Source organism: Mugil cephalus, chromosome 7 (genome assembly GCF_022458985.1).
Source record: "Mugil cephalus isolate CIBA_MC_2020 chromosome 7, CIBA_Mcephalus_1.1, whole genome shotgun sequence".
In the NCBI taxonomy this organism is placed as follows: domain Eukaryota; kingdom Metazoa; phylum Chordata; class Actinopteri; order Mugiliformes; family Mugilidae; genus Mugil; species Mugil cephalus.
This window is the reverse complement of record NC_061776.1, coordinates 28079042-28135270: the sequence shown is the minus strand read 5'-3', so window position 1 is coordinate 28135270 and position 56229 is coordinate 28079042. Positions and strand designations below refer to the sequence as shown.

At 40.2% G+C, this 56229-nt stretch overlaps 3 protein-coding genes across 4 annotated transcripts; 1 reads left to right on the top strand and 2 right to left on the bottom strand.

The window, feature by feature from the left end:
• Positions 1-13019: 13019 nt before the first annotated feature.
• LOC125010141 lies at positions 13020-14630 on the bottom strand. Its single transcript, XM_047588514.1, has 2 exons — positions 13469-14630; positions 13020-13129 (listed from the first exon to the last, which is right to left on the bottom strand). The coding sequence occupies exons 1-2, from the start codon at positions 14628-14630 to the stop codon at positions 13020-13022; spliced, it is 1272 nt and encodes a 423-aa protein (XP_047444470.1).
• Positions 14631-30883: 16253 nt separating this feature from the next.
• LOC125011388 (potassium voltage-gated channel subfamily B member 2-like) lies at positions 30884-52110 on the bottom strand. 2 transcript variants are annotated; one of them, XM_047590583.1, is made up of 4 exons: positions 51863-52110; positions 49486-50253; positions 35404-36537; positions 35159-35323 (listed from the first exon to the last, which is right to left on the bottom strand). In XM_047590583.1, exons 2-4 carry the CDS (start codon positions 50068-50070, stop codon positions 35303-35305), a joined length of 1740 nt encoding a protein of 579 aa, XP_047446539.1. In that variant the 5' UTR covers positions 50071-50253; positions 51863-52110; the 3' UTR covers positions 35159-35302. The 2 variants fall into 2 exon arrangements, with proteins under 2 accessions (XP_047446537.1, XP_047446539.1); XM_047590581.1 differs by having other exon boundaries at positions 30884-36537.
• Positions 52111-53995: 1885 nt separating this feature from the next.
• On the top strand, positions 53996-56025 carry LOC125011457 (piggyBac transposable element-derived protein 3-like). The gene is made up of 3 exons (XM_047590682.1): positions 53996-54125; positions 54282-55296; positions 55464-56025. Exons 1-3 carry the CDS (start codon positions 53996-53998, stop codon positions 56023-56025), a joined length of 1707 nt encoding a protein of 568 aa, XP_047446638.1.
• The last annotated feature ends 204 nt before the right edge of the window (positions 56026-56229 follow it).

The window sequence follows — 56229 nt, the reverse complement described above, 5'->3', positions numbered from 1 at the left end:
TAATAATAATAATAATAATAATAATAATAATGATTACATTTAAAGGAACAAGAATTATTTAGCCTAAAGTTGCTGTACCAAGCACAATGACTAGGCAAAGTCAGATGAAAACCGACATTTTATTTAACCTAAATTAAATTAAAACAAAAAAGATACAATATACAATACTGACATAATCATAATCACGAATACTGACACTCCAGTAGGTATTGTACTTGAGAAGAAACAAATACTGCACAAAATGATGATATGAATATGAACATTCCATGAGATGAAGGTGTAGAGGGTCCTTGGGTCTCTATGTGTGACAGAAACTCCGCAGCAGTGCGAAGATATGTTGAGGTTAAAAACTCTGTATTACACGGGACTTCTGTTAGTGCTCCTTCTTGCACTGTGGGGACAATGTTCAATGACTGAAGAAGCTAAGGTTCCAATAGTGACATGCAGGGAGTGAGAGGAGTTGTTTAGGATGTTTGTCAGAATGAAAAAGGCCCTCTATTTCAATGGGTACAATTCTAGGATCAGAATGTCGTCCATACAGTGCTTTGCAAACTTATCCTGTAGGTACTGTGACACCTTCAACTTTTTGGGGGCAACATATTTGTCTCCTAAAACGCATGAAACATCTTAAAACCCTGTTGCTTGGGTTTGGTCATCAACATCAAAGTTGTTCTCTGTCTTTACATGCATCTCTCTAGTATGTGCTATCCCTCCCTGATTGTACTTGTTTTGCTCCATGTACTGTGAATTTAAACAAATAGCAATCAAAATGTCTGCAGTGGGCTATAGCAGTGTTCTTCTTCTTCGACGGGCTTTCTTGGGTGTTTTTGTTCCAGGGTCACACACCAACGTAGTGGTTGTAGAGCATGCGCACATACATTATCCAATCCGCTACCGTATACATACCAGAGAAAATCAAATTCCAATCTGGGTGTCTCAATCGTATAATGAGAACTCCGATTTTAATCGGAGTAACGTGTTTACATGCACTTAAGTTCTCCTGTTATAGACCGCTTAAGGCAGTAATTTGTTTTTTTCATGTGCATGTAAACGCACTGATTCAATTGCTGTGGAGTTGAATGATTGGTTCATTTAGACTTTTTCTCACCTGAATCTGGTAAGTGATCATGGTAATCAATCAAACAATTGCTGACCAACATCCTTAACTCATGTGGCCTCAACACATGGGGTGGGTGCCCTACTCATTGAGCCAAACACTACCTCTTTTAGTCAGTTTCTTGGCACTTTTATAGTCAGAGACACATCCACCCATTCACTCACACAAGCACACACACATTCACACACCAGTGCCAGTTGCACTGGGAGCAACTGGGGGTTCAGTGTCTTGCTCAAGGACACTTCTTGACACACTTGGCACACTCAGGGGATCGAACCACTAACCCTTCGGTTAATGGACACCCCGCTCTACCTGGGCATACTGATGATGTGCCACACCATACTGATGTGTGTACTGTGAACTGTGTTTAGGCAGTCAATATGGGATTAGAGCCAAAAACCTACGTGCATAAAAACCATATCAGTGCATATTAAGACCACTCTGCGCTCTCACGGTCTCTCTTTACATGCACACTGTCACTGTCCGGTTGCTGTAACTTTCTGTGACTAAGTTTTGCTGACACAATGTGGGCGGGCACTGAAGAGATGGCACGGCAACGCCCCTCAATTCTGATTGGTCACTTTAAACGCCTACTGTCTCCAGGTCAGAGTCAATCCGAGGCGCAGTAGGGTGGGTCACCGTTGCGGCAGAATGGCATACTTTGAGTAAAGCCTCAGGCAGTCCATTTACTTTCCGATGTCATCCTGTGTACACTGCAAAACTGTGACCAGTGTTTACTAAAAAAAATTATGTCAACAAACATTATATAAATGAGTAGATATTGATTAACTAAAAATGGACATTGTATTGAATTATTCAGTGAAATTTAAACAAAAATATTAAGTACATGTGATTAAAAGATGACCAAGGAAATAGGTTGGATTTTACAGAAGTCCTTAGCGGCCATGAGTTCACATATTATTATTTTTTTCCATTGTCCTGTGATAAAGAGTTAATTTCTAATGTTTTCTCAAGATCTCAAGTTAATGATCTCGTTATCTCGGGAAAACAAGCTCCATTTTCTTGATTAACGTCAAGCTATGTATGCTAACCTGCAGGCTAACAAGCAACAGCTTAGGCTATAGACTGAATATGATAACGCGATGCAGCCAGGCATTGTGCACAGGTGATCATTATACTGTCTAATATCCTGTCTATTTACTGTACAGACTGTCCACCAGCAGAAATCTGATGTCGATGTAATTAATCTTTTATTCTTTTATTTCCTCTCCCTGTTCTCGTTATGTCCACAGTATACTATCTATGAAAAACGCATGGCACATCTTACCCCTATTTCATCAGCCAACCATGTCTCTTCAAATGGCCACTTGAATAATATGACAATCCAGAAATACGATAATACACTGATTATAAGTGTGCATATAAACACTAATTAACAGTATCTTTCTCAGTCTTTGTCCTCAACTGACGTAGGTCTTAACAGTTATGTGTGAAGTTGTTTATTAATTGAGGCTCCTGAAATACTGACATGAGGAGAAACACACTGAACCCACAGTGGAACTTCACAGAATACTGCAAAGTCTGCAACTGCATCCTAACACAACAAAAGAGAAAATGGACCCCTATAACCTTATTAGAAAAATGTTAATGTGAGAGGGTTTGACATTACACATTAATGCTAAATGATTCTAAACTATATCCCAGGCACGATGACAGTTGTGAAATAGAATAGTGGATATAGCAACATTTTAATATTTTTTAAGTTACCACAGAAACTTAATCGAGAAACAGACATTAATAGATGATCAAAACACCTATATGTTGTTGTCATTATCGTAGCATCTCCGCTAACGACGGTGCTAAGACATGTAACAGATTACCATTACAAGGAAAGTCGGTTTATACATTTGAAATTTTATTTCAGCATAACCATCTTTCACAACATTTAAAAACCACAACAATTTAAGGGAGGGTTCATGCTGTATTCAAACTAAGTCAAATATTATACTTGAATAATCCAGCTTGAAAAACGTTTTTTTGAAGACTTAAAATGTGTCCATGACGATCCCATCTTAGAGCTGTATATTTTCAACTGCTGTACAGTAAGGTCCTGTGACACACCATCTATCTGGACCCTGGAACATCAGAAACATAGTATAAATTAAACATTAACCTTTAGACAAGAAATGTGACGATCTATCCATAGATATACCCTTAAACATTCTTTAAGTTGTTCCTTTGTTGCAAAACAAAATCAAATATTGGACATGTCTGTCGCAACTCTAGAGCTTTAAATTTCGTCTGTAAACCTTTTGTATCAAGGTGAAGGCTTGTGCCAAATTTGAAGAAATTCATTTAGGGTATCAGATTGTGATATGATTTCCCAAAACATACCAGATGGAAGAAGGAGAGATGACCTTTCAGATGTAACCTTTTTTTCTCTTTCAACATGTGTTTTACCGTACCTCCTACTCTTTCAAGAGTTGATGTGTGGATTGCACCAGGTAAACCATCATGCACCGTAAGACAACGTCTGTGGTCATGATGATGCTGGGATTGATTGAGGTGCCTAAAATGACAAAAATAATCATTGTTCTCCAGTATCATATTTCACTATAATAAAACACATCTAGTACAGTCATTAATTTAAGATTGTGTTTAAATTAACACTAAATATCAACATTTTGCAATTTGTTATTAATGCAAATAAATGGAGTTCATACTGCAACCTAAATGCTTTCAAAAACTCTCACAATCATTTCACTGTTTTTGACTCACTTTGAGCATGTATTAAGTTTATATAACAGAATGCAGAAAGACACTGGTGTGTTAATGTGTGTGTGCTTGTGTGAGCAAATGGGTGGATGTGTCTGCGACTGTAAAAGCGATATATAAAAGCAAGTAATACTGTCAATATTACCACTGACAACGACTATTCTGCCTCTTGGTCTGTAAACCAGACTACAAGCAGAGCGGACCTCTGGTGGCAGTGTGGAGACCGGAAGCTCAGATTGAAGCCACCTGCAGGGTGGTATGGTAGCTGTGTGGTGGTGTGGTTATTTGGTTACTTCTTTTTTTTTTTTTTTTTTTTTTTTTAATGCACCTGAAAGAGTGGCTGCATGTCACCAGTAGCTCTGTGATGTAAACCGTTTTTAGGTTATTCTTAGTGTGTTATTGGTTGTTTTTGTCTGACTTGTTTTTTCTTTGCTTTGAACCAGTTTTTTGGCAGTTTTTTTCTTATTGTACTTTTTGTTTTTGGATGCCATTGGCTGTGGCGTTCCTGTGATCAGCTGCTAGCACTGTCCGTGTCCCTTGAGCTGCCTGAGTGAGGCCTGTGATTCCCGCTGAACTTCAGAAGAAGTGGGGGATGCCATGCTGGAGTTGGAGGTGGAGGAGCGGAGGAGGTGGGTCGGGTCGGTGGTATTCTGTATTCATGGGGAACGTGAGGTCTTTGGCGGTGGAAAGGATGGACTGTATGCAGTTGATGGGACCCGGAGAGTGTCATGAGAGGGGCTTTGGAGACCTGGTTTGTAGCAACCACAGTACATCTGTGCCCAGCTTCGGGACTCTATGGTTGACACGCTCCATTGGTGTTTTCATCCCTCCCTCAGCGACAAGGAAACAACAAGCGACATGATCCATGCCGCTGTTGCCATGCAACTGGGCAAATAACCACATCATCTTAAACACTGTTTTTTGCCAACTGCTTGCCAATTCTGTAAATTTTGCACTGATTGCACTGTTTATTTTCTTAGATAATTTATTTTAATATGAATTTTTTTATTTGATCTTTGTTTTTGTTTTTTTAAGAGTGTTTACCTTTATGTTCAACAAAGCCACTGTGACAAAGTTATTTCCCTCGTGGATCATTAAAGTCTGTCTAAGTCTAAATCCAAGTCTAACTCTGCAGTAGGAGATTTTAAGAATCTCTCTCAATTTGACCTTGTGCCCTTGAAAAAAATATCTGCTGTAAGGCCATAGTGGCCTTGATGCCCTGCGGTTTTGTAGTCTGTCTCTTGACTGTCAACAGGCTTTAACACCACCAGCGTCTATTGAGGTAAAAAAAAAAAAAAAAAATCTTTTGATTCTGGATTCTCATTGGGCAACTCATTAGTGGTAGATCTGATTCAAGCTTGGCATGAACCTCTCGTATGGGCTAACAGTTTGACACCAATCTATCACCAGCCAACCAGGAGATGCACTGTGAAGTTGAATTGTCACTGAAGAGAGAGGAAAAAGTTGACTGAGGTAAGACTGTGATAAACGAACGAACAAGCCTGAGTTTGTTACCGTTAAACAAACATTGCTTGTGTAGCGGGAGTGGGTGTGAGTGTGTTTGTGTATGCGTGTGTATGTGTGATGTGAGTTGCCAACAACGCCACCTGGGATTCTAACCCAGGAAATAGCCCTACAAAGGCCAACACAGGTCCGGAAATCACACAAGGGCCAGAGGTCGTGGTTTCAAATTAAATTTTATTTAACAAAATTATTAAAATAACTAAAATAAGAGTGTTGCAGGATGGAACAAGTGCACCCAGATAGGGCCAACACACTGGCAGGAGAAAACAAAAGACACCAATCAGGGCTGGGCTTACCACATTTATATTTGAGGGTCCAAGCAGTGAAGTTGCTGGAACCCCATTGTTTTTGTTAGTGTTATTATTATTATTATGCTTTCTTCTGCCATTGGAGTCTATGACAGCCCATAGAACTGTATGGTAAAAAGTTGTGAAATTTGGCACATTCATTAAGCAGATGATTAGCAGCAGATAAATTAGCAGATGATATTTACCATGGCGTCCATTCAAGTGCACACTGTGACCAACTCTCAGAGGTCCAGCTGTATGCCGCTGTTCCAGTCTTCAGTGTCTTAGGAGGTTGTGTTGACCATGCTGTCCATTCAGGTGGTAATGAAGATAATGACCCACCCTCAGAGATTTAGCTGGATGATGCTGGCTTAGTTTTCACTCCAGTCGCGGAAGTCATCAACGGTGCCCCCTCCACATCCACTCCTGTGTCAGGGGACCATGATCAACATGCTTACGCCAACTCAAATTTTGATGCAGGCTTTGAACTTCAAAGAGTAAATCTAACCAGGCAGATTCCATTCTGAATGTAACCAAACTGCACTCTTCAGTATTTTATACCTCAGGCAGAAGATCTGAAGAAATGTCTTGTGTCACAAATGAAGTCTCAAAATGCTGAGTCAAATTGCATTTTTTTCTACCAGTCAAATATCATTTAGTGTGAACGTTTCATACATAAGAAAAGAGCAATTATGTCATGTTAATTTATAGCTGTCTGCTTGTGCTTTTAAGTGTGTATTTGATGTGCCACAGCCCGTCAGACATTAATATGTCAGTGTTCAGTTGAACCAGAGGTACTCCCCCCACCGCCACCCCACCAAAGTGATGGTTTCAAAGGCATTTTCAGCCACATGGCTGACTCCTCACATAACATAACTTGAAAAATGCTGATTGACTTAAGTGCCATTAATTAAATATGTTCTTTACTTCATCTTGTGTGAATTTTCTTTTGGGTTAGGCGCCGGTTATCAATATGTATTCAGTTAATACATCACAAACTACAAAAAAGTTTTTTATTTTTTAGAAACTTCATTGCATTCAGCAGAATGTCACATTTGTGATATTTGTGTTCACTCATCATTTGCTGTCTAATGTAACTGTTCAGCATTTTTAAGTGTCTGATAATCCTGAAGATGAATTCCAGAGTGTTTGAATTTCGACATTATATGTACACTATCAAAGTTTTAGAACACCCTTTTCCAGTTATTTATTGCAATTCAAGTCATGCAAGTCCCATGAATAGCTTGAAATGGTACAAAGGTAAGTACTGAACAGCCAGAGGTTAAAATAAAGGTTTGGTTACCCAAAATAATAAAATAAAAATAATGTGCATTTCAAAATTATACAAAAAGCCTTGAAAGCTGGTGCTACTAATTCCTACAGGTGTTCCAACTTTTCTGGATTACTTACAACCCCCTCTGTCTGCATAAAAGCAATGTTGAAACACACTGTGGCACCAGACCCTCATGAGCATCAGGTGAACAGTATTGTACTGCAGAAAGTAGTAAATTGCTACAAAAATGGTGAGAAAAAGGCTATTAACAATGGAAGAGAGACAGACCATCATAACACTTAAAATGTAGGTCTTTCCTACAGGGAAATTGTAAAGAAAGTCAAGGTGTCAGTGAATACAGCTTTCTTCACCATCAAAAGGCACTCAGAAACTGGGGAAACTCTGTCAGGAAGTGATCTGGCAGACCTAAAGCCACAACTGAATCAGAGGACAAGTTTCACGAGTTGCAGCAAGAAAGCCATTGCTAAGATGTCAGAATAAGACAAAGAGGCTCTCCTGGGCCACGAAACACCGTTATTGAACTATTGAAGACTGGAAGACACAGGATGTTTGTACACTGTCGAGTAGGTGAGCAGATGGTTCCACAGTGTGTGACATCAACTCTTAAACATAGTAGAGGAAGTGTGATGGTCTGGGGCTGTTTTGCTGGATCCAGGGTCGATGACTCGTACAGAGTGAGTGGCACCCTGAACCAAAACGGCTACCACAGCATTCTGTAGCACCACGCAATACTCTCTGGTCTGCGCCTAGTTGGTCAGAGGTTCAACCTACAGCAAAATAATGACCCAAAACAGAAGTCCAAGCTATTTCAAGACTACCTCAGGAAAAAAGAAATAATGGTAAGCTTGAAAACATGGAGTGGCCAGCATAGTCTCCAGGCTTAAACCCCATCAAGCTGGTTTGTGATGAACTGGACAGAAGAGTGAAAGCCAAGCAACATACAAGTACCACATATTTATGGGAACTTCTGCAACAGACTTGGGAAGAACTTTCTCAAGAATATTAGATTTCTATTGTAGAAAGAATGCCACGAGTGTGTTCAGTCATCATATCTCCCAAAGGTGGCTACTTTGACAAGTCAAAAGTTTAGAATACATTTTGGTCTATAAATTGATTCCATTTCTTTTTCAACTCAAATTGCTTATTTGTTCTAGGCTTTCATTTCAGAGTGCAATGACACAAACTGAATAATTTTCAGTAAATAACTGGAAAAAGTGTGGTGTTTTAAACCTTCTGACCGGTAGTGTATATCCAAAAGATTTGCGCACTGTTGCTACCAGTTTGTCCCTTTATAAATCACGTAAAGTGTTGTTGTATATTGATGTGCTGAAGAAAGAAGTGATCACCGCTGACAAGTCTTATCTTGCATTTAAAAAGGTTTATTTACAAGAAAGAACAATGTCAAACTCTTGCCGAATCTGAGAGAGCCTCTGGCCAATCGTCGAATCCCCTCTGCCATTCAGCTCCCACAGTCACCTTATATAGGATGGTCATCCCCGAGAACCCCCATACACAAACAAAGCTTTATATTGTATGTCCTGGTTCGTTTCACGAACTGGCATCTGGTAAATTACCTTTTTGACCTTTAACCATTAACCTTTAACTATTAACCTTTAACCATTAACTTTTAACTTTATACATCCTTCACAACCCCCAGGCACAGGAAAGGGACAGATAAGAAGAAAAAGAAGTTAATATACTACATATTTCCCCCCTTCGAGGCTCCTAGAGTCTCGACCACCAAAAAACACATTCAAACACACATTCAAACACAAAAACATATTCATTATTATAACAGAATGATATGTCCTTCTTACAGTGCCAGTTACAGCACAACCCTTAACGATACAACAAATTCATGGAGTGTGAGAGCGAAAACCTATCAGACAGTCATCTTTCTTAAAATGTCCACCTTTCAATCTAGACAGGAAATTCTCTCACGGCCCCTCTGTCTAAGGCGACCACACAGTAGTACTCCAAGCCTACTAAAAAGAAGGATTTCTAAAATGTATAGGGAAATATCTTAAGCAGAGTATATATATATGGATACCTCAGAAAATAAATCAAAACCATATCCAACATCAGGCTGGTCGACCCATCGGACCCTCCATTGGACCTTTCCCTTCCTAGCATTACTTTCCTTAAACACCCCGAAAACAAAAAGAAAACAACTGAGGTTCCAATACATCCACTTTCTTAACAAGCACATAACTCAATTACATTTTTTACAACATTGATAAAACAAAAGTATGTTGCACTGTGATTCTTTTCCACTTTGCTCCATTCGTTTCCCACTGGCACTGCAAAGCTTCATCACAGTGTCCTAGTTCAGGGTCCTTCAGTCCCCGAACACCCAGCTTCTCACATTGATCCTCCTTCAACGTCCGTCTAGGAAGAGAGAGCACAGCAGTATCTTTGCAAACATTAAAACAAATAGACACAATATATTTAAAAACAAACATCAACACACACACATTTCTCCCTTGACCCTGTGGATGATAAACTGCCCCAAGACGCTGTTTAATACCCAGTTTCTGTAAAATCAATTTCACAGTCTTATCCACAAACTCCTTCCCGTTATCCGAAGATATTCGATCAGGAAGTCCCCACCTGCTTATGACCTCCCTGCACAGAAACTTTGCAACTGACTGAACATCCTTTCGCTTAGTTGGACAAGCTTCAGGCCATCGTGAAAATCTATCCACGACGACCAACATGTACCTCTTTTACCTGCAACCGGTTTTATCATATCGACAAAATCCACCACCAACTCACGCATTGGACCCCTTGGCGTTGGAATATGACCTGGAGGAACCATCACACCCCTCCGAACATTATTTTTCAGACAGATAGTGCACCTGCTTATAACATAATCAATTTGCTCAAGCAAATATGGTGCCCAAAATCCATACTCTTTTATAATCTTCCTCCTAACTTCCCCCCTTGCAACATGGGCTAAGCCATGTGCTTCCTGAATCATCAATCCCAACAGGTCTGGAGGTGCTACTATCAGTCCCTCATGATTTCTCCAGACCAGTAGAATCCTGTGTTGCCCCTCGATCTACCCACAACTGTTTATCCACCTCAGAGACAGCTTCCTGCATTAAGACCACATCTTTCACTGTAATCTTATCCTCCAAATCTACTTCATGTGTGACCAAGAAAACTTTACCCAACTTCTCAGCTCCTGTCACTGCTTTTGCAGCCTCATCAGCCGCTTTATTACCCTGAGTGACTCTTGACACATCCTTCTTATGTGCTGCACATTTAGCTATTGCTATTTCTTTAGGTTTCATCATAGCATGGAGAAGTTTCATTATCTGAGTGTGATGCTGTATTGGGGAACCATCTGTTTTCTTAAACCCTCGATTTTTCCATACCGATCCAAACAAATGACACACATTATGAGCATATGCAGAATCTGTATAGACCATCACACGCTTTCCTTCCGCTAAAAGACATGCTTCAGTTAACTCCACCAATTCGGCAAGCTGCGCTGATGCAGGCTGCGGTACCACTTCCGCTTTCTCAACAACAAATCCTGTTCCCTGGGCTTTTACCACCGCATAACCAGCACTCAAATTATCTCCCACACGATAACAGGACCCATCTGTCCAATACTCTACATCTGCCTCACGCAGTGGGAGAGCTTTCAAATCTGACCTTAATCTTGAGTATTTCTCTGCTTCTTGAACACAATCATGTGGTTCACCATCTTCTGGAGTTGGCAAATTCTCAGCTGGATTTATCGTAACACATCTGACTAATGTGACATCCTCCTGTTCTAAAAGCCTATTATAGTCTCTAAGTCTAGGCATGGTCAACGTATACCTGCCATAGTTCAAAAGATTTCTGAGACTATGATGAGTAAGAATTGTCACTGGATATCCCCTCGTGACCGAAGATGCTTTGTCATACATTAAATAGACTCCCACCATTGCTCTATAACACAGTGGTAGTCCAAGTTCAACATCTGAGTAAGCAGTAGAATAATATGAAATAGGTTGAGGACTGGTCCCTGTACCGGTTGGCTGACAAAGAACTGCACATGCATATTTTCCTTCAGCTGAAGTAGATACGTACAACAGAAAATTCTTAGAATAGTCTGGAAGTGCTAACGCTGGAGCTTCTTGTAACCTCTGTTTAATCGTTTCAAAGGCTAATAAACCATCCTGTGTCCAGAGAAGATTACAATGAAGTTGAGTACTCCCAGTATCTTTAATCATAGCCCTTAAAGGTCCTGTCAAACTTGCATAATCTTCAATCCATGCTGAAGAGTAACCAGTGATACCGAGGAATGTCATCATCTCCCTGACTGTTCGGGGCTTTGGAGCCTTTCGAATAGCCTCTAAATGACTGTCAGAAATACTTCTGTGGCCCTGTGATATTGTTTGACCCAAATAAACTACCTTCTCCTGACAATATTGCAACTTCTTCTGTGAGACCTTGTGACCATTTTCTGCCAAAATCTGCAACAGCTTAATTGAGTCTTCATGACATGTTTTTTTATCTGGTGAACAAATAATAATGTCATCTACATATTGAACCACTGTACTTTTTAATTTTTGATCTAGTCCTGCCAAATCATCTTTCAATACTTTATTGAAAATATGAGGACTATGTTTAAATCCCTGTGGCAACCTTTTGTACACATAAAACTGCCCCTTGTATGTGAACCCAAACAAACCCTGACTTTCTACACTCAGTGGAACACTGAAAAATGCACCGCATAAATCCAATACTGTAAAATGTGTAGCATTTGGGGGAATTTGAGCTAACAAAGTATGCGGATCTGGCACTTCTGCTGGAAAATCGGCTACTACTTCGTTCACAAATCTCAAATCATGAACCAAGCGATAGGAATCATCTGGTTTCTGTAAAGGCAACAATGGCGTATTGCTTATAGGATTTTGAGTTATCTTCAGCACATCTGCTCTCAGAAGTCCTTCAAGCTGTGGTTCAATCCCTTGAACTGCCTCTTCTTTCAGTGGATACTGATTCTTCCAAGGAGGTCTGGCTCCAGGTCTAAGCTCCACTTTCACTGGTTGAGCTGATTTAACAAGACCAATATCAGTACTGTATCGAGACCACAAACATTCAGGTACTTGCTGTAACATTTCTCTCCTCAAAACGTCTGCGTCCATTTCAACCCCACATATCGTTTCATGTGTCATTTGGACAACTTGTGGTCGCCCATGTCCTTGAGCAGATATCATAATCTTGAGAAACCGCTGATCCTCACTCTTCCAGATGGCAGAATTCCCCTCTACTGGTGCAAAAACAGCTTTTACTGCTTCCGCCATCATTTCTCCTATATCTTTCTGTTCATATTCTTCAGACACCATCAAAGTCACATGTGGTACACTCTCTTTGATTTTATATTCTTCGCTCACATATTCATTCATATCAACCATCATTGCTGCTCCTTGTGGTCCCAAAATTATACAAGACGAGGTGAGTTCAACTTCTTTTGGTTGATGACTTATCCACTCCTCACAATTTGACTGGGCAGCGTCCTTAAAATACTTGAGCGTACAATGAAGCGAATAGTCTAGAAGTTTTGCATCAGGCATATTTGCTACAATGAACTTCTCCCACAATTTAACAGGTTCCAAAAACTCTGCACTAAGATCTCCAATCCAGCATACTGAAGAGGCCTCCACATCTGTTGTCATCAATAGTTGGTAAGCAGTATCAGATGGCATCTCCACCAAACAGCCGTCGGGTGTACACTTTATAACACACTTCAATCTGCATAAAGCATCTCTTCCTAACAGTGCAATAGGTGTGTGTTCTGAAACCAATATAGGTATTGTAGTCTTTTGATTTTTATAACAGAGCTCAATTGGTTTTGTAACAGGTACCAGCTGTTTCACTCCCTCAAACCCCGACCAGACATAGGGAGGTGTATAGCATCTTCAGGCCGAATACAGGTGAAAGCCGCTCCGCTATCTACCATCACTTCTAATGGTCTATTATTTACCTTCACCATTATTGTTGGATCTTGTTCCGGCCCTGACACCACCAGCTGACACCCCCCTTTCGAATTTTCCAGGCACCCCTAAAATCCTTGCTCTGGACCCCTGTAAGGGTTCGCCGGTCCCCGGATTATCAATTGCTGACCTCTGAATCCTCCTCTTGCATTTCCCCTGAAGTTTCCTCTGAAATTTCCTCCTGGTCTATCACACTCACGAGCAAAGTGTCCAAACTGTCCACAGTTATAACACACTTCTGAGAACTGTTGGAAATTAAAGTTTCCTCTTCCTCTTCCAAAGGTTCCTCGACCTCTTCCTCTCCATATTTGCAGCTGGCCAAAAGTTGGTTGTGTGTTATAAACAACAGGGACCACTGGGGACGGTTGAGGTGATTGAAACTGAACCTGGTTTGGCTGCAATTGTGGTGGCGGCTGATTTTGTTCAGGCTGGCTCTGTAAAACTAAAGCCTGCTTCTTCTCCTTCTTCTTGTTATCCACCAATTGTATTTAATTGAGTTTCCGAAGAGTTTCTTGATCTTGTTCCTTCTGATCATACTCCTTCTTTCTATACAGGTCCACTTGATGTGCTACATGGTCTGTATATACACCCTTCGCCATATTTCCAAGACCAACCACTTCTGCCAATTTGCTCCGCACTGGTAGAGGTAGCCCCTTCTGTATCTTGACTCGCAAAATTGATTGCTCCATTTGGCTCTCCTCTGGATCGTTTCCTGTGACATTTCTCCACACTTGATAGGCTCTTGACACATAGGCTCTCGGATTTTCTTCCTGTCCCAGTGGCTCAATGAGAATGTTGTCGGGGTGTATATTTGTCGGAAATGTATCTTTCAATGCTCTCCATACTCGACCTCTATTTGCTGCAAACAGCTCTGAATCATTTACAGCAGTTTCCACATAACGGTTTAATCCAGCTCTCTGCAAAATCTCCCCCATGGCTGGAACCCCAAGTATATTAGCCAGCAATCTCTTAATGTCTCCTACTGCAGCTTGCGTCCCCACCATGATCTCTTCCAACTTTGAGATCCAAGGGTGTGCTCCATCTTGAAGAGTAGGTAACTTCTCAAGTATATCTGACATGTCAGTACTCTGCCAAGGTTTATACTCCAAGTTCTGACCTCTTATGACAACTGGACACATCTTACCAGGCTTCTTCTCTTTCCTTGAACGCAGTTCATATTCCTTGTCCTGTTTTTGGGAACCTGTTTTCCGCAACTCTTTCTTCTGAATCTGCAGTTCTTGTAATTGGTCTTCTAATGCCTTCCTTCCTTTTGGTGTAGTGCATTTGTCCAGACATCTACAGCATCGATCTATATTCTCTTCAACTTCTCTTAAAATCTGTCGTCTTTCTTCTTCTCTATAAGCAGTTTTTATCTTAGCAGACTTCAAAAGAGTAGGACTCTCACTTTCTTCATCACTATCCTCATTCTCAATCTCATTTTCACTTCCACTTTCACCTTCAACTTCACTTTCATCTCTCAGTTCCATTCTTCTTCCTGTTGTACCTCCTCTTCTTTCCGCTCTGGCCAGTAGTCGTCTGACTGCTGGATCATATCCTCCCATGGCTTCTTCTTCATCACTCTGATCCTCCACTTCTCCAAAATCCATCCTTTTAATTCTCAATCGTCCTCCGGTCTCCAAACGTGTCGTTTTCTTTTTACTTTTTGTACTTGGATACATCCTAATAGTTGTCTCTGCTTTCCCCCACTTCTATAACCTGCTCAGCCTCATTCTTAATGTGGTAATTGCCCTCTTGACTAATTACCGGAAGCTGAGGATAAACTTCCCTGAGCTCCATCTCCTTCTTATACGGCGGAGGTCCCTGTACTGGAACTACATGTGAAAAGGGTGCATCAATCTCTGCCATTAACTTCTCTGTTTTCTTCACATTCTTTTTCATTTCATCTACCGTCTTCTCTTCACAGTCTTTCTTCTTCTCCATCCATTTCTGTCCCTCCTTCTCAAACAACTGGAGAATGCCAAGCTCCGTTTGTCTCTTCTGTTTACGTCTTTCACCTTTTCTTCCTTTCTTTTCGTCTGCCTTATATGTGGTCACAAGCACCTGTATTGTTTTTATTACTTCTGGATTAAAGGTTCCTATCACTGGCCATGGTTGCTCAATTTCAGGCCAACGCTTACACCATTTCTGTGACATCTTTGCAATACCTTTAATTAAAGGGTTATTCTTCTGAACTACCTCAACAGGAGTAGTTACTTTTGAGTTATCCATTTTTGATATAATAGTAACACCCCCTTTTTATCTGTAATCAAATTCAACCTAATTAAAAATTACCTTAACTCTATTCTATTATCCTATTATTATATTTATTTTAATTGATACACTATTATTATTACTACCTATATTCCCCCTTTTTATCACAATCAACAAACAAATGAATCAATTTGCCAACTTCAGAGGATGCAAAAACAACCCTACAGATGTAAGAGCAAACAACGCCAGGTCCACACACAATATCAACCATATACAAACAACCGATCAAATTGCAAGGTACAGCTTCCCCAACTCAGCAGAAATTAAACTCTGTTTTCTGAATGGTCAGTCATTGCCAAGCCTCAAACTGCAACATACATGCTATGTGCAAACAAATGAATATACTGTAATTGTCCCAAATCTGATTACCAATCAAACAATATATGTATCATCAATATCAACCATTAACAAATGCATAGAGGTCAAAAAGCAGGTAGGTTAGAAAGAGTCTGTGGATAAAATCACACTGGCCTTATTGCTGGGTTCAGATGCGTGTGCTGTCGTCTGCAAGCCTCAGGTTTCCTGTGAGGTAGACCAGCTGTTCTCTCCTCTGCCTCCAGACACCCCCTTGTCCTTTTACTTCCTTCTTGAACTCTCACCCCATAAAAAGAGACAACAGGCAAACACTTTAACATTGTAGAAAACCACTAAGTACAATACACTCTTCAATGTGACTAACACATTCCTGCCAACACTTTCCTTTATTATTTCTTTAAATATAAAGTCCTTTTTCTGGGGCTCATATATTTTAACAGTTTCCAAAGTCCTCCAAGCAGAGGCTCATAGTATTTTAACCAAAAAAGTCCCCACAAAAGGCTCATACTATATTTATCAAACGTCCTTTACAGGCTCATATGTTTATCAAATGTCCTTAAAAAAGGCTCATAGTATTTTAGCAAGTACTGAATATGTAAGTATATTATTATTTTTATCGCCTTAATCTCCTATTTCCTAATTTTATTTGTTTTATTCAACATAAAATCTAACATATTACTTCATAAAACCGGTTGCCACACAAACAACAAGGATCCACAGACAACACATACAGAACACACAAATTTAAAGTGATCACACATTTCTCTTCCAAATAACTAAGCCTCTAACTTCTCTCTAACTTCTAACTAACTTCTTTTCTTTTAACTACTATTTTCCCTTTCTCTATTAACTATTCCTATTTTCTTCTATTTTCTTTTGTAGGCGATTCTTTCTAGCGGTCCTAGACCTGCCCTAGTAGCCTCAAGCTATGGAACCCCTTTTTCTCTATTCCCTTTTTAACTCTTATATCTTCTTTTCTTATTTTCCTCTAAATTTACCTCTTTTTTTAAACAAGAATTCAAATGTTCCTAATTCCCCTGGGCCCAGGAGTTCTCTCTCTCTCTTTTTTATCCTATTTTTACTTTAAGCCAATTCCTTTGAAGCCAATAAAGCCAATTTTCACACTGCTACCAAAGACCATGTGTCTTACTAGTTACAGCGGTAAAGGGCCCCTCCACTTAACTTTGCACGATGTGAGTTCAGCGCCTCATGCTACTAATTAGGCTTTTCTACTCTTATTTCTTCTATTCCTTTTCTATTCGCTTCTTCACTTTTTCTCTGTTTGTAGGCCTACTCTTATTTCCCTTTATTCCTTAATCCTAACTTCTCTTTTTCTTATCTTCTTATTTCCTTTAAATCTATATCGTCCTTTCCCCCCTTTTGCGTTGCCAGCAACGCAAAGAAACCTCAAATTTAGAAATTTAGAACGACGAATAACTTCTAACAGCAGCACAACAACCACCCCACAAAGAGTCTTAAACGGTGTGTCCCCACAGCAACACTGCACAGTCCCCACGAGCAAACCAGCGCACTATAATGTGAAAAACTCACCCTGTATATAAGCCGGCTGATGCGGGAGTCAGCTCCTCAGGACTGAAAGCAGATGCTGAGAGGCCACAAACACGTCCAAGTTCGTGACGCCAAAATTGTTGTATATTGATGTGCTGAAGAAAGAAGTGATCACCGCTGACAAGTCTTATCTTGCATTTAAAAAGGTTTATTTACAAGAAAGAACAATGTCAAACTCTTGCCGAATCTGAGAGAGCCTCTGGCCAATCGTCGAATCCCCTCTGCCATTCAGCTCCCACAGTCACCTTATATAGGATGGTCATCCCCGAGAACCCCCATACACAAACAAAGCTTTAGATTGTATGTCCTGGTTCGTTTCACGAACTGGCATCTGGTAAATTACCTTTTTGACCTTTAACCATTAACCTTTAACTATTAACCTTTAACCATTAACTTTTAACTTTATACATCCTTCACAACCCCCAGGCACAGGAAAGGGACAGATAAGAAGAAAAAGAAGTTAATATACTACAGTGTTGAATCAAAGTAATAATAGGGCCAAAATGTCATGACCAGACAAGGACGCAGATGCAGGAATCGACTTCTAGGAATCAGTCTTTAATAGGAAGGTTCAGGTACAAAAATTCTCAAAATAAAGATGGTTTAGAAAAACAGCCCAAAGACCTACTTCCAGAAAATCAAAACTGAAAATCGCTCCGCAACGGAAGGAAAACACAAAAGACCAAAGTCAAAAACCAAGCCAAAACTAAATGATCAAACTTAGAGAAGACAAACTCCCTTTAGAAAGTAAAAAGGGACAATCCAAATAGTGATCTTGAACAAGGCTGTCATAAAGATATGGTGAACACAACGTCAGATAAAACACTCTGGCACACAACAAGGGAGACGCAGACTATTTGAACACATGGAGGTAATGGGGGACAGGTGGACACAATCAGGAATCAGGGAAGACACTCAGACTGGTGACACATGAGGAAGGGCAAGTGACCTGAAACGAGAGGAGAGTTACTTTTCAAAATAAAACAGGAAGTGATGAGACAAAACATGGAGACAGGACAAAAAATGTTGTGCACATAATATTGTGCTTTTTTAAAAACTTTCTTGCAATTTCTGCTTTATTTATTTCAATTTTGGTATTTTACCTCCCCAAGCGTCTCAAAATTATTGAGATAAAAATAAAATAAGTCCTCTCTCTGGGTCAGTCAATTGTGTGATTAAGTCAATCGACAGAAGATCAATAAGCCACTACCTTGATAACTGAATAAGTGTTTTAGTATTTATCAAGCAAAGATGTAGAGAAAGAAAATACGCTTGTTTTAGCTTCTTGATGTGATGATTTACTGCTTTTATTTGTGGAACTAGATGATTCACTGTGTATCTTTGGTTTTGGACAAAAATAGATATGGACTGGGGAACTTTAACAGATATAGGGTTAGGGTTATATATATGTGTGTGTGTGTGTGTGTGTGTGTGTGTGTGTGTGTATTTATATATATATATATTATATATATATATATATATATATTATATATTACTATTTTCTGACCTTTGGACAAAAGGATATGGGCAGGGGCGTCTCTAGGATTTTGACACATCCAGGGCTTAGCCCAGAAGAGTTAACCAGATGCATGCACAGGGCACGCACCAAAATGTTTAGACACAGACATTCTCCACATACCCTACAGGTACCTGCTCTTCTGGACTGAATTGAATTAAGGCATTTCATTTCAGCACTCTTAACTTCCAAGACTGACGGCGAGTCGTCTTGTGGTGGATGTTGGTGAACTCTGGAATCTGCCAGAGGTAAATTCATGTGTTTTAAGGTGCTAGGTGCTGTTGTTTATTTTTAATGTGTAAAAACCAACCGGGAGAGCCCTGGACCTTGGGAGAGAAACTGTAGCTGTTGCACTTGAGCTTGGTTCAACACACATGTTCCATGTGTTCCACACATGTGCCATTCCCTTGCCGCTGACACTCCATCTTGCCGTTTGCCCCTCTCCCCCCCATCTTCATCTCTGACTGAGAGGATTCGTGAGTACACTTACATTTTGCACGTGTCTTTTTGTTTCTACTGGTTAAGTGGCCATTTGTTTCCGGCCTCACCACTCATGAGCATCGACTGGGCCTGCAACGGTTTTATTTTGGTTAAGTTAAAAGCCCGGTGTGAATGTGTGTGTGGGTGTGGGCTGTGTGGACATTTGAGTTTGCTGGTCATGGTGACTACATTCTATTTGGGTTCATCCGAGATCATTTGGGAGTTAAAGGTACCAGAGGATTATTTGAGAGTTTTGAATACAATTTCAGTACATATTTAAAGGTCAACAGTGAACAATTAACAAATTCATGACTGTGTCATAAATCATTTTCCTTTTGAACTTAAAAAACTGTGTTGTAATTACCAAGGTGATATTTTAGTTAAAATTAAGATTAAGATTAATAGAACTTTTATGTTAAAGGGGAAGTACAACCTTTCTGTTTACTTCTTAGAATTTATTGGAGGCACCGCCAAGTTATTTTATATCATTATCACAGTTATCACAGGTAGCGCCAGACAAATTCAGGCCCTGTCCCACTGTACTACAACACCCCCATTAATTTGTCAGTTTTAACTAGCTACATGTGACTTTTGGTTACGCTTACTATTAAAGCTGAGTGTGAATGTAGACCCTAAAGGTAGGGTTCACCTAAAAGGTAGAGTTCAACTGCCTCTGTGGAAGAAGTAGGTGGGTCAAAAACAGTCTCATCACATGGATGTGGACCTCTTGGCAGGCATTCCTCTTTACAAGCCTGTATCTGCTGATGGGATACTACCTTGATGTAGTCTGTGGTGCCAAACAGGTGAGGAAGGCTGTACATCACTAGTGGTCGTCCGCTTGGAGAAACTGCATTTCTATTGGGGCAAATTCTGTGGCAATTCCACAGGTGAGCAATGTCCTGCAACTCTTTCTAAAAGAAGAAAAGCAAACTAGGCAAAAAGAAAAAAACACTTTTTAAACTTGCACATCTTTTCAAGTATCCCACACTATCCATACTGCAGTCATTCTCCTCCCCAAAGAGACTGTAAAGGGATTCTAATAAATGTGACAGCAGGGACAATACTGTCTTTCTGTGTAATATTCATTCTAAATCTCAGCTGAAGCTCATATGTGATTTGAACAGAGAAATAATCTGTTGTGAATGTGAGTTTTTTTTTCAACAAAATTTCTTAAGCAGCTCTGGAAGAAAATACTTTGGGATTCATATTCATATTGGAATTGTGAATATGAACAGCATGGAGAGGAGAAATGATCACAGCTGCAGTAAACGATAAGTGCAGCTGGGCATATGAACAGTATTGTTATAATTAGCTATTTTGACAGAATAAAAAAACAGTCTCCAGGGAAGTTATCATTTAGACCTAATTCATTACTCATTTAAAGTGTTGTTATGTGTATAGATCTGTGTATCTCTCTCTCTTGCTCTCTCTGCTGTAGTCCTGCAGGTGAGAGGTGGAAGGTTGGCTGCCAGCCCGTGGATTGGCTCATACTCCAGCCAATCAGAGAAGGAGGGACATTTGAAAAGCTTCTGTTGTGTTGCTCTCTCTCTCTCTCTCTCTCTCTCTCTCTCTCTCGAGTGCATGCTGGGAGATTGTGGCGTGTGAGTGAGACGCTGAGCGAGTTCTGTTTTCGAACTTTTTTTCAGTTTTTTGTTATGTATTGTAGTTTAATTTGCCTCAAATTAATTACTGGGTGAGGTTTTCAAGTTTTAGTTGTTGTTTTTTTGGGGTGAGTTGTTTTTTTTTTGTTTTTTTTTTGTTTTCTTTTTTCTCCTGCCGGCATCTATGCCGGCCGGCGTCTCAGACGCCATGGTAAATGGAGAGTTTTCCAGGCTCACGCGGAAACATGGCATTAAAATCTCTGCCAGCTTCCCGTGCAGCGTGGAAGACATTGCACTGGTGGTGGCAGAGAAGGTAGGACACGGCAGCGTAAAGTCGGCCGCAAGGATGAACGGTGCCATGGTCATCTTCCTGGACCAGGTGGACAAGGTGAACTGTGTCATCGAGACCGGCATCACGGTGAACGGTATGTATGTATCAGTGCTGCCGTTAACGCAGCCTGCAACCAAAGTGATATTATCAAATGTCCCTCCGTTCATAACCGATGAGTTTCTCAGTAGAGAACTGTCCAGACACGGGAAAGTGGTTTCCCCGATCAAGAAGATCCTGTCTGGATGCAAGTCTCAGTTACTGAAACATGTAGTGTCTCACAGGAGATAGCTTTATATGATACTTAACAACCAGGACGAGGAGCTCAATCTCGTTTTCCGTGTCAAAGTAGATGATTATGACTACGTGATATTCGCAACCTCATCGGTTATGAAGTGCTTTGGTTGTGGTGAGGAGGGGCACACCGTGAGGGCCTGTCCGAGGCGGGGTGATCCGAGTCCGCCTGGTCCTGGTGGAGTGGTGGCTGCTGGAGCCTCCGGCTCCGTGGGTGAAGCGCCTTCAGCGGACGCAAGGCCGCGGCTGGCTCCACGCAGCTTGCCACGTCAGGGAGCTGCCGTGTCTGGCCCGGTTCTAGGGGGGTCAGACACTATTACACACAATGTAAGCAGTGAAGATGAGGGGAGTGAGGTGGTGGTAGGTGAGGTAGGGGAAAATAAAGGAGGTGCTGAGGCGAGGGAAGAAACTGGTGTGTGTGAGGAACAGATGGACAAGACAGGTGAAGTTAGTGGGGCACAGGAGGGAAAAACGGGTGAGGAAGGGGAATTGCAGGCAGGTAAGGCAGATGAGGAGGTGAACAGGGCGGGTGAGAAAAGTGACGGAAAGCATGAGCAGGTGGAGGAGGCTGAGATGGAAGAAGAAGGGGCATCGGCAAAGCCAAAACCGTCTCATAAGCGTAGGAGGAAAACAAAGAACACCGTCAATGAGGCAAAAACAAGTAAAGTGGGGGTGGACAATGGGAGGAGGCAGGTGCAGACGGATGAAAGTGGGAGTGAGGAGGAGTGTGTGTCAGATAACAGTGACGTGATAGGTTTCAACCTGAGTAGCAGTCAACAGAGAGAACTGTACACTGCAGAAAAGATTAAATGTTTTCTCCAAAGGACAAAAAACCAACACGGTGTCAAAGTAGAAGAGTTTTTCCTTGATTTGTCACTGTTCTATACGTCTGCCAGACTCCACATGAGCCAAAGAGGAGAGTCTGGCATCACAGACCAGGAGTTTTTTAGACTAAAGAAACTTGTGTTGAAAGTGAAAAAACAAATGAACAGTGATGATTTAAAAAACTCCAATGTATTTTAAAACTCCTGTGTATTTTAACTAATTTATTGATTTTAAAAGTTGCTCTCCTTCTTTCTTTTAACATAGATAGTTTTAGAATGGGCAGTTTAAATGTTAATGGAGCAAGAGAGGTGAAAAAAAGAGCACTCATTTATGAACCAACCAGAATGAAACGCATTAATGTCATGTTTCTACAGGAAACGCATAGTGACTCTGGTAATGAAGCAGACTGGAGGAGAGAGTGGGAAGGGGAAGCCATTTTAAGTCACAGCAGCACTCTGAGTGGAGGAGTGGGCTTCCTCTTCTCCAGGAGTTTCTCTCCAATCTCACTGGAGGTCGTGCACCTAATTGAGGGAAGGTTACGTTTAACTAAAGCTCGGTTTGAACATTTTACTGCTGTTTTTATCAACCTATACGCTCCAACCAACGGTGCAGAGAGGAAGCTGTTTTTACAAAAAGTAAATGATGTTTTAAATAGCTGTTCCTCGGAGGATTTCTTATTCGTGGGTGGGGATTTTAACTGTACTGAATATGCGCCTTACAGATCGCAACCATGCAGAGCCTCATCCAGCATCCCAGCAGGCTTTGAGGCAGCTGGTCCACTCTCATGGCCTGGTGGACGTGTGGAGGAAGATGCATGCAGACAGCAGACAGTACACATGGTCCCACCTCAGAGAGAGTAGGATCTCCTCAGCCAGACTTGACCGTATTTATTGTTTTAAACATCATTTTAATACTTTTAAGTTGTGTAGAATTGTACCCACGGGATTCTCAGATCATTCCCTGCTTTTTTGTCATGTTTTTATTAGGAACATTTTACCGAAAAGTGCATATTGGCATTTTAATTCAGTTTTAACACTTGATAAAAAGTTCAGGGAGGTTTTTATCTATTTTTGGCATGTTTTTAGACAGAGGAAAGCTGATTTTAGTAGTCTTAGGCAGTGGTGGGACCATGGCAAGACTGAGATTAAACTTCTCTGTCAGCAGCACACCCTCAATGTTACCCGAGACATCACCAGATCTGTGAAAGACCTGGAGAGTGATATTGTGGAACTAGAGACAATGAGTGAGTCCAAAGGAGAAAGAGGATATATTGAAATCCTCAAAAAATGGCTTTAGCCGACCTGCTGGACAGTAAAGTACAGGGTGCACTGGTCAGGTCCCGATTCCAGAACATCACTGAAATGGATGCTCCCTCTAGCCACTTCTTTAGTCTAGAAAAGAAAAACGGACAGAGGAAGGTAATCCACTCGTTGCTAGCAGACACAGGGCAGGAGCTCACTGAACCAAGCCAGATAAGAAGGCGAGCGGTAGAGTTTTACTCCTCTCTCTACACTTCCGAGTGTGAGGAGGAAGCCGCACTGTCTGAGGAATTCTGCAATGGACTGCCTCAGGTCTCTAGAGACACCAACTCCCACCTTTTGGAGCCGCTGCAGATGCAGGAGCTTCAAGCCGCCGCAGGGACGGAGAGCTCCCGGCATAGACGGCCTAACTGTGGAGTTTTTTAAAGCCTTCTGGGACATCCTCAAAACGGACATCTTAGAGGTGTTTAATGAAAGTCTGGCTGCTGGTTCCATGCCAGTGTCCTGCCGCAGGGCTGTCCTCACGCTCCTGCCCAAGAAGGGAAACCTACAGGACATTAAAAACTGACTCCCTGTGTCTCTACTATGTGTGGATTACAAGATTCTGTCCAAGGCCTTGGCCAACAGGCTGAGAGGGGCTATGGAGCAGGTAATCCATCGGGATCAGACCTATTGTGTACCTGGCAGGTCCATGGTAGTCAATGTCTACCTAATTCGAGATGTTTTGGAGCTCTCCAGCTCATTGGATATAGACACTGGTCTGATTTCCCTAGACCAGGAAAAGGCTTTTGACCGCGTTGAACACGGCTTCCTCTGGAGGGTGTTGGAGAAGTTCGGGTTCAGCGCAGGGTTCATAGCTAAGATCAAGGTGTTGTACAGTGAGGTTGAGAGTGAGCTGAAGTTAAATGGTGATCTGTGTGCTCCTTTTAGAGTGTGTAGAGGGGTCCGACAAGGGTGCGCTCGGTCGGGGATGCTCTATGCACTCTCCCTAGAACCCCTCCTGAGCAAAATACGCTCCTGCATGCAAGGACTGGTTTTACCTGGTTTTAAGGGAAATATTGTTTTATCAGCTTATGCAGATGATGTGGTGGTTTTTATTAGAAGCCAGAGGGATGCAGACAGGCTAACAAACATTGTTAATAAGTTTAATATTGTGTCAGCAGCGAGGGTAAACTGGATGAAAAGTGAAGCCCTTGCTGTCGGCAAGTGGCATGGTGGTCTCCCGGTTCTTCCCCAGAAACTAGTTTGGAAAAGAGATGGTTTTAAATACCTGGGAGTTTTTCTGGGGAATGAAAACATAGTTCAGAAGAACTGGGAGAACGTTACTGAAAAGATTGAGGGAAAACTTGAAAAATGGAAATGGCTACTCCCTCAAATGTCTTTTAGAGGTAGGGTCCTGGTTTTAAACAACCTTGTGGCATCCCAACTCTGGCACCGATTAACATGTATAGATCCCCCATCAGACTTACTACGAAACTACAACGAAAAATAGTAGATTTTTTTTGGGACGGTCTCCATTGGGTGCCACAGGGGGTGTTGTTTTTAACCAGAGAGAAGGGGGGACAGGGCCTCATCCACCTGGCCAGCCGAACTGCTACATTTAGATTGCAATTTATACAAAGGTATTTAATAGGCCCGGCAGATCTAGTTTGGAGGGATGTGGCCAGCTGCATTCTCAGACGTGCAAATAACTTGGGACTGGATGCTGCTCTGTTTTTAACTGATTTAAAATTTTTAAAGTTAAGTGGGTTGCCTCCGTTTTATCAGGGTGTTTTTAAATCCTGGATCCTTTTTAATCAAAAAAGGGGCCAAAAGTCTGACTCTCTGCACTGGTTGTTGAAGGAGCCACTGATACACAGAGCCAGGCTGGATATCAGCAGCAGCGTCACACCTGGCCTGATGGTGGCGCTGTGCAGGGCCCGGACCCTGTGCCTGCAGCAACTGGTGGATGGGGTGGGGACGGCGCTGAGCGATGCTGTGGCCCTGGGGTCTCTGCTGGGACTACGCTCAATCCGGGTTGCTAAAACGTTTTTGGAGCTCTGGAGACAAAGGCTTTCTGGAAGGGAAAGGAGCCTCCTGATGGACCATAACCAAGGAAAGGCTCTACCAAACTCCACAGACCCTTTTCCAGAAATCTATCTGACCCCAGGACTAGGAGACTTAGACTAGATAAACTGACGTTACACCGATCTGACTCAAAAACTTTCTACTCCAAGTGTATCAAGTGTATCAACAGGAATGGACTGAGCAACAGACCGGCCACAGTGTGGAGTAAAAGACTAGCTGGGGAAACTGGACCCGGCCCACAGTGGAATGTTTTATACAAACCTCCCCTTAAAAAACAGACTGCCGACAATTGCCATTGCCTACAACGCTTTTATTTCTGTTCTTAATACTGCTGTTAGTTAAAAGTGTCCTTTTTGCCACGTACGTGAGACTATCTACCATGTTTTTATTGAGTGTAAGAGACTCACAGAGTTTTTCACTCTTTTAACATTGGTTTTTAGTCGTTTTGGTGTAAGTTTCTCCAAGAAGGTTTTTATCATGGGTGCTGGCTATAAAAAGACAAACAGAGAAAAGTGGCTGCTGCTAAACTTTCTGTCAGGAGAAGCAAAAATGGCAATTTACGTTAGCAGAAAAAAACGAACAGAGAGGGACAGGAAGCCAGGTCAGTCTGGCTCTGCAACATCAGGGCCAGACTGTGGCTCGAATATAGATTTTATAAACACATTGGAGATTTGGATACTTTTAAGCAGCGCTGGTGCTGTAAAAACATAATTTGTTCAGTAAATGAAAATGAATTGAATTTTAAACAAGTTTTCACTGGATAATTTATTTTTTAATATGCCAAAACATACAAAGTAACACTTTGTAAATATAGTTTTGTAACACTACTGTAAATATGCTAAGAATGTAAATGAAATGTATTTTTAAAAATCAATAAATCTCTCTATCTCTCTCTCCCTCCCTCCCTCCCTCTGACTTCTTTGTTGGATAGGTAGGTTTGTGGTGGGGACTAGGGACCAAGGTAATACTGGGGTACCCTCTACATCTGCACATGTAGGCGGACTATATTATCACATTAGGTCACAGCCAATAGAGTCAGGCCTTTTCTTTTCTTTTCTTTTCTTTTCTTTTCTTTTCTTTTCTTTTCACACAGAGACAGTTGAGCTAGGCTCATTTTGATTGTAATTTGTCTATTTTATTTGGCACAAGCCCCACCAGTCCCTCTCTCCCCCTAAATTGTTTAAAACCTACATCTGTTGTGTGTGTACCTTTTCACTTAAGTGTTGTGTAGAACTGCCTGTGTTAACTGCCTCCCATCATCTCTGAGTTTTTCTTTGTTGATTGTCAGCATTACTGTTTCCACATAAATAGAAATGTAACAAGTGTTATCTTAATTCAACCAAAAGGGGAGGAAGACTTACCTCAATTATTTCCAAGCATGTGAACTGTATGAGATTTTTGTCAATGAAGTCCCCTGAGAAATGGTCATGGTCCTTTAAATCTTGAAAAACATTCAGTGCGTTTACATGCATGTGAAAAAAAAAAAAAACTAATTATTGTCTTAATCGACATATATAAAATTGGAGTTCTCATTATCCGATTGAGACACCCAGATAATGCGATTGAATCGGAGTTTTCAATCGGATAATGCGTGTGCGCATGCTCCACGACCGCTGCGCTGGCGTGTGACCCCGGAACAAAAACGTCCACGAAAGTCGGGCGTAGAAGAAGAAGAAGACAAACGGGTAAGTGCGGATCTTACCTGCACCAGAAGTAGCGCAAACATTACGTACAAGAATAAAAAATTTACTAATATCCGTCAGTTGTTTGAAATGCCGGTCCGCCCGATGAACGACTTTTGTTCATTATATCGCGTAATAGGTCAACCCGGAAATCGGGCCGTATCAACGTGGTATTAACCCGCTGAAAAGATACGTATCGCCACCTAGTGTGGAGGAGGAAAACAGTTATTCGATTTTCTTGCGCTGCAACTGGGACAAGGACTGTAGTGAGAAAGTCGAATTTTGAGTCTAGCTTGATTAAGCTCTGCATTTCCAGCGCATTCCTCGTCCACTCACTGAGCAGCCGAGTAGCTGTTCGCAGCAGTTCGTTAATTGGACAGTTGGACGGAGGTGAAGGGGCGTGGCTGCTCACTGCGTTCAATCTGCCACCACACGGAGCTGTGAAAGCATCTGAAGCCCAGGTAAGCTAACAATTAATAAATTAATACTCAAACTTTAAAATAATGGCTTCTGTTTGTGAGAGAAATTGTATTTTCACTCGTAATAATAGCGTCAAGTTAGGGGGTTCACTGAACTCTTTTTTTGTAAATAGCTGCTCTACAGGCTAAAAAAAAAATAGCTTTCTCTGTCTGTTAGTTAGGCAGCCAGTCACAGTTGTTGCCCGTAACAACAACTGTAACGTTAACGTTACATGTAATTACACGGTCACAGCTAACTACGTTACGTTACTGTGAATTCCCGCTCATTTCATGCTGTTGTGAAGAGGTGGAGAGCTGCCAAAAATGTTCACTTGCAGTTTTTGCAGCAAAATAAATATTGGTCTTTCATTCTCTCTCATTGTTTCTCTTTTTTTTGTCACTGACACTTAAGGTTAGTCAAAGTGGATTTTGAAAGGCCTAATATGTCTGTACCACAAACCACACACACAGTGTTTTACAGTTCTGTATTTATGGTAGGAAATTCAACTGAAAATTTTGAAATCTTGAAAAGTTTAAAACAGAATGTTCAAATTGTTTCGTGTCTTCTTTTAATTAAGTTTGAATTATGTGTTTTGTTTAGTATTATTTTAATTTTTTAGAACAACCCAGCTATTCTGCAAAATGCTTTATGCTGAGTGTGGATCAAAACACTGTACAGGACAACATCCCCTCCTTCATGTCTGTCCTGTGCCGGATGTTTGGGAGCTACTATTGCCTAAACATACACTATCCATCATGCCTGGTATCAACCCTGGAGTTTCTGCAGCGGTGAGTTTTTTTGGCTTTGATTAAGTTTACATTTTCACTTTATTGAACTTACAAGTAGTTGCTTTGGTGACTTTACCTATTATAAGTGCCTTTAACCTCTTAAGCCCGAGATTTAGTCTGACCCAGCTACATATGTGCTGATGCTTTCACCTCTACAGGTGTCTCACTAGTGTTACTGTTATTATGATACCAGTGTTATTCATATAGATCTTGTAGTTGCAGAGATGTACTATATTCATGTTGGGTATGTAATTTTCGAGCAGGACCCTGAGCCAGAGGCCTAGGGAAGAAGAGGTTAAAGTAATAGCTTAAATAAAAAGTTATCATTGTAAAGATTTTTGTTAATGTGACAATATTTTATTATTAATACAGTCGTTTGTCTTTTAGGTGTTTCCACAGATGTTTTTTCTCTATCAACCCAGAGAAGGGCACTAAAGTAGAGATGACAAAAAGATCCCATCTTCATTTGAACCCCCAAATCCTTACCTTGATTCAGCAACTTTCTGATTATGAGTGGTGTGATGTATAAATATGGACTACAACCACTGAGATTGATGGCACGTGCCCCCCAAGGCTACATTTTTTCTATTTCTGGTAAACGTCATCTAAGAGGTGGTCGAGCTAACTGTAATGTTAAATGACAGTTTCCATTTTTCACTGAGCAATAATCCTAACGGGCGAAGAGAAATACTTTTAGACAGCTTCACAGCATATATACGAGTCAAAGAACAGGAATTTGTGCCTTATAATTGTATATTATAGTATATATTTTGCAGCAAATTCTGTTTATTTAGTATTTAGGTGCTTGACTGTAAAAGTCATTAATCCTGCACTGATTACCAGAGTAATTCCGTAAAAAATACATTAGATATGTAAACAACTTTACAGAACAACTTGTAAATTTTACATCCCAAAACTGTAGTTATTCATCAAAAAATATTTTAAAGTTGTAGATTATACAGTCCTTTAGTAGTTTGTGTGCTTGCTCAAAACATTTTTCTGCGCTCAAGTTATTATACTGCTCACTCATAAATGAGGCTCAAATATAACTCCATACGAAGCTAGAACAGTGCAAGCACACACAGTAGCGGTGCAGAATCAGGAAGTGACGCAATATGCTTACTCACATGACGAAAGTGACAACTAATGACCCAATGGAAATGCAAAAAATAAATCCACACTGAAATAAATCCTTCTCTGACTTTTCATACTGTTAAAATATAAGGAATGTTCACTAGAAATAAAGTAGGAATAAAAAAAAACATCTTTAAATGTATTTGGCCTTAACTGTATTGATTACTGTAACTTTCTTTCTTAACATCTGTTGCAGTTTTATTAACCTGTCATCTTCAGCATGATGGACAGCGCTGTAGCTGCCTCACAAGAGCATCAGTGCGTCAGTGTCATTAGGGGGCAATTCATGACAAATATGAAACGCCACCAAGAGAAAGACACTCGCTGGACACAATTCCTTGATTTTAGATGTTTTCATATAATAGAAAATAAAGATAATATTTATCTACCAAACAATGACTCTTACTGATATCCGCACCTAATAACGTCATCAGTTTGTGTTTTAACTATGCACTTAACATAAATGATTCTGATAGGGTTTGAGGTATTTGGGGATCCATTCTCCTTTTTCTTTGTTTCAAGGAGGCATGAGAAGACTTTCTTTTATTCTAGACAACCCCCAAGTGATCTTAAAAGCTCGGAAAATAAAAATCATATAAAAGATGTGCATATGCTGAATATTCAAGTCATACTTACTTGGTCCCTAAACACCACCTCCCTGTCAAAAAAGGCACAGCAGCGCTTGCACTTCCTGTGCCTGAAGAGCCATCCTGGCCACCTTCTACAGAGGTACTATTGAATGTCTGCTGACCAGTGGCATCTCCGTCTGGTTTGGGGCCTGTGAGACTTTTGACTGGAAGTCTCTGCAGAGTGTGATGAGGACAGCGGAGAGAATCATCGGGTCCCCGCTCCCCTCCATCCGGGACGGGGACCAGATGCCTGACCAGAGCCCAACGCATCTCCTCTGACCCCACCCATCCACACCATGGACTGTTTTCCATGCTGACCTCTGACAGGAGGTTCTGCATCATCCACAGCAGGACGTCCAGATTCAGAGACAGTTTATTCCCCCTGGCTGTAAGATTGCTGATCACGCACACACAATAAACAAACTCTTATCCGTGGACTGCTACTGTCCCCTCCTGCCCCCCCACCCCTGTACCCTTCACCAACCTACACCTCACCTGATCCTCACTGGACTAACTAACCTCACTGGACTGACATATATATATACCATTACCGTTTCAACTAGCAGACAAATGTTGCAGAGTGACAGATATTCATAATTATTGTAGTAATGCACACGTGTCTTTTGGGTCCTGATCTTGAATTTCCACACGTTCTTGCACAGAGGTTCTTCAATAAAAAATATGAATGCACATCACACAAAAATCCACAACACAGTCACATTAACACATTTATTTGTTTTGCATTTTGTTAATTGAATCAAACGTACTTACTGACTATAACTAAGATGCCTTACATATAATGAATTTGACTAATCATCAAGCACGCTACTGTTAAACAAACTCAGTAAATGAGGATGAAGGAATGCAACATTAAAAAGCTATGAAATAAGTCAAGCAGACAGGACAGACAAGCATGCTTATTTGTGTTAACTTTGTGTGATAGGATTTTTTTCTATGGATACAAAGCCTAAACAAATACAAATGACGGTGTGGTATTTTCAGACAATCGTGACTGTGCTTACAGGAGCAGAGCCAAAGCAGCATTTCTATGATTCCTGGCCTGCAACAGTGTCAAAACAATACTTCCTTTACAACAAGCTGCATCTGTTTAAATAGATTACACAGAGTTGTACTGTTCTGGAGTGACATTCCTTCTGTATGTGGACAAAGTTGAACAAGAGATTAACAGTATTTACCTTTGCTGCATTGTGCGTGCAATGTGCAGTCACAGTCTAAAAAAGAGATCAAACATGTGATCAAACACCTCTATTTTCATTGTCCTAAACCCACATTCTATAGCTTTAACAAGTTTTATGTACATCATTTTCTGATTTTCTTTTGTTACATTTAGTCAGCCAGTATCAATTAATGAACAGGCACGTTGTTGCATGATTAAGATCATGTGGGCATATACAGTATATAAAGTTTTGTAGGTTTCATACTTTGCTTCGGATAAAGTGACAATTCAGTTATCGGTTATCTTAAATAAGATTATTTTGGTTATTGATAGGCTGACTTTATTTGGGAAGCAAATCTTAGGCATACTTTTGCTCATTTTAATTTAAAAATGTTTCTAATCTTGACTCCAAGAGACAGTGCTTCACTTCCACAGACCCATTAAAAATTATACTTTTGTGTCATATGGCATTTTCAAAGGTACGACAAATAATTTGAGATTTATTCAGATTGACATTCTTTACGACAAGTAGGTGGGCTGCCTACCTACAAGCGTACTGCACTTGAGTTATACAATATAATGCTGCAGCACCTATGTGACTCAAGCTGACCACTCCTGAACTTGACTGAAGCCTTTTTTTCTCCAAAATATTCAGTTGCTGAAATAATCAGTGTGGCACAGTGATGTTAGAGCCATAATCCATATTGTGTGAAACCTAGATGGCTGACACTGAAGTTGATGAGATAATACAAAGCTGCAAACAAAGGAACACAAAACCTGAACATGTGATGATGAGCAGGTTAGAAAGAAAAATAAATAATCTGGCCATATATTTTTTTTTAAGGTTTTTTTTTTTAGTTTTTTTTTTTAAAACCTTCCCATAAATTGTGTATTTATGAAAAGGCACCCATTTTAGAATATACAGAGATGTTAAGAACAACAAGTAGCTTCAAATTCCTCTCATAAAAATGCAGTAAACTAGTTTGAACTAAAAATATGACATCTTGATCTAGAAAGAGCGAGTTTACATCGGTTGACACAGTTATAATTCACATATACGCTTGTGTCAGATTTCCTGCAGTGCACACTCTGTGTGAACTCTGTTAAGAGGCATCAGATCCCTTCATTTCATTACCCTTGAGAAAGTCTACAGGGGGCACTCTTACTCGACTTTTACATTTTAGTCAGCACCCCTGAAAAACAAGTCATATAGACATACTGTAATTCTCTTTCAACGCTAAAGACTTTGGATAAGTGAAAGACAGAGCATGTCCTCCCTCAAAGAATATCTTGTTTATTAGTACTTTGTCTTAGTTAATATTATTAAGTTTCATACTGATTATGAACTCGTCCTAATTGCCATGCTCCCATATGACACTGCTACAATAAAGTCCAGCAAGTCAAACACAACCAGACAGACGATCAGACATCTTGGAAAAGTTGACAATTTTTCCCAGATCATTTAAAATCTGAATTACTTACTTTGCAGGGGGAAAAAAATGTGTGCACAACTGCAGAGTTCAGTAGAATAAATAAAATAGGGATTATGACACTTTTTTTTAAGTGTGTTTTTAAAAGCATTCATGGTATTGTATGCAGTTCAAATGAAAGCTGACCATTTTTATTTAGCTAAATAACTGGATGCAGCCCCTTCACCGAAACCAGATAATGGTTTCAAATGGTATACACTGTGATGAATGTTTGGGTAATATTTTACCGCATGCTTTCATTTTGTCCTCCAAATATTTTTAACGAACTTGTTGTTTAGTTTCAAAGCTGTCTTTTAATCGGCATCACCATGTTCCTAGAATTCTGTTATTAACTTGGTGAGTGCAGGGATATTATTACTGAAAGAAATGACGGTCAAAACAATTATAAGGCAAACCTTATAACTGGAATGATCCTTACAATAAGACAGTGGTCTCACGGAGACCAAGAAAGATCATTGGTTCTTCAACATCAATCAAAAACCCATACATTTTTATCAATATAATACTATATACACCCCTGATACTCCTGGATTTATGAGGGCAGTCTGCACACACTCTTAAACATGTCGGCATTTTCTTGATAAGGAGGTTCCCCTGGAATCAAAACCTCATTGGCTCATTCACAAAATATTCAGTAGGGTATAGCAACGCAAACACCCCAGGACAATTTAAGACACAGGCGCAGTGAGTGATGAGCGAGAACTTTTCCACAGTAGCAATAAGCTCATGTGTCCATGCTCGGTTCACCTGTCTCTTTATGTGTATGCATTGTATTGAATTTTTAGATCATTTATTCAATAACTGTGTGAAAATAATGGTCTAGAAGACCATATATGTGTCCATTCAATTCCCTTTTCACTTTGAAGACCCTGATTTCCTTTGGTATATCATAGAAAAAACTGAGTGAATGAAAAGCAAAACAAACTAAATATGTAAAATGTTCTCTTGGACAATAAAATATTATTTGTTTAGTGACAAGATAATTTTGACCTTTTGTCCTGTATCATGTGCTTGTGTGTTTGTCCCATTACAAGAATGTAATACCTGGACTTAAATTATTAATATGAAAAATCCATTACACAAATGAATGTCTGATCATTGTTTCTTCAAGTTTTGTATATTTTTTAAAAGTTACTTAAAAAAATATAATTTACTTCCACCTCCCATCTTCTCTTATTGTGATTAGCCTACTATAACAAATAGGGCCAGGTAGCAAGCAATAGGAAACTGTACATAACTTTCCTGCTAAGCTGTACAATCTTCAAACATTCTTGTTCTCACACGGTACATCACCTTGTTTATGTCCCTTTGCTCATGAGCCCTAAAAGCTTTATCCATACCATACCAGCCGGATCTTCTGACAATAGTGCAGTGACACTGATGTTAGACAAAATCAATTCAAAATCAAATAGTAGACAAGTGGGCATGTGTTTCTGAATGAGTTTGCCAAAGTTCTGGTGGGATATGACTTGCACTGGTCCCAAGAAAAACTAAAACTCTTAATTTTGTTCTTAGTTTTGTTTAATGTGTTTCTACTGTGTCTTTGTCAGCAGGTGCAAATCCTGAGCCAAGTACTGTTTGTTGGAGGTAATAATGGGCAGTTTCTGCTGTTTCCTCCACTTTCTGTCCCTGTCTATATATATATATATATATATATATATATATATATATATATATATTTTTTTTTTTTTTTTTTTGCTTGTGAACTCACATGCTTGTTTCACATGGTGGTGTCAAGCTTCTGTCGAGAACTATGTGATTTTCTTGTTTTTCTCCACTATGTTCTTCTCCAGCCTCACTCTTTCTTTCATCCAATCCCTCCATACTTACTAGTTCCTGGGTGAAGTTGAGTGGGCTAGCTTTAGATGACAGTGAACTAGCAGTGCTGCCTGTGCCAACAGAAGATTTTTCCATGTGATTCCTCCCCTGGTGGCTTAAGCATGTGAGCTGTCCTTCACCTTCTAAGCTCCAAGCCAGTGAGCCCTCCCCTCCCTTCTGCGAGTTGATAGGACAGACAGATTGCTGGCCCAGAGGTGGAGACTGGAGAATTGCCAGGGGAGACTTTGTTTCTTGTGTTGCAGAACTAGGACATGGAGAAATCCTGGAAACCATGGCATCACAAAGCAGTTGAGCAAACTTGGCTGATCCACTTGATACTGGGGCTGCCACAGGTGTCATTACTGCCACAAGAACATCATCTTGGGAGCCAATAATGTCAACCTTGTGAGCTTTTGTCTTCTGAGGGGGGGTGCCATCTTGCAAAGAGCTACAGATGCTCTCACGGGTCATCTCAATACTTTCCCCACTTTTTGGTACCAAATCCATATGTCCAGTCATACTTTTTCTGGGGCTAGACACAAATTCATACATACCCTCTTTGATGGCGGTTGGTTGGCTTTCAGGGTTAGTTTCCATTGTACTGATCTGACTCAGATCCAACGGAGGGGGGACACGCTGCTGTCTTGCCTCAGCTTGAACACCATCCGCACTGGGGAGCAAAGAGCTTATTCCTCCTGATTCCACAGTAAAATCCTCAGATACTTTAGAGCATTGTCTAGCATTGCTTACTTGAGGTGAAGTCTCCCTGACTTCGGAGTGGGTCGATACATTTGTCACGATCTGCTCTTCTTTAACCTTTCCCTGTTGCTCCTGGATGGCTGCTGTCTTGTTGGTATTTTTCGCACTTGGGTGTCGAGGGGTCAATTTGTTAGATGAGAGCCTCGTTTGTTCAGGGGAGCCAAGTAGAGCTACTTCCTGGTAATGTTTGGACCGGTCTGGGCTATCCATGTCTGCATTGGAGTAATGCTTGTGGTAGCTCCAGCGACTGGGCGAATGGTGATTATCCACAGGATATTTACTCTCCTCTTTTTTTTCCACCAACACATCTGTGAGTTCCATACTACGGGCAAAAGCATCCTTTAAGTTAATTGAAATAATGCTTCCACTCCTTTTGGCTCTTTCAAGAGCTTCCCTCCTTTTGATGGCCTTCTCCTGCCTCTTTTGCTCTCGGTAGAACTCAGAGAAGTTGTTGACAATGATTGGGATAGGCAGAGCAATGACCAACACGCCTGCTATGCAGCAGAGTCCTCCTACAATTTTGCCCAGCAGGGTCTGTGGGTAAATGTCTCCATAACCAACAGTTGTCATAGTAATTGTAGCCCACCAGAAGGAGGCAGGGATACTGGTAAATTTGGTGGCATCCTCATCCTTCTCAGCAAAAAACACCAAGCTAGAGAAGATCATAATGCCCATGGCTAAGAAGAGGATCAACAAACCTAACTCATTATAGCTCCTTCGCAAAGTGAATCCCAAAGACTGGAGTCCTGTCGAGTGTCTGGCCAGCTTCAAGATCCTCAGTATCCTCATAATGCGAAAGATCTGAACAACACGGCGCACATTCTGGAACTGCAGCACACTCTTGTTAGATTCAGTTAGGCAGAGGGTCACATAATATGGCAGTATAGCCAGCAAATCAATGATGTTTAGCGGTGCTTTGATGAAATCCCACTTGACGGGTGCTGAGAGCAGGCGCAGCAAGTACTCCATGGTAAACCAGGCAATACAGACAGCTTCCACATGGGCAAGACTGGGGTTGTCATTAAACTGACCAAATTCATCTACTACCTGCAGTTCTGGCAGAGTATTGAGGGACAATGATATGGTGGAAATGATGATAAACAGGATGGAGATCATGGCCAGTATCTGAAAAACAAACACAGGAATTGAAGTTATAGACAGCTTATTGTATGGCTATAGGAACAGAGAAAACTGGGTGAGTCTGGTCTATCCAAGATTAATCCTACTTCGAAGGCTCAGAAACATACTGTATGTCAATCAAAATATGTATCTGTAGTGCATCACAATTGAATCATACATGCATTAAACGTCATCAGAGGTAATGCTATAGGAAACTAGAACAACATTCGTAGCATTGCATAGCCTGACACAGCCACATAGTCACACAAACACCAGATTTTTTCTTTGTCACATATATGGATATTTGTAGTAGTGACATTATTATGTGCATTGGTGTTTTCTCTAAATATATGCAGAACACGTGTTACACAAGAAAACACACTTCTGATGCAGAACAATATAACTTATAATTGGCATCCACCATATGGACCACACATAAGAACATCAACACTGCAACACTGGAGTATTTCACTTTACAATATATCTTTTACTCTTCAGGAAATGCTAACGTAACATGTCACTGAATCCTGTTTTTAACCAAATATGACACATCCAGTCAAGAGGTATACATATATACACTGCCTGGGCAAAGAAAAAGTTGTCACCTGGGTTTAATTAAGCAAATGGGCACCAACCCCCTTTTGGATAATTACTGCATGGGTGATTATCTTTCAGCAGGCAACAAATTATTTAACCCCAACTGATGCAATGAGTAACTTCTCATTTCTTAAACAACCATGTCGACAGACACATCCTGTGGTTATAGAAAAGACTGAAGTCTGTTTGGGAAAGGTCAAAGTATTGGCGTACATCAAGCAGAGAAAATATCTAAAGGGATTACAGAAACTGCTAATATTGAGTATAGAATTGTCCAGTGCATTATTAGAGAGGACATGAAACACTAAACATAGTTATGATAACTTAAAGAAGGTCTCTCATACTGAAAAAAATATTCAAGTTTTAACACTGATGGTGAAGGGAATTTCAAAATCCTGCAATTTAAGTTTCACTGTTAAAACACAGGGTGCCGCTATGTTGTGTCGCTGGGCCTGTTGTCATTGGATTGTTTGGCTTAACTTGCGGTTGCACAAAGCAACTACATATGGACTGGAAATAACAGGTAAAGAGGAGCAAATTGCAGAACAAATTAAAGGGGGCATGGTTTGCATGCCTCCTGCACGTTTTTATAAAGTTGTTATTTGCATTTTGCACTTTTCGCAGCAGCTGTGGCTCAGAAGGTAGAGTGGGTTGTTCATGAACTGAAGGGTTAGCAATGTGGATGTGTCTGTGACTGTAAAAGCGGTTTGAGTAATAGGTAGAAAAGCGCTATATGATATGTTCCTTCTTGTCAATGGCTCAAACGTGTAGGCCTTGGGTTAGTTGAGAAACCTGTTCATTGATAGTTAGATGATAGAAAAATCACCCTTGCTGCTCCTAAACTGCGTCTTCTTCAATAGCTACCAAGGCAACTAACATATTTGATGATGTAGGCAGGTAGGGAGTGTGTAAAATAAAGATGACGGAGAGCATGCCCCAAAACACCCTCATAAATGCATTTAAAAAGCTGTTTTTTTTTTATCTTCATGTATTGTGTTTAATATATGTACACATATACTATTTTGGTGTCCGTTCCGTTAGTTTCATGTCCTCTTTAAAACACTGAATGATAGTGGGGAACTATCATCTTCAAGGAAGAAATGTGTAAAAAAAAAAACATGATTAATCGTGATTGGCAATCATTTAAATGTTTGGTGAAATCAAAACAACGAAAAACTACAGTAGAACTCAGCTATGTTTAATCGTGAAAGTAAGAGAATATCCACAAGTACAATGTGAGAGGACTGGGACTGAACGCCATGTACAGGAAAGGACAGAGCTGACTCTTCTTCCTTTGGAGACTCAGATCCTTCAACATCTATTCTATTCTATGATGACATTTAAGAGTTAATATTTATGAGTTAGATTTCCCCCTATTAAACTTAACAAGTGATTTATTATGCTATGAAACAACTTTTACCCCAAGCCTCTATTCATTGTGGGATGAGTAGTAGCCCCTGGATGAGTAGAATTACAGAGTTGAGTAGCATGACTTTACCAAAAAACATAACAAATGAGATTCAGTGTCATTACCTACAGTCCTACCTATGGTTCAAAAAACAAGAAACTCTCATATCTGAGCTGACTGAGGAACCTGAAGCATATGTGATCTAAGTCTTCTCCCTGCAGCCCTCGTTAGGACATTTCAGGATAACCGTAATAGGATTGTGTTGCTATCTATAGAAAGGATAGAGGGAGTTTAGACGTGGTTATTCATTCTTTCCTTGTCCAACAGGAAGAATCAGGCAATAGTTAGGATTAAGCTGGACGCCATAAAAAAAACTTTACATGAAAGGAAAAAAATGTATGAGCTGTATCTCTATGGAAAGAGGTGCTATCTCTTACTGTGAGTAATGACCTAACAGTCCAACTCGATGGTGCCTTTGTTACAATAAAGATACACTTCCTGGTTTTGTTGTCTTTGCTTTGAGTCCAAAGAATACGAAGAACTGCTAATGGCCTGATTTAGATAAAAAGTTAATATATGCATGTCATACATCATATTAAAATAATAATTGTCCAATAAGTCAATCTTTTTTTTAAATTTTTTTAGATTCCACATCATATTCCAACTCACATTTAAACATTTGAATGAATAGAACATTACTTATAACATGAGATGGAACTTTTAAAATAATAGAGATCAGAGAAAGACGAGAGAACAAGATAAGGTAAAAGGTAGAAGAGGGCAGGTGTGTCAAGATGTGCCCCTGCAGCAACTTAATGGCTTAATGGCAGCCAAATGCTGTGACCTTGGCACCCAGGGCAGATTTTAAGCAGTACCAGGAACACACAAGCTGCTTTAGAAGCTGTACAGTGATAAAATACCCACCTCTGAACCACAGACTGCAGTGGGCCAGTGAAGAGTGGGTAAGAAAGTGTCTCTGTTAGAATTAAAATAAGAACTTATGCTAATTCTTTTAAATGGTTTGTTCTCAGGCTAAAGGGGTCTGAGAAAAATGTAATAATCAGCAGCATCAAAGAAAAAGTCATGTCTGACACAGGCTGGCTGGGCAAATAGGATGTCAGGGATGTTTGCAAAGTTAGAAAACTAGGGATCAATATGTGGAAGGATTTTGAATATCTATTGAAAAGTTTCTATAAGTTATTTTTGTTACTGAGATCACATTGATTAATTTGTGTGTTAAATTAATTAAATTCACCTTCTTCATTCAATTTAAAATATATATTACACATTCCACATTGTGATTAACACTGTGTTAACAAAGACATGTACTTCTGTCAGTTAAGAGTAATGTTCATAGTTAATCTCCCCTAACCTCTGCTAATACTGTCATCCACCTAAAGTACATATCAGAAGGGTTGATGTCTGCAACATGTTGGTTTGGTTATATTAACATCACTAAAGCTATGTTTAGACTACCAGCCAGAAGGTTTTTTGAGAAAGTCTGGATGACAAACTGTATCCAAACCACATGTGAAAATTATTTGAAACAATGATCCTTTGGATTTCTATGGATTTGCAGTCCATTATGCCATTCACACATAACAGCATCAAAACTAGAGTAACCAAAGTACTGAGCTGACTTCAGAGTTCTAAGGATCACCACATGGACAACAGCAGTCTGTCAGCAGATGTCAAAGGAGGCGTCATTGCAGCCAATGGTGGAAGGAATGTCCTGGCATACTATTATTTAAAATTGTATTACCATCCTCAATGTAATCAATGATGCCGACTTCATTACCACCACGACCCATACAGATAGATGTCTAGACACGTGACAATAGTCTGATCACTTGTAAATAACACATGGCTGCCCTAAATGTGTGATATCAGCAGGAGGGCTGTCATGATGTCAGATTTTCACTTCACGCTTATCATGGACAAAAAAATCACAATAACCATATTATCACGATATCAACAAAATTGTAAATAGTAACGGCAAAATCCTGGAAATGCATCTTTAACTTTATTTATGTAATTTTCTCTCTTTTGGGAGATAATTTACACTAAAAATAACAGCAAAACGGAAGAAAATGGGGCAAATGTAAAACACAAAATGTGTTCAAGTGGCACTGAACCAGGGGTGGCCAAATTCTTCCCATGGAGGGCCAAAATTTAATCCGGGGGAGGGGCGCGGGCCACAAGTTTAATTTTGCAGAACATTGACATTTTGAAAAATAAATTACACTGGTTATTGCGCTTCACATTTATGTTAAAAAAATGACTGAACATCTATATGGCTTCTTCAAATAAGAAAAATAATTGAAGCGCTCTGAAATATTTAAAGACAGATGTGGATCATTACTAAGCCTTGGGCCTATATCTTCAAAGACATTTAATGCAATAGGCCAAGTAACAAGGGACAAAGCATGTCTGAAATTAAATCAATCAAATTTTTGTACTTAACCTACTAGTGCAACAAACAGGATGAAACATATCCAATTAATCCTACAAACTTCGAATTATACAACACACATTGCGATGGAATCGACCTTGGTTAAAAGATAATCGTTTTCCCAACTTTTTTTGAATATTGGTTTGTCTGTGTGCCTCTGCTTAACACGGTCCATCTGGGTCCTCTCTTGCTGCTGGTCTTCTTCTCCTCACAGGATTTGAGCTGGCAGGAGTTCAACTGCGCTACCCTACCATCATTGTTGACCCAAGGTGTACCTCGCCTCTTGCCTGATGCCAGCTGGGATAGGCTCCAACAACCCCTGCGACCCTAGTGAGGATAAGTGGTAACATAGGCTAACGTAAAGGTGTTTCTAACCCCTCTCTCTTTCTGAACCACAGGAACAAACTGTACAGAGATATACTCCCACCCTGAATGACTCCCTGGTTTCCTTTGAGTCCTTATCTTATCTCTCAACTCTTCACTTCCACCCCTCTCACCCCTTCTTTTTTCTCCTCTTATTCCCCTCTCATCCCTGGAAGCGTAAGGTCCATCTTTTGATGAAGATTAAGTTTTGCGATTTTTTTCAAAACGAACAGGTTCATATGAATCGGTTATACAAATGGAAGTTGTGCATCAAAAACATGGGGCGATCAACCAAAGTTCAAGTTTAACAGCAGCCAAAACTCAAGTGCATGTCTTGATATCTAGGGATGGAGTCGAACATGATATTTTAGAAATACTCGAATTTCGAAAAAAAAAAACTTGTAAAATTATTTGTATTCAAGAACAAGCCAAACATCCTATCACAAAGCTGCCTTTCCTCATGTGAGGAAATATTTGTGCGCCTGCCGAGACTGAGGGATGATCAGGAGTCAGGGTGAAAAGTCTCCACTCCCTAAAAGACAAGGCTCTGACTGGATGAAACACGACTTAACTGCATCTCTAGTTTTGTCGAATAGATTTAGTTGGGGAGGCAGCATGTAACTTTTGGAAAGCGGAGTTTGACCGGGAGATTATTCCATTACGTAACATTAGTATTGAGGCGTCTGCGGTCAGATTGTCTCCTGTTGCATGCATCTTAGCTCTGTAATTCAGACTATTGTTTATTGGTAGCTACTGGTAAATTATCTTATTTTTGTACAGTGCTTTTCTACCTATTGGTACTCAAAGCGTTTTACAGTCACACATCTACCCATTCGCTTCCTCACACACACACACACACACATTCACACACCAGTGCCATGCACTGGGAGCAAATGGAGGTTCAGTGTCTTACTCAAGGACACTTCGGCATGTGGCTCATTCCGGGGATCGAACTGCTAACCGCTCTACCTACGGAGCCACAGTTACCTATTATCTCTGACAAGCACCACATCATCACCACAGTCAAGCTCTGCTCCTTCAAGTCAGTATAAATCCCCTCTATTAGCTGTATTTAATGCAAAACATCAAACAATGTTACATATACATCCATAATTATTATAATGGCAAATTAAAGAATAATTATTTTTACACATGCGCTTCCTAAATTAGAAGTGTAACTAGATGAATTTTAATCAAATACAAATACCTTTTTCCCTGAACTATAACAAATACTGGATGGTTAACACAGCCCTACTTCGTTCTTTTATACAGCAATAAGTTGTAAAAAACAGCTCGATCTGTATTCATTTCCTTTACTAATGCAGAGTTTTAGTGGAATACACATTGAAATTAATTTAAGGGGCATAGATATTTTTATTTATTTTTTTGCTGAATAAATTACAGATACAATTTAAATAGAAATATAAAAAGATCTAATGTATAGACTTTCAACTAGCATGTAAAAAAGCACTAAACACGATCTGCTTATAACTCACTGATGAGCACAATTGTTTCTTTTGTCCAAGAAAAACAATTGTTTATGGTCCAACCTTTTCCTTTTATGATCAGCAGGAAATCATTTTCAAGAAATAATTTTTAGATGACATGAGCTTTGTGACATGGTGTATTATCCTGCTGGAAGTAGTCGTCAGAAGATGGGTACACTGTGGTCATAAAGGGATGTACATGGTCAGCAACAATACTCAGGTAGGTTGTGGCATTTAAACCATGCTCAAGTTGTACTAAGGGGCCCAAAGTGTGCCAAGAAAATATCCCCCACACCATTACACCACCAGCAGCCTGAACCGTTGATACAAGGCAGGATGGATCTATGCTTTCAGGTTGTCTATGCCAAATTCTGACCTGACATCCGAATGTCGCAGCTGAAATCAAGACTCATCAGACCAGGCAATGTTTTTCCAATCTTCTATTGTCCAGTGTTGGTGAGCCTGTGTGAACTGTAGTCTCAGTTTCCTGTTCTTAGCTGACAGGAGTGGCCCCCGGTGTGGTCTTCTGCTGCTGTAGCCCATCTTCTTCAAGGTTGGACATATTGTGCGTTCAGAGATGGTATTCTGTATTCCTTTGTTGGAACCAGTGGTTATTTGAGTTACTGTTGTCTTTCTATCATCTCCAACCAGTCTGCCCATTCTCCTCTGACCTCTCAAATTAACATTTCCTGAACACTACCTAACATTTCTGTTGATTAAAGATTTTTTTGTTAACTTCATATAAACTCTGGCATTTGGCAGGGTGTCCCATCTGCGCCTTTCTTTAGCTCATCTGCTTTACATTTCTCTGCAGTTACCAGAAAAGCATTTTTTCCTGGATTAACAGAAAAAAAATAAAAATAAATAAAAATGGCTGATCACTATAAGAGCAACCACCCTGTGGGCAGATGCTGTCTGTGACTTAATTGCCTTGTAGACTACCTCCATTATTATTATCATCTCATCTCATCTCATCTCATCTCATCTCATCTCATCTCATCTCATCTCATCCCATCTCATCTCATCTCATCTCATCTCATCTCATCTCATCTCATCTCATCTCATCTCATCTCATCTCATCTCATCTCATCTCATCTCATCCCTGAACAGGTCCCCAGTCTATCGCAGGGCAAACACAGAGACAAAAAACCATTCACACTCACACCTAGGATCAATTCAGCATGTCTTTGGAAGTGGGAGGAAACTGGAGTACCCGAAGAAAACCCACGCAGACACAGGGGCAACATGCAAACCCCACCCAGAAAAGTCTGAGCTGGACTCCAACCCAGTCCTCCTCACCGGGAGGCTGTAAGGCAATAATAGGGCCACTGTGCTGCACTATTATTATTATTATTGTTGTTGTTGTTGTTATTATTATTGCTTTGCATTGGTTATACAACGATTCAGTTGTCACTACATAATATATATTTTTGTAATATTGCACTTCCTAAATACAGATTTTTGTGATAACAGTATTCACTGTAAAACCTACTGTGTCATGTCTCTCTTCTGCTCACCCCAACCCCCACTCTCCCTCCCACAGGTCAAATGGTAGAGACTGGACAGACTGTCCAACCTGCCAACAGTAAGTCTATTTGAAGCAGCAGCAGTAGCCCTAGTAAAAGCTCCAAAGGAGATTAAGCTATACTCCTAAGTCATTTGGTGTGTCTGTGTGTGTCATGCACACAGAATGAAAATGTTGAGATAGAAGCCCCTCCGACAGTTTGTAAAAGAAAATAAACTGAAACTAACCACTCTAGTCTGTGTGTGTGTGCGTGCATGTGTGCGTGCGTGTTTGCTCCAGAACAGTGCACCATGTTTTCCAAAATGGCCAGGTAATGCTTCTTTTCTAATCAGCAGTGGCACTGAGCTGGTCATGTCACCAGGAAGACGCACTCCTATTGGTTCAGTGCTGAGTTACACCATGGCAGCCACAGAGTGACACATGGCTAGTGTCACTGCAGTGTTGTCTAAGCAGCTTCCTTCCTGCTGACGCTATGGTTCCAACATGGTCACATGTTACATGTACCTTTTAAGGCCAGCACTGTTGTATTTATAGTGAGAGGAACTAAACTCTTATGCAGGCACACACACACACACACACACACACACACACACACACACACACACACACACACACACACACACTGCTCTAAACTAAGAAGGCTTTCAAAAATGTTAATAGATCATTTCCATCAGTTGAGAAAATGCAGTGAATGAGCAGAAGAAGAGAGAAATCTAAATCAAAACAATTTTTGGTGTGACCACCATTTGCCTTCAAGACAGCATCAGTTCTTCTGCGTGCACTTGAGCACAGTTTTTGAAGGAACTCAGTTGGAAGGTTGTTCCAAACATCTTGGAGAACTAACCACAGATCTTCTGTGGATGTAGACTTCCTCAAATCTTTCTGTCTCTTCATGTAATCCCAGATGCACTAAATGATGTTGAGATCAGGGCTCTGTGGGGGCCCCACCATCACTTCCAGGACTTCTTGTTCTTCTTTATGCTCAAGATAGTTCTTAATGACCTTGGCTGCATGTTTGGGGTATTTGTCATGCTGCAGAATACATTTGGGGCCAATCATACGCCTCCTTATTGGTATTGCTTGATGGATACATATCTGCCTTTATTTATCAGCATTGAGGACACCATTAATCCTGACCGCATCTCCAACTCCATTTTCAGAAATGCAGGTCCAAACTTTCAAGGAACCTCCACTATGCTTCACTGTTGTCTGCAGACACTCATTATTGTAGTGCTCTCCAGCCCTTTGGTGAACAAACCGCTACAGTCAAATATTCGCAGTTGTTCGCCAAGTTTCCTTGGCTGACCACTGCGTCTACAATCTTACGAAATCCATGACCTTGTGCAAGTGTACATATATGGGTTGATGCTGGTTTGAAGGCAAAGGATAGTAACACCAAATATTGACAATACTTAAGCCCCTTTCACACAAACGACCCAGGTCAAGAACCCGGCAATAGACCCGTGATTTTATCGGCTCGGCTCGATGCGGCTTCAATGTGAACCACGTGTTTCACTCTGACGTTGATGTATCTGCCTGTTACACTCTGATTTTGTAACTTGACAGCCTGATGTATCATTGTAGAAGTTTCAGCTCAAAAACAAGTTTTGGTCTACTTCCATAAAGACCGATCTCTGAAGGACAGAGATTTTAGTTTTTTTTGTTGTTTTTTTTTAAACCAAATAAATCGAGTTATTACACAATCGTTAATGGAAGTGCATAGGTTAATTAGTCGTACATCATGTTTTGGAAATTGCACTGATTGAGGAATGGATGTGCAACTGTATTTATATAGAGCTTGTATAGCAATATGCCAAACTTTTTCAACGTTAATGGCAATTGGTAATCCGCAAGCTGCATCTGAGAAGAAGAGGAGATTTGGTGGCAGTTATCGGCCACTGTGCGAGACAGTGATTTATTCAGATATCAGCAGCCTTTGAAAGAGCGGGGGTTTGACTGGTCCATTATTCAGGTTATCAATAAATTGATATAAACACACACACATATAGTGCTGTGCAAAAGGCATGTGTAGAAAAAATGCTGTTAAGTGAGCAAACAAAAGAAAAATCCAGTACCCCTTTCACATCGAAAAATCCTGGGGCGACCCGGGATACCTCAGGTGTGCTTTCACATCTCCAGAAGTCCCAGATTGGACCTCCCGCTGTGAGAGCTATGTGCCTGTTTTTTCCTCACTTTGATACGTCATTGCATACATTGCAGGTAAACAATGGACAGCATGGGTGTAGTTTTTTTTTTTTTTTAACACTTTCAGTTTGTTGATAACTACACATGGTATACAAGAACTACATCCAGAACCACATCCAAGATCTCTGACCAGAAGAGTGCAGTGGTACAAACAGCTAGGATACTGCGCAGGACCAGAGCTTGAAGGAAGAGATCACATGCTAATATATGATTCAGTGGACTCATTTTGACACAGATTGGTATTTGTCAGATCCACAAATACAAAGCACTAAATTCAGATTGCAAGAAAAGCCAAAATGAATTAAAAAACAAACAAACAAACAAACAAAAAAAAAAACACACAAGGTGTCATAACCATGTAGCAACATGTCAAGGCAAGCAAACCAAATACCAGAATTTGAGTTAGACAAATTACCTTTTGAGTTTGCCCACTTTGGGTTTTAATTTCTGCAAATGTACTTTCAAGTTAGTGAAAATAAAATAACATGTAAGACAATAAATATTTTTTTTCAGTTTATACATTAGCTACCTGGTTACATATGAAGTTTATTCTTACCTCAAGCCATTTGTATTGTATTTAAAGAAGGGCCAATCTTGAGTTAATCAAATAATTAAAGTTTCTGTTGTATTACTAGCTGTCACATTTAGTCTAATTAAAGGATTAAAGATTAAACACATATTAGGATTTAATATAGTCAATGTAGTCACGAAGCCTCAACACCAATTTAGGGCAGGATTGAAATATATGAAACAGTTATGCCCACACATGTAGTATCTAACATTTTTTTTAGACTCTTGTTATAGCCATTTCTTCGTGTACTTTCACCTAGTTCAGGCACATTTATGCTAACATAAATTTATGCACCACTAAACACCCCCATGTATCATGCATCACCTAGTATCATGTACTCTTGTTTGTAGTGACCTCTAGCTCGGTACCCGGAGATTGGTATTTTTAGAACATATTTTATACTTATATTTTTATATTTGTTTAACATCTGCCATAAACCAAAACCAAACGTGAAAGAATGTAACCAAACATATCTTCTGTGTGTAAGTTTTTTACACAACTATAAAATGAGAACTGTTGTATAATTTTGATAATTTCTTTATTTGAGCCAATTTTGTAGATTCAAGCATTCATTTGATATAATTAAGAGAACCTGAACTATTGAGTGAGTATAATTAAATCTGATGTTAATAGCTGATTTAAGAAATGGACACTATGAATTAAAGAAAATAAATAAAATATTAGTTGTACTATATATTGTATTCAAGTAATAGTAATTAAGTAGTACTTAAACTGAACAACGTAACTCTAATTCACCATATAACGTTTACTTCTCCTTTTGAAGTGAGTTTACAAACTGTTTTTAAGTAAAGTCAATTTATTCGATCTTACAGTATGATGATGATGATGATGATAATAATAATAATAATAATAATAATAATAATAATAATAATAATAATGCATCGGTTTTATATTGCGTTTTATCATAGACACTCAAAGTTGTTTTACGTTGGACACATTATTCATCTGCTCTCACAGTCACACCCAGAAGTGGTGAACTACCAGAGGTCACAGTTGCCCTGTCTGACCACCACCATGGGAACCAAACATGGTGGACCAAAACACTGCCAGTTAAGATGCATCTGCCCATTCGCGCACACATGCACACATACATTCACTCACACTGGGAGCAATTGGGGATTCAGTGTCTTGCTCAAGGACACTTCAGCATGTGACACATTCTGGGCAACCCACTTTACCTACTGAGCCACAACTGCCCCTTGGGGTTGTGGTTCTTGCCATCTAGCAAGAATCATTTTCATTGTTTTAATGACTTTACAGTTATTGCTGGATTTCTTTTTCTGATAATGATTTAGTCTATTTGGCAGTAAAAGCCAAATGTGTGTTGCTACTACATTGTTGGTAATGGACTAATGCTCTGCTTGGATTTTTTTTTTAGGTGTTGGCTATCTGTTGTCTGCTCTGCTGTAAAGATAAAAGAAGCACAGAAAGCTTACAGTGTGCCCTACATAAAGAGAAAAAAGTTCATTGACAGAGAACATGCAGGATGTAGTACACACCAGATAAATATACACTCACAGAGCTTATCTTCTACATTTCTAGATTCTATATTTATTTTTCCAAAAAAATAACTGATGTTATCTTCCCATCAGATTCCCTTCAAACATTAACCATTTGCAGTCTTTACCCTGACCAAAATACTTTAAATAAACACAAACCAGGGGGATATCCATCTTAATTTTGCACATTGTCTGTGTTGGTGAGGTTAAGGGCTTAAGGGCTAAACTTCAGACAGATGATGAAAGAAAGTATGTTGGCTTTGTCCATCAGTCTTTATTACACCTGGTTCAAATGGAAATAAATTGGATTGTCTGTCTACATATATTTTTCTGGATAAATGTATTTAAATGACTGAATATGAAGGATTTCAGCTTTCCAAATCAACCTTTTAAAAGATCCTGTTTTTTCAGAGCGTGAATAGCTCTCTTTAATATAGTACTCGTATTATTTAGTATTTTACTTTAATTAAAGGATGCACAAGAGACAGATTAAAGATAATCTTAAAGATAATCTCCCTTACCCTTAAAATTTATTCTGGTATCATAGAATATTTTTGTGTTTCCAAATTGTGTGTCCATAATCAGTAGACTGACTTCATATGTGACACAGATTGACCACAGAACAGCTACGCACTGAAAAATATAAGAAGTCGGTCTTCTTCTTCTTTCTTGTGTATTTTACCAAGCCTTTGAATCACATGAGATACTGGGTTCTGTAGCAGGTTTACAAACTTAAATTGGTATACCAAGGAAACTGGAAATATTATTGTACTTTAAAATTGAATTTTCTTTTAAATGTGTACAAGGTATGTGTAGCTGTTGTTACCTTAGCAGCTACAGAGGAGCTGGGTTTCTCCAGCAGATCCCACAGCTTCTGTCTCTGGTCAGGGCAGCAGCCCTGCTCCTCCTCCTCTCCCTCCTTGTCCCTCAGTGATTCTGCCTCCCTCCTCAGCTCCTCATTCATCTGTTCCTTCTTCTGGTGGTACCGTGCCTGGCAGCAGGACTCCAGGTAGATTTCATCAATACCCCAGTAGTCCAGTTCCTGGCCAAAGGACAGAGCACACATCTCCTCCATCATGTGTAGCTTCCCTGTTCTGTAAAAGTTCAGGATGGAGGAGAAGGCCACTGGGTGCCGGTCGAAGAAGTATTCATTCTCATTGAGGCTGTAGTCATCACAGATGTCCAGGAGCGATTCATGAGTGTTGCAGTCTCTTAGCCGTCCAAGACGGGTTCGGGGCAGCCGATCCAGTGTTCTCCATAGAACTTCATGTGCAAGACCTCCAACATTAAGCCTGACGCGCCGGGAACGTGCTTTAATGCGGATGATGTCAATTGGCTCAGGAGGGAGCACAGGAGCTGCAGCCTGCCGAGGGTTGACTTTGCCTGTGCTGACACTCAATCTATCTGTCATGTTGGCTCTTCCTGCACTGTTGCCTTACAGACTGTGGATCACCTCTAACAGAGGTTGTGGGATGTGTGACTGTCTGGAACTTGTCAGGCTAAATGAGAAGGTGGTGGACAGTTGGCGTTTCCCCGACCCACGAAGCTCACCTGGCTGCGTTCAGACCACTATACTTCTGGTTAAATCCATGGCCTGAAGAACAAGACATTACATGTTATACAATAATATATGTATTAATGAGCTACACAAATTCATTATCCTTGATGATCACTAGCCTACAGACTTCATCTAGCATATTATCCACATTTGTACACTAACAATGGCACTAAAATAACAATATTTACATGGTCCAATGTAACTAGCAATGTGTCGGTTACAACCTTTTATTTAAATTGCCAAAAGCACTTGGCAACCCCACTAAAATGTGGTTGCCAAAATAATGGAAACTTGTTCCTGTGCAATACACTTCAGTGCTACAAACTGCAGCTTGCAAAATGGTTGAACAACAGTTGAATTGAATCTGCATTTTTAAATAAATCCTATAAACCTACAAGAAACTGAGAATTAGTGCAACACGGTTACATCAGAATGTATTCAAGAATGTATTCATCTTCATAGGTATAATCCACTGGTAAGTAAATCCAATAAGGTTGATTTAAATTTATATAAAGCAAAACCAGTCAGGTAGCCTAATATTGTGCTTGAGTGATACATAGCCTATTCTCATAGCATGTTTTAATAAAATGAGCACAATCCACATTAGGTTTGCATACTTACTAAGGCTCCATAGCCACATAGTCTTTCAGCAAAGATTTTACTAAACACAGCCTTTTTTTTTTTTTTTTTTAATTTATTTTACTAAACACAGCCTTTCACGATTTTACTCATGCTGTTAATTAATACCTCCAAATTATTCCTTGCACATTGAACAATGAGAGTGGATGGTAGTGGACAGGTCAAAGCTACTAATCTACCCAAATTATCAGCTTCAGGAGGCACAACTCCAAAGTAAGAGGACTATACAGCCAGGGTTTTTCCTGTCATAAAAATCTACAATAGTAGATAGTACATATCGTTTTTCCAGTGGCCTGTGAGCTAAAAGACGTACAATGAACGTACAGTGAATTAAATGCAACTTAGAAGCTGGCAGTTAATCATTTAAATAAATAGAAGGTATGCTTATTGAACAAATAATTTCACCAAAATCCACTTTTTCTGCAGGGTTTCTTAAAGTAGTCTAATAAAGCTCAGTTCTAATCCATCAGATAATCAAAGAATCTAAGGGTTGGAAAGTTTTCTCCTCTTGGCTCCAGTTATATGCAAAGGCTTATGTTGCCATTAGAAGTCCTGTGACTGTGGGACCTTTATCTGATTGTGTAATGGAGTTCTACAAATCCTGACATAGGCTTGGGCTCCTTTGGCTCAAGTCCTATTTAATTAATTATAGACTGTATGTCTTCTCTGGGACACACATAGGTCACATAGCTACACCAGGAACCAAGTTGCTACTATTCTATAACAAACACTCTTTTCCAGACCTTTTCCAGGCCCCCTCTAACGTAAATTAAAAGTTTCCTAACAAGTTAACCGAAGAACAAGACTCGTTGAAAGAACGTAGGTCTTGAGTTTTTTTAAACTACAATTTAAATGCAAATTAATGGTGTGAGGCAAAGGCTCACACCATTAAATTCTATTAAATTGCACTCTTTAGCTTGATGTAACTTGTGCTATACGAGTATAAAAAGGCGAAAGTTAAGCACATTAAATGTTCGTTTGGTAAAGTAATTTCAATGTAGCCTACCTCCGTGGAGCTTTTAGGAGAAAGCCTAACTTTTGCCTTTCAGGAGGTCCCACCATAGCAGCCTATTTTCTAAATCTTCGCTGCTTCGCCTCCCCTTCGGCCTTTGATTCGCGAAGACTTTCGAAAATACACAAACAACCGAGGGTCCGCATTTTAGATTAAAAAAAATCTATCGGAGCAGTTGTCCCAGGAAGGGTGTCTGCGTGTTTCTACACTAGGAAGCACTCAGAGCACATAGAGAAAAAGAAGTAACTGGCTGGCCAAGACAGAATAAAGGGATAAGAGGGTTGGCGGGGAGGGGGAGGGGGCACTAATTGGATTGAGGCGTTCGGCACCAAGGACAGCTCCAGATCAACAGCTTTTTTCAAGCTGGACTCCTGCACACCCGCTGCTGGTGGCCACATTTGTGCTCACTTTGAGTTCAGTTTTGTTCACAGCGACATGTTATTGTCGACTACTTGTAGTGTTCCAGTTATGTCACGACCAGTAGTGCGTCATTTTCATTTAAGTACACAGCCGTGCCAGGTTCCTGGGGAATGGTTTGGGGGATTTCGGCTGAGGAGCCATGGCAATAGCAGGGCTTGACCCAATAAGGCCACGGTCACACGTACGAAAACGAACTTTTTTTCTCCCGTTTTCCTTGGCGTCGTGTTGAGTATTTCTCAAACTCGTAAAGTGCAAAACCGTCTAGTTGTAGAACGGCTGTAGTACATATCCCACGTCGATGCGTGGCGCTGTTCCCACAAGAGAACTCCAAAAAAGGAAGAAGAGACAGAGCATGCGCATTAAGCCCATGTGGAAGTGCAAAAGATTGCAGTTCATCGAGTGGCCGCTTGCAGCTTGAGGCTGAAGAATTTTAAGATTTGATTAAAAAAAAAAAAGTAAAAGTAAGAGTTATGTCTTATAAAACAATATGAAAAAAAATACAAATGAATATGATGAAAAAGTATGATCCTGCAGTGATTTTGAGCAAAGGTCACATCACCTGCAAGGTATGCTCATATTTATGATTCATGATGAAATGTATTAAAAATTCATAAAAAATATGAGAAGTTTTAAAATGCTATAAAAAGAGGTGTGTCTCATACAAGTGTAGATCTACTGTCCGACACTGTTTTTGAGTCAATGGGTCACATGACCTGGAAGCTATTGAGCTTTAAAGCTCACATTTACATTAAGAAATGTATTAAAAATCCATATAAAATATGAGAAGTGATAAAATACTATAAAAAGAGGTGTGTCTCCACTGTTCTACACTGCATTTTGAGCAAATGGGTCTCATGACCTCCTGGAAGCTATTGAAGTATAATGCTCATATTTACACGCTGAAAAGTGTTAAAAATTCATAATAAATATGAGAAGTGATAAAATGCTATAAAAGGAGGAACCTACTGTCCTACATTGATTCTGAGCCAATACAGCGGTATTGAGGTAATACTGACATTACTATTTATTATTAGAAATTAACAAAACAAAAAATATCAATAATAATCATAATAATCACGCGTGCGTGCGTGCAAGTCTTCCTGTTGCATTCAATTATATCTGATATTTTTTCCTTATTCTTTTTTTGAGAAGAACACCACCCAGATGAGAGTGACTCTGAGGTAGAGGGAGAGTCAAATGAAGAGACTGAAGTGTCTCACCTCCCAAGATGGAGAAAAGCACATCCCAGGCTCCACGGTCTTAACCCTCTACTGCATAGCGTTGCCCTGAGGCAACAAACCACAATAAAATAAAATGATGAGTTGAAAGTGGCTGACTTTGATTTGAGGCGGGGGAGGGGCCCTTTCTTCAAGCATCACTACATGAGAGTCATCTCCATTAGAAGATAAGATAAAGTTCACTATTTTACATGTTTATATTGAAATAAACGTATATAAAAAAAATACTTGCATGCGCATGAATATGCCTAGAAGTATATTTGATTGTTTTTTCTACTTTTTTAAAATTTATTTATACAGTAAAACTGTTAATTTTCATTCGTTGCCTCAAGGCAACACTGTGCAGGAAGTCCAATTTTTTTTTCAGGCAATATAATGCATTAGCATACGTGTGTAGAGATGTGTTTGTGGGCATTTATATGATCATGGTCAATTTTTTTACTTTACAATCTACTGATAATTACAGGACATGGATGTAAAAACATTTTACGGAGGCAAACCTAGGGAATGTGCAGTTAGGGACATCCCATCAGACAGTGAGGACAGTGAGCTTTCAGGGAGTGACAGTGAGGAACTGGAGGAGTGGATCCCTGAATCAGGTTTGAGGGACACTTAGGAGCTCAGGGGTCAGTGAGGGATCAGAAAGTGTGTGTGTGTGCGTGTGTGTGTGTGTGTGTGTGTGTGTGTGTGTGTGTGTGTGTTATTATAATTATATCTGATATTTTTTCCTTATTCTTTTTTTGAACACCACCCAGATGAGAGTGACTCTGAGGTAGAGGGAGAGTCAAATGAAGAAGAGACTGAAGTGTCTCACCTCCCAAGATGTAGAAAAGCACATCCCAGATCCATCGATGTCTACCCAGACTGGCAGGGCCAGCTGCCAAAACCTGTTGACATCCTGTCCCCCCTCCAGTACTTCAGAGGGTTCTTCTCTGAAGACATTCTTCAAATTATTGTAGAAGAATCAAATCTGTATTCAGTTCAGTGTGACCCCAATAAGCCTCTAAACCTCACAACAAATGAGTTGGAGCAGTTCCTCGGCACTGTGGTTTACATGTCTCTCTTTGGCCTGCCAGCCACTTGCATGTTCTGGAACAAAGCCACTCGAGTGGCCAAAGTAGCAGACACAATGACCCTCAACAGATGGGAAACCATCAAGAAGTCCCTCCACATCAACAACAACGAGGGACAGGAGCAAGATGATCCCCTCTACAAAATACGTCCTCTGGTCACTCACCTGACATCCAAATTGATCTCCATTCCAATGAGTGAGAAGCTCAGCATTGATGAGCAGATTGTGCCATTCAAGGGCAGACACAGATTGAAACAGTACCTGCCATCAAAACCAAAGAAGTGGGGCTATAAAATTCTCATCTTGGCAGGAGCTGATGGAATACCCCACAACTTTGAGGTCTACACTGGGAGAGTTGACCAACCACCCGAGCTGCTAGATGTTGGAGCTAGTGGAAATGTCGTCCTCCGACTGGCTCCGACTACAAGCTATTCTTTGACAATTGGTTCTAGTGTCCCTCTTGTAGTCACATTGGCTGAGCAGGGAATTCACTCTACTGGCACTGTTCGTAGCAACAGATTACCTGGAGTCAACCTGAAGAGTGATGCTGATCTGAAGAGAGCAGGACGTGGGGCATTCGAAGAGAAGATGGCCATAGTGAGAGACACCACCTTGCATGTTGTCAAGTGGTATGACAACTGCTCTGTGACGCTTCTGAGTGACCACGTTGGAGCCAACCCTGTGACCGAGGTCAATAGGTGACATAAATGTACATTATTTTATCATATCATCTTCTTTCATTCATTCATCTTATGCTAAATAGATTATGTTACTATATTTTCAAATGTAAGGCAATAAATAAACAAATACATAAATAGATAGGTAAATAAACAAACAAACAAATAATCTATTATTACTATTACAGGTGGGATCGCAAGCAGAAAATTAACATCACTGTTCCCTGCCTTGCTGTTGTGCGAGAATACAACAAGAACATGGGTGGGCTGGACCTGCTTGATTCCCTGATTGCTCTCTACCGCAACAGAGTAAGATCAAAGAAATGGTACCACCGGCTGGTGTTCCACTTCCTTGATATGACTATTGTGACCGCCTGGCTGCTGTACAGAAGAGACTGCGAAGGTACTGGCATGGAGCAGAAGGACCAAATGAGGCTCTACACCTTCAAATCCTACATTGCAGAGGGCCTGTGCATGTGCGGTAAGAGCCTGGAGAAAAAGAGAGGTCGTCCCAGCCAATCCATTGCTAGCGCATATGAGGAGAAGAGGAGGAAAGGACCCACAGCTCCAATTCCAGCCCAAGATGTCCGCCTGGATCACACAGCTCACTGGCTGATCATGTCTAAGGACAAGGGACGATGCAGGATGCCAGGGTGCAATGGTACACCTAAAGCAATGTGCCGCAAGTGCAATGTGCACCTCTGCTTCACCCCCGACCACAACTGCTTCCTGAGGTTCCACACGGAATGAAATGACGGATCCCTCAGAGATTCCTGTTCAAATTTTAAATGTTTTTTGGTTTTTTATTGTTGTATGAAATATTGACATTGTTTATTTGCTGTTTGTTTATTTGTTCATGCTTGTTATGTTAACAAAACTTATCATGGAATAACGTGGTGTTTGACTACCCTTGCCGCACAATGTTGCCTTGAAGCAACAAACCAGTATCTGTTT

Coding starts and splice junctions, on each gene's coding strand:
- LOC125010141 (XM_047588514.1), bottom strand. CDS start 14,630: ATGTATCCAAGTACAAAAAGTAAAAAGAAAACGACACGTTTGGAGACC. Junction 13,130..13,468: donor GTATGATCAGAAGGAACAAG/ATCAAGAAACTC, acceptor ATAGACCAGGAG/GAAATTTCAGAGGAAACTTC.
- LOC125011457 (XM_047590682.1), top strand. CDS start 53,996: ATGGATGTAAAAACATTTTACGGAGGCAAACCTAGGGAATGTGCAGTT. Junction 54,126..54,281: donor GGAGTGGATCCCTGAATCAG/GTTTGAGGGACA, acceptor AACACCACCCAG/ATGAGAGTGACTCTGAGGTA. Junction 55,297..55,463: donor CCTGTGACCGAGGTCAATAG/GTGACATAAATG, acceptor TTACTATTACAG/GTGGGATCGCAAGCAGAAAA.
- LOC125011388 (XM_047590581.1), bottom strand. CDS start 50,070: ATGACAGATAGATTGAGTGTCAGCACAGGCAAAGTCAACCCTCGGCAG. Junction 36,538..49,485: donor GCTCCTCTGTAGCTGCTAAG/GTAACAACAGCT, acceptor TTTGTTTTTCAG/ATACTGGCCATGATCTCCAT.